This window comes from Ascaphus truei, chromosome 3 (assembly GCF_040206685.1).
Source record: "Ascaphus truei isolate aAscTru1 chromosome 3, aAscTru1.hap1, whole genome shotgun sequence".
NCBI classification, from domain to species: domain Eukaryota; kingdom Metazoa; phylum Chordata; class Amphibia; order Anura; family Ascaphidae; genus Ascaphus; species Ascaphus truei.
The window spans coordinates 366762316-366834404 of record NC_134485.1 but is presented as its reverse complement, the minus strand read 5'-3'; the positions used below and the strand labels follow the sequence as shown (position 1 = coordinate 366834404).

Sequence of the window (72089 nt, the reverse complement as noted above, 5' to 3'; positions counted from 1 at the left end):
AGGTTGAACTTGATGGACATATGTCTTTTTTCAACCTCATCTACTATGTAACTACAGTATGTAGCTTGATAAAAGACCGGGAGGTCTGAAACGTCACTCACTGCACCCATTTATTTGTCCTTTATCTGATGTAATAAATATATTATTATTTATTTACTATCCCAGTGAGTGCTGCAGATTTCTGTGTTGTTGTTATACTTTACCTGTAGCTGGATGGTGGCCCTGGCTTCACTGCATGCACCCTGCCGCAAGTCAATTGGTGTTTTTTCTATTTTCTCCTAGTGTTGAGTTGAGTGCCCTGAACAAATGTGGGTTTTATGTATTTTGTTGGTCACCTTGTCCAGGTTGCACCTATTCTTAATTAGTGATCATGCACACATTTGGTGCAGTGGTTTATTTGTATTTACTACACTCTGTTGTCGCTGGTTTTTACGGTTGGGCTAGTGTAGATTTTTTGTATAACCGTAGAAATTACTTTTTTTTTATCTTCACACAGATCAGGAGTGAATCAGGATATGTTTTCTTATAGTGTTAGTGATGTTGAAGCTTCATGCATCGCTACCCTCACTAGAGGCCAAAGAGATTTTTTGGTCACACCAGAAAGTGACAATCTGCATAGGGATTTGGAGATAACAAGATCAAAAGCAAGTTGACTCCAGAAGAGATTGAAAATCTAAAGAGGAAAATGGATAAGTTGATCGAGGACTTCTGAAATTAAATAGAGATGAGAAAGACGCAAACTCCAAAGGGATATTCAAGACTATAAAAGTAATAGAGTATACCGATGTAACATCAGTCTATACCTAGCTGAATGTACTGTACATAGAGGAGATTGTAAATTCATCTACTCAACTTTATGACAACTGCTCAGCAGCAGGTATCTACAATCTCAATTGCATATGAAATGGATAGGAGCATCTAGGTAGTTGTAAGTGCTAGCAAAGGTTGTTTGGGTACTGATTGCCCTCAGTCGAAGCTATTAGTTTACATATATGTGAGTGAACTTACACCTAGGAGATCTGTTGATGCTACAGGTGCTCATTTTTGACTGGATGTGGATGTGAATGCTGAATGGCACAATATCAGCATAGCTGCTAACATCCAGTATTCTGGTGCAGATGACTACCTAGAGATAGTACAACAGCATTTGTAAAGTAAGTGTCTACGGAGACTCATGGATCCCTTAGCAGAGAACCAGCAGGAGCTAACAGTTGATGGCTAACTTGAGTGTAAAACAGCCAAATACCAGAGGGAGAAGGCATCCTGCAGGCTCACTAACAATTCTCCCCTGGTTATACCGAACCTTCAGCTTCCATTCAATGCGACGCATAACATAGTGACTCTACCCTACGTACGTTTTGCAGTCACGGCAGCTTTTTCCTTACTGTAAGTCTCTGACCCTATAACTTTGTACTTCCAAACATTTTATTCTTTGCCGAAAACTCTTCTTTTTTGTTGTTGTTGTTGGAATAAGCACTCAAAGATTGTTGCTATAACTGTCATCCCACTTCAGTAGCACTACCATGTCATAAATTGGATTAAGTAACTAATCCAACAACTTTGTACTTCTAAACATTTTATTCTTTGCCGAAAACTGTTGGTTTTTTTGGGGGGGGGCGGGGAGGGCATAACCACTGAACGTTTGTTGCTATAACTGTCACCTTACTTCTGTAGCACTACCATATCATAGGTTGGAAGTGCCTGGTAGTGGCAATGTTGTAATACAGTATGCTAATCTGGCTACAAATGCTATGCCACAGGAAATGTTGCTATTTGTAAGTTTCTTTCGATTTTCTCTATGAGTAGCAAAGTTTTATCGAATATAAGGAATTTTGGATTACATTCAGAATGTGCCAGATGTCTTTTAATAACTATTGGCATTGGTCCTCCAATAAACATAGGCATCTTGTTACTGCAATTAAAGTATTATTGCATAAACAGTTGGAGAAAATGATAAAGAAAAAAACAAGAAAATTAGAAAATTATGGCCTCCAGTTTATAACTCTGTCCAAATGTTCTCACATTTAAAAAAAAAAAAGCAAAAGCAGGATCTCTTCAGGTAATAAAACGTCTGTGTTGGATTTGAAACATAGTTCTCCCTTGTTCCTAAAATAAATGAAAATCTTTTGGAAAAGCTATAAGTAGAACTTTGTTCAATTACTATTAAAAGAGATCCTGCTTTGCTGGGTTTTTTTTTTTAAGTGAAACTTCTTTGCTGGCACCTGCAGAGCTTTGATAGGAAAAATCCCTTGTGTTGTAACAAAATTCCATAAATGCTGGCGGGGAGGCCATCGGTGACGTCGGGGTAGGGAGAGGAAAGATACTGACTGACAGACACACACAGACACACACAGACACACACAGACACACACACAGACTGATGCACACACAGACTGACTGACATACACACACACACATACTGACACCCACCCACTGACACACTGACTGACACACACACGCGCACACACACACACACACACACACACACACACACACACACGGAATTCACAGTTACTATTTTTTATGTTAACTTAAGTGATACTATGGCAGTTCAGGGTTAACAGCATACTAATTTTTTGGTACTGAAGTCCCCCTCAATTGGCAGTAAATGTTGACTACAGTATCCATGAAAATGCAACAGAATAAAATGTGAGGTATAAAATGAAGAATTAACATCACTATATTATTTAGGACTTGAGTATTAACTTGTGAGTTACGTGCATAATAATGCGTTTGTGTAGATTGATGATAACATATAAATATAATATATAGAGCTTGCTCTAACTTACAATGTATATAATTTTAAAGCAGAGTCTCATTTTTTAATTTGCACCACTTGCTACTGCCTTACCTAACACTTAAGCCCTTGTACCAGCGCATGCAGTGTTAGGTTGATATCTATGCCTTTGCTGCTGAAGCAGTAAACTACTCTCTTGAGTGACAGGGGGGGGGGGGATTAAGGCTTGTGTACTACCCTATCAGGTGCTCAGACTAGGACTCTCCCCTGGATACAAATGGGACAGCAGATCCAAATTTAGTTGAGTGCTGGGAGTTCTCCTTCCTCGAGGAAGAGAGAGAGATCCCTCCTGCAGGCGAGTGTGAACAACTACCCCATGCTCCACCAGGGAGCATGGATAGACCTTTGGGGCCTCAAGCCCTGGGAGTTGGGTCCAGGGACTTGAAGAGGGCATTGTAGATGTGTATGGCTGTACTCAATAATGACCAGTTGCGGCTTTTTATATTCCTGCCGGTGACTGCAGTTTATCAGGGGGAGTGCAAGATGGTTTTCCTGCAGGGACTGCACCCAGCACTTATGGGGCCTGCTGGGAATAGAGGTGCTACACCCAGAACGAGATGAGAGCTCTATATCCAAAAGCCTGTCCTGTCTTCCCCACTACCATAGGCAGACACTCAGCAATCCTGTAAGCCTCACAGGTACAGCACAATGACAGTACAGGTATCAGTGAAATCTCCCAGAGGATGGGGGAACACCGGTTACATTTGGAGGCGCTGCTGAGATAATTATTATCAGGACAGGCTTTTTTAGCAAGGGAAGGAGGTACTCTTCTATCTACCAAATTAGAGGGCACATGGGTGTAGTTTCCATAAGGGATCTATAGGATCTTGAGGATTGGGCTCCTCACTAGATGGAGCTATGATGTGGACCCCTTCTCTCTAAGTAAGTGGGCAGGCATCCGATGAGGGGTGCTTGACCTTCAGGCAGTCAAGACCTCAGTTTGAGGAGCTGCAGCTATACTTTGAAAGTATGAAAAGCGTGAAATAAAGAAACAAATCTGAGGATCACAGAATAACAAATTAGTTTATTTTGTGTACTTGTGCACACATACTGTAGAAGGAAGTTTCAAAATAAAACTTCCCCCTATGTGTGCACATGTACACAAAATAAACTCATTTGCTATTCTGTGATCTTCAGATTTGTTTCTTTATTTCACGCTTTCATAGATGGCGCTCCAAACAACGACCCAAATATACCGGAAGCTGAGCACCAGAAAAAATCCCTCCTCAGTCACTCAAACCTGAGTGCTCATAAGAATCAAGGTAAAAGGCACCCTTTGAGGAAAGCCTGAGTTTAAAAAATGTTTTGAGTGATGTGTAGATAGATGGATTTTGCAAGAGTGTCTCAATCTGGTTGACGGGTTACCTAGCAGTTTCAATGGAGTTTATTAATCTCTGCTCCTGTATCCATTTTATAAAGTATTAGAGTTGTAAGGTTTTATTGGGACTAAGGTGAGAGTCCCGTTAAAAGCTTTGTTAGGGACTAAGGTGAGAGTCCCGTTAAACGTTTTGGTGTTTCGGTGATGAAGGGGAGTGTTTGTATGCTTAAGGGATTGTTTTCAAGATTGTCTTGACTTTTCCTTGATTGTATGTTTACTCTGTTTTATCAATAACATACCAAAAGAATTGTACATGATCAATTAAATTTGATTATTGTATCAGGAGAATTGTACATTGTCAATTAAATTTGGTTATTGTAACTGGAGTTGTACGCAATCAGTTTGCGCTGGTTACTGTAGCAGGATGTCACGCTTGTATGCCCGCAGACCTGGCTAGACCCCAGTACTGAGGTGGGAACGGTATGATACCACACACCCACAGCAGTGGGAGCAAGCCCGGAGTGTGGTATGGCGTTGCTGGCCTGTTGGAAGAGTTGTTAGTTATACTTGCAATGCTTGGGGATGTCCGTAGGAGTAGTCGTGTCCGTGTGCCAATGTCCAGGAGTCCAGAGGTTAGAATCGTCAGAGTATAAGCCAGGTCCTAGGAAGCCAGAGGTAAGCGAAGTAGTATGCGTAGCAGGGTTCAAGGGATACCAGAGAGCAGAGTAGTCCAGGACAAGCAGGGGTCAAAGCCAGGGAAATCCAAGATAACACAGGAGCAGGAAACAACAGGAACACATAGGGAGCACAGCATAGGTCAGGTACACACAGGGAAACAGGAACTATGCAGAGCGAGGAACAAGTGGACAGACAGGGGTTATAAAGGAGGGCATACCTATATGAGAAAGGGGAGGAGTAGAGAGAAGTGGGAGATGACAGGGATAGGACAGGGAGAGAAGAGGAGGAGACAGAAGGGGCAGTCAGGGGAATGGCCTGGAGGGCTTGGCAGGCAGAGACATGGGGAACAGGATAAGAAGAGCATGTGCGCATGCCCTCTGTAAGCTGGGGATGCGCGCGCACAGGTTGCAACACAGAGTGGGACCGCACGGAGCAAGGGAAGGACGCAGAGGCAGGGAGGAGGGAGCAGGTGGATCAGGGAGACCAGCGGAGGAGCGTGTGCGCGTGCCCATCGTGGGCTGAGGGAGCGCACACACCAGTCGCGTCACCAGGCACGCGGAACGCCGCGCCGTGGGCACCACGGAGGGAGGAGGCAATGGGACGGATGCCACCATGAGGGAAGGTATCGCGGGCACCGCGGGAGAGAGGGAGCGGGGAGGATCATAGGAGGGACTCAGGGACCGCATGGGTATACGAAACCTGCGGGGAACGCGCTGCAGCAAGGGGAGAGAGGTGGAAGGCAAAGGAGAGGACTGGGAAGGAATAGAAGGGGCAACAGGAGATGGGAGAGAGGGACAAGGAGGGGAAGGAATCTCCTGAGTCGTCACACAGGAGAATAATGGGAGACAAAAGTTCTCAAAATTTGCCGTTAGAGGTTGTGTGTCTGCAGACACAGATAATAAAGAATGGATTCAGAGAACAAAAAGAGACAATATAAATACATATTGTTGGCCAATGAAAAAACACATGCAAGTCCAAGTGAAAAAACACATGCAAGTCCCAGTGAAAAACATGCCACCCCAAGGTAAAAAAGTTTGTTTGCAATAAATTACAATGGAAAGAAGCGTGAACCTATGGGCAGCCGCACCGGCTTTTAATTCGTAAGAATGCGAACGCAAGGGCTCACAGTGGAACTTTCTAACTTTCAGTAATCCCTGTGTGCGTCTGTGGCAGTATAAATATTCGGATTTTATAAGGTTTTTGTGGCTAAAGTTAGGCATGGCATGACCGGCTGACTGAAGCGGCAGAAAATCAGGTGTGCAAGAATAAGCTTATCCTCGATGTGCATTTCCCCAATAAATCATTTCCTGATATACTGTAAACTCAAGTTTTGGTGCCGTCAAGTAAAATTGTTGCGCCCTTAATGAAGAGTTGTCAGATGTATTTGATACCCTAATGAATTTTTCCTGAATGATTACCTGTGTGAAAGAGAAACCATGCTAAGTATCACATGAGTACACAAATCACCATCCATGATCTAGCAAGTACTTACAAAACCACGAATATTATTTGCTCACAATGAAGTTCAAATGTCTAAAAGGTGTACACTCAATATAATACGGAGTGAATAACACTGAAAACAGGAGAGTTTGAGTGTCCGTAGAAGAATTAAAGAATGAAAAAGAATGGGCATATATTTAGCTGTCACTGGTGAAATTTTAAAAGGTTTATTCGTTTTGGCCAGGCAGATAAGGTTTTTAAAACCAGGAGATACAGTATTCTTTTTTCTTCTGCTCAAATGTCTGCAAGAAAAAGCATCAGAATAACAGCAGCACAGATCGTGCCCCCACCTTTTTCTCCAGCATGAGGAATGTGCGAAAGATATGAAAGTTAACTCAAAACTCCGAAGCATAAAAATTAGTTTTAAATTCAGGTTATTTATGAGAATAAAGAAAGAGAAGGGAACTTTCATTAATTTAGTTGCATGATGAAATTGTTTTATAATAGGTGAGAAATGTTTTTCTTTTATTTGTTCGTTTTTTTTGTGATGTTGTGTGGCTGTGTATGAGAGAAGTTTTTGTATTGTGTGTTCTGTATTGTGTGTAACCAGTAAAAACACATTTCAATTTTATTTCTATAGGATTAGGATATGTTTGGGAATATTTTTTGTTTAAAAATGCTGGTGAAAGCTCACAAGCATTGTTTGAATTATATATTGTATTGTATGTTTTTATGTATATAACGCCATTAATGTGCATAGCGCTTCACAGGAATGGTGCACGTCGTAATCATATAGGTAGCAAATGGTAAAGGTAATAGGTCATGGAATAAGTGATCCAGACATAAAAGTAATATTAAGGAAAGAAGTCCCTGCGCTGAGGAGTTTACAATCTAATTGGTAGGTAGGGAGAGTGTACAGAGACAGTAGGATTTGATCAGAAGCCAGGAGAGGGATTTCAGGAAGGGAAATGCAGAATCAGAGTTTAAAGAGTAGAGTGATTCTGGCAGCAGTGTTTAGGATAGATTGTAGGGAAGACAGGTGAGAGGCAGGAAGGCCTGGATAGCAGGGGATTACAGTAATCAAGATGGGAGAGAATAAGGGCCTGAACAGAGTTTTAACAGTCGAGCAACAGAGGAAAGGGCGTATCTTTGTGATATTGTGGAGGAAAAAGCGACAGGGTATAGAAATGTTTTGAATATGAGAGGAGAATATGAGAGAGGAGTTAAGTGTGACCCCTAAGCAGCGTGCTTGGGATACTGGATGAATGGTTTTGTGGTTAGCTGAAAAGCTTATTATCACTAAAAACTAAAGAGCAGAAAAGAAAAAATCTCTTTCATACTTCCATTCTCATTCCACTTTCATGCAGACAATAAACGAAATGGATGACAATATCAGGCACTTAAGATGGATGCTGACTTAAAATGGCTGCTCAGACCCCAGTGCTGTTTACGTCAGGACCACCCCCCACCCCCCATAATGTACTTTTTTCTCAACTTTGTCAGAAGTCTCCACAGAGGGGGCTGTCATGCGGTTCTATTACTAAGAAGTGGTGTGGGGGTAGTGTCCCAAGGGCTCCAACCACAACCAAGGGAACTGCAGCCTGCACCGTGCCATCCTAAGGACTGATGTGTAGGGCGCCTGTGAGTGTTTTGGGATCCTCTGGACCCAGAAACTTCGGAAGGGGACGATAGCATTAAGGTCCAGTATGGTGGATAGTGTCCCAGCAGGGTGCTTGCCTTCAGGCAGCCAAGACCTCCGTTTGAGGAACTACAGCGAATACTAAAGCGGTCCCCAGCACAGGGAGCCGCAGTGTGCTTTATCTGGACTATCCACGTGTGTAGAGGGGACTCTTGCCCAGCAAGGGACCACTTTCCCACCAGAGAAGCTACAGCGTGTGAAAGAGCAAAACGGGAGGACCGTGTGGCAAGGTTTGCAGAGTTGGAAGCTTTCAGTTGCAAAATTGTGCAGGGCTTGGCACGAAGCTGTGCCCTGAAATGTGCTTGGTTCGTCGCAAAAGATGAAGCCGCGCCTATCTAGAATGAGTCTGTACTCATTAATCCACCAGGGAGAGGAGGCAAATGATTATGTGTAACCACTGCGGGCGTAGCCGGACTCAAGCTACCACACCCACAGTTGCACATGGTGAGACCAAGGAGCAGGAGCTGTACGAGACGAGAAACAGGTGCCAAATGGGACACAGGCACCAATTGCTAACAATTTCAATAAGTACTGTACAAATGTAGCATTACTTTCTCTGTAAGCCCACGTGCAATGGATGGAGTGCAGCATAAGCGCGACCACCTCGCAGCTCACCCCTCTCATAGCCTAGAGAAGCGTGACTTTCACTGAATTGGATTGGGGTGTACTATTTGACACTAAAATGTGATGTCACAGACCTTATATAAGGCCTGTCTCATCTTATTTGAGTCCAAGAAGATGCCGGCGCAACATCTCCAGACCTTTTGGATTACAAAAAAGAGAAGACAGAAGAAAAGAAACAAGAAAATAACTTACCGGAGACATCTCTTCAATCAACAGAGGACAATGGACTTCTTCACATCAGGCTGTTGAGCATTGCGTCGAGGGTCAAAAGATGGTGCTGGAGTAGGACATGGGTGAATCTCGGCAAAGGTAAGGTTATTTAATTGTGCATTTTTTTTGGTTGCCCATTGACTGACAATGTGCTTATCACTGTGTATAGATAAGCACAGTGACAAGCTGTGAGGTTTTTGGCAAATGTGTTTTTATTTCATTGTGTAACCCTGTTTCCCCCACCCAATCTCACATAGGGTCTCATAGGGGAAATGCTACTCTGGTTACATGGCTTTGTGTGGTGCATACTGGCTGGTAACAGGGGGCCCTGGGTCTTCCGCATGTTGGTAAAGGGGAATAACAGGACAGGCTTCTGGGGTCTTGCCCAAATTCTACTCACAGGTGCAGCGCCTCCATCTTGTGCAGCTCCCAGCTGTATGGGGTGAAGTCTCTGCAAAAGAACTCTCGTCACCCTCCTCCTAATAGACTTCAGTCTTAGGCCAGGAAGGTATAGGTAAAAACACAGGATCTTTATTTGGTCTTCCTTGATTCAGCAGCCACAGATTACAGAAGTCAGTTGTTAGGGTATCCACCCTCAGGATGTCGCTGGATCCTACTCCCAGCCAAGGGCACCGAGAGTGGTCCTTGCTCTTCCCCTATCCCCTTGTGGGATAGGAGGTATGGTTCCCCACCTCTCCCCGGAGGGAGGGCCTCAAGCCTGCCAGCGCCCTGACAGCTTAGTATGGGTGAACCTGTCTCTCTCAAAGGTAGAGACCAACAGACTAAATCAGGAATTACAATGCATTAAGTAAAGCTCCAGTAACAAAACTACCCAGGGCTACAATTGTAATGTATTTTTTAATGTTTTTGTTTTGCTTGTCCAGTCATTGTTATTGTGCCAATCCATGCCCATATTGTGGGCATGGTTTACCACTGTGAAAATCAATGGGTAGAGGGGGTGGAGGTTAGGCCTCCCGGCTGGGAAGCGGGGGAGTGGGTTGACCCCTTAATCACTATAGCGGTTACAGACCACTAAGGTAATTAAAGGGTTAGTGGCCGGTAGTTTTTTTTATTTTTTATTATTGTAATGTTGCTGCCCACGGGTGACACAGAAGATAAGGAAGAAGATGGAAGACAAGGACAGGGAGGAAGACGAGGATGGACTTCATCCTGGCAGGGGTAAGTACAAATTTAATTTATTTTATGCTGGCTGGCTAATATTTTATTTTGAATGGGCAAATGTGCTATTATCCATATCTGGATAATTGGCATGTTATCCCATTACAGTGTGTATTGGGATTGGGGGGTAAGGGAAGGGTGTGTATTTATTTCTATTGCATTGCACTCTAATGGTTTTTTGAATGCGGTAAAGCATTTATTTTATGCTGGCTGGATACTATTTTATTTTTAATTGGCAAATGTGCTATTATACACATCTGTATAATAGGAATTTTGTCCATTACTGTGTATATTGGGGGTGGAGGGGTTGTATTTTTTTATTATTGCACTGTAATGGTTTTTTGAATGGGGAAACGCGCTATTAGCCATCTTTGTCTAATAGCACTTTTACCCATTCCGGTGTGGTGGTGTTGGTACAGGGTGTGGGTGAAGGTGGTAGTTGCCCAGGATGGTGTTTAGGCCTTGCGGGATGGTGACAGTAGAAGTTAACCCCTTAATTACCTTAGCAGTTGTAACCGCCAAGATAATGAAGGGGTTAACTTCTACTGCCACCCTCCCGCAAGGCCTAAACACCCAACCTGGGGCAACTACTATACCACTTTACCCACCCCTTGTGCCAACAACAAACAGTGCCTGCTATTTAACCCTTTCATTACCTTTGTGGTTATCTGATATTGCCCTGTTATCAAAGCTTTGTAATAGCTGCACATGCAAAATCGCTCTAAAATGGCACTTATAGTGCATTAAAGCCCTTATCGAAGTTTAGTGAATAGGCCCCAAAGAGTGCTAATTTAGTATTCACACGGTTAATAACTTTTAGGAAATGTGTAATTGCAAGATGTTACAGTAACTGTGTTTTAAATTAGGACATACATACTGTAAATTGTATTGTATGTCTTTATATAGCGCCAAAAGTGTACTCAGCGCTTCACAAAGAATACAGTGCAGGGAATTAAAAAAGTGCAGCAAAATCAGACAATAGGAAAGAAAATTCCTGCCCCGAAGAGCTTACAAAGTGGTATGATGGGAGACTTACAGAGACAGCAGGTGAGGGAATAGGTGCAGTAGATGGCAGTGCTTGGCCACAATGGTTGGTAGTAGTGACTATGGGTGTGGAACAATATCCATGAGTGCAGGCTATTGGGATGCTTGATTTGTGGGGTGTTTTAAGGTTAGTCAGTATTAAATGAGAAGGTTAATACCATTTACAGGAGAAGAGATGGCAGGGAGGCATGGGTGAGATCAGGTGAGTATGTCTGGTTTCAGGCTTAGGGGAGATCCCCAGACACAGGAAGGAGTAGATAGAGGGCGTGCATAGAGGATTTGTGTGGGTGTTTTTTTATTGAGAGGTAAAGAAGTTGTTGGGAGAGAGGTGTATAAATAATGGTGCAGTGGGGAGTGGGGAAGCTGGAGAGAACATAGACATTCACAAAGAAGTGAGGAAACAGTAAACAGAAAAAGCAATAGGAGGGGGGCATAGTGAGATGCAGATCTTCCTCCAATCTTCACCTCCAATTTCAACTCCAAAATTAACTCTGCCAGACACTTTAAATGTGACACTTCAGATGTTACACAGCCAGCAAGCCAAGCACTGTGCCAATGCTTATCCAGATGCTATAAAATTGCAAAATAACCGTCCTGCATTGCCACTTGCAAATTTAACAATTATCAATTCTGACATACTATAGATATTAGGGACAGGAAAGCTGCCACATTGTCTGCATAGAAAGCAGTTTGGGTGCTGCTTTATTGTGTATTTTGGACCCTCCCCCAATTGATGGACCAAAAAAACTTTAAATAATATGTGGGCATATTTAAAGCTTTTGTTTTTTTTGTCCAAAACATAGTGATGACAATGATCAATCATACCAAAACATAGTGATGACAATGATCAATCATACCAAAACATAGTGATGACAATGATCAATCATATCATGGATGGTGGTTGCAGTTGCATGAGATGAATAATTCAAAACTGGACAAGCCAGGTGTTGTGCTGAAGCCAACTTACCAATGCCACACACTCGGCTATGCCACCTTTGCTGTTATTAGTTTTGCTAATTGACAACATTTCTTCCTTACTGGTGGTGGCAGCCGGGGGCACTGATAATTGTGAGTTAAACTCACAAAGCCAGGCACACAGCTATTGTTGCATTGTATTTTTAAAGTGCAGCTTTGAAGCTGGTACAAGTGTTAGTATTATAGTAATTATCTACTAGCCAGCTGCTCCGTTCAAAGCCTCTTGAATGCTGGATGCAGGGGCTGTAGTATATTTGGGAGGAATCTGATATTTATCCATCTAGATAAAAGTGAGCTTTTCCATGCTACCATGGGACGGTTTTGTCAGTGCTCAGTTAGGATGGCGCCAGCTACACTAAACCAGTAAATGGAATTCTGCTGTTCGCACCGGTTCGTGCAAACCTATTACAAAAATGTCACAAGTTCGCCGAGCCGGTGCTTAATTCTCTTACTTCCGGTGTGTGGCGGGCAGCGTCTAGTAGCATCTTTTCCCTGCCTAACCTCTCAATATGGCCGCTTGATGTCAAATGGAGCCGCGTTGCCATGCCAACGGGAATGCCACGTGACATAACCCAATCACGTGACGTCCGTTGCTATGGCAATGAGACACTACGTGATGTTACAACATTATGCGGTGTTGCATTGTCATGGCAATCCAGTGCCATGTGACGCCGCACAGCAATTTTGAGAAGATATGCAGGGAAAAGATGCTGCCCGCTGCCGTAAGAACCGGTTATTAAAACCTTTCGATTCCACCACTGCACTAAACCCTCGCTGACAACACTCTTGCAGGAGGACAACTCAGCCAGTCCACTGCCACCTTTGCAAGAGCACGCCATGTTTTGATTTTAGCATAGTTCTCCCATCATATGCTACTGTCTAGGCTGCAGAAAGACCCCATCCAGCTGCTGGCTGGCTGGCTGGCATTCTCAATAATTACATCATTGACCACCTTCTGCTGCTCATGAGGTGCCCAAACATATATTCAGATGTAGCATCATTTACTTTTGGCGGGGTCTTGCAGAGAATGTCTGATCTCCCTACATTTTGTCGGCTGTTCGCAGCCTACTCTCAAGTGTGCTGCGACCGCAAAACATTTCAGTTTTGCATTGGTTTCAGCAATGCTAGGTGGCGCTAGTGTGCTAGGGTGTCCAGTCTAAAGACAATGTGATCTATCCCTTATTCCCGTTCATTTGATATGATATCCCATTTATTTAAATGTAACCCACCACTTATTCCCCTGAAAACTTCAGATGACTACAAAGTATTTGTAAAATATGATTTTTTAAATTTGATTACAGTAAATGACAGTTTAGAGATAATGCACAAAGACTTTGTGAAAATACAATAATACAATTTTCTTCAATCTTCTTTCAAATGTACAATCTTCTTCAACCGGAATCAATTCAGGCAGGCACTTGTACAAATGAGAATGTTATATATTAATAATCAAGGAGAAATAGATGCATGAATTACTTTATGTAGAACACGAAGTACCAATAAACTTGTATGCACGTGTTTTTCTATGGAACCTAATTGAAACGCATATACAGTATACAGTATGTGTCATTGAATTTCTGTCCATGAGTCTGTTAGAAAGGGACCAGGGACCAGTATAATGAAAGTTAAGCCTGGTCCATGTTCGTATTTCCCTGGGGCTCATCTGGCTACCAGACAGCAGAGCCATTCAGTTTTGATTTAATGCACTACATAGCCCTTTCATACCCTGTAACGTTGATGACTCGTTTATTCCTATTGTGTAAACGTAATAAAGCATAAAAATGTGTTTGGTGTAACCATAAAGCACAACCAGGGTCTCTAAACATATAGGGCTGAGAAACCCCTTTTGTAGCTACATGTCCAGAGAAAATGGCTGATGCTGGGACTTGAGGGGAAGGAGAGGGGCAGAGACAAAGGAAAAGGTGTCATGGGGTGGAGATCAGGCTGCGGTGTGTGATGGGGAGCATTCACCTAATGACCAGAGCCATTTTCTGCCTCCCCAGAGGGAGATATCCTGTTGGCTGGGGGAAGCCATTGCTGAGTCCCTCTGGTAGGCACTGGTCCTATTGGCCAGTTTAAATTTCCCTCCACAGCTCTTTAACTCTCTCAAAACCAACCCCCATCCCTGATTGGTCCATTGATGCGAGCCCTCATGTCCTGATCGGTCCATGAGCCTGAATCCGCGATATGATTGGTTGCCAGCCCCTCTACCATGCTTTCCTATGGCAAAGGAGAAGAGTGAAAAAGGAAGCATGATCAGCGCTCCAGAGCTCATTCAGATCCTGATCCGAGGCTATGCCGGAGATACCTGAAAATGAGGCTGGGTGCCTATCCAAGCAGGAGGGTTGAAAGTGCTTTTGAACTCTAGGACTGTAGCTGAGCCGGAGAGGTGGAGAGTAGGACATTGAGTGGGAGATTTGAAAGTACTCTGCTACAAATAGCACCAGTGAGATCTGGACAGTCTCTCTCCCCACAGGAGTGGATGTGGAACCCGGGTAAGCCTTAGAAGTGGCACCTGGTAGCTAGTATTTCCCCTGTATTCCCTATGTTTCTAAGTGTAGGCTCTGTTTGTGATTTTATGCTGTACTTGCTGGCTCCGGCTAGAATACTTTTCACGGAACTGCATTGTCCTGTCTGGTGCCTTTATACTGGTGATAAGTTCTGGTCTTCCATGACAGACTTTTCTGGTGGCACAGCAGTGGCATCACCAGGCTCAGGGTCATGATACTCGTAGGTATTCTTGATCCTCAAGACCACAGAGCACAGTCCAGGTACTCTAGTCATGGCCAGAACTCACCTCACACACCTAGTAACTAGTTTATCCTTCCAAAAGACCCAGCAAGACAATGGCTTCGGCTTACAAGTCCTTGTCCAAGGGACTGGTCGAACAGCTTGGTGAGGGATATCAGATACGTACGGAGGGCTGAAGGAAGCAGACATAGTTAAAGACCTAGACCTGCATGAAGCCCAGCAGCAGGTCGGCCAGGCAAATCCTAAGTGTTACGAGTGCTCGCCACAAACAGGATGGGACCGTGAGGTGGAGGTGGGGATTGTCACGGGAGACCAGGTACTTTTTAAACCATTTATATATTACCAGGATCATTCATTAGCCAAAACAAGATAGTAAAAACAAATTGTAATTTATTTACCGGTAAGTAAACTCACATACAACAAGAAGAGATACACAAGAAACAGTTAAAAATACATTTACTGAGGGTCTGGGGGGAAAATCTAGGCTTTCCTACGTGCAGGGTGCCCGCTTGGATGAGCTTACCCATGCCCGGGATATACACTCGGTTCTCCTGGTCCTCTTTTCGGCTTCAGTTCCCAGCCGTGACTGCTGCATTCTAAAATGAGAACTTGGTCCTCGTGCCTGACTTTTCAGGCTTCAAAATGAAGCCGGTTGCTCTGTTATTTTGAACAGAACAACTTTTAAAAGTCCGCCCTAGCTTCATTGACTCAAGTCACTGGTTGCGCACACCCTCTCTCCTGGTCAGCACCTTACATACATTCCGCTGGGCTAACCCCAGAACTGAGGGGGAAGGAGCAGCCATGGGACTCCCTCCCAACCAGCCAATAGAAAGAGGTCTCGTCCCTTGGCTGACGTCAGAGGAGTAAGCGTGCCAAGCAGGCTCAAAGCCGAGTGAGCGGGAAATATGATTTTGGCAAATGGGAGAAGACTCTATGGTTGCATCCTCCCTGGCTAACTCATTGCCACCCGCGGGGCCGGCTCCACCAAGTCTGGCAACTACAAAAGGTGTCCCCACAGGGTGCCCTTTGTAGTCCGGACCTAGCAATTCGCCTTTTCTTGCCCACCAAACGTTTTAACACCTCTGGACATCCTCTCCTCTTTGAACTACGGACTCATGGCTTAATTCAAGGCAACAATGGAAGGTAGAAAAAGGAGCACAGCAAGAATGAGAACTGGAGGCAAAAATAGGCAAAATAACAACATTTAAAAACTGAAACCTCTAACGCATTTACCACCGTGATGGTAAAATAATGAAGCACCATCACGGCGGGAGACGCGTTAGAGGTTTCTGTTTTTAAATTGTCTTAGGCTATATGCCTCAATAATCTTTTTTTATTTTGCCTATTTTTGCCTCCAGTTCTCATTTTCGCTGTGCTTTTTTTTCTACCTTCCATTGTTACTTCGAAATTATCAGAAGAAGGCAGCATGCTGGGATGTCGGGATGTACTTACCTGTCACTACAGGGTCCGTGATTACTTTGTTTCATATGATTACTGTTGAAGATTTGCTGCAAATTAGCAGAATTGGACACTTGTTCATTACACTAGGGGTTCATTCTGGTGCCGGGTTCTAATGGTAGGGCCATTCGTGGGGAAATTGGCTTTCCCATTAGCAATCTGTGCCTGCACTTTGTGGATTATTTGGATCAATATTCTACAGCATCTGCAGTCTTGCTTACGTACTCTCGACACCCTGTTTTCCATTGTCTCATAGTCTCTCCTTCATTAATTTAGTCCAAAGTTTTTGTAGCACCTTTTTTGAGGGTTTTCCTCTCATTTTTACGATGAATTCATGGCAGCCTGACAGCAACTCCGACAGCCACCCTTGCCTATCGCTCCAGCTGAACCAGTTGCCAGCATGCTTGTCACAGGAGACCAATGCTTTTAACACCTTAATACCCGGATCCTTTGATTGAGCAAACGTGAGATAAAATAAATTGTGATTTATTTACAAAATGAACATCACAGCTTGATCTACAAAATACTACGAAATAACACTTACTGGGACGGGGCAAAACGAAATAAAATGTTCCCGGAACGAACTTCACAGAAATAAAGTCTCTAGGCACCAATTCCCATGAGCGGGGATAGTGCGCGAAACAGAGCCGCGAAACAGTCTTTGACTAGTGGCACCTCCCGCAACCACTCTTACTCTGCCAAAGGTAATTTTTTCATTCCCCCAATACACAATACAGGATTGGTTAGCAAATCCTTGGTTCTTACGAATACTGGAAGCAGGGGACAATTCTTGGTTACAATGGTATAATCTTTGTCCCGCACGATGAATCTTTGGTTGAATCTATCTCCCGATCGGCGGCACAGACTTATAAAACCACTCACGCCCTATCGGTATAATATGCAGTCAATCACGGCGTGGGAACAACACATCCCACCTATTGACAAGGTTTGCCAATACTTCATAGAGCCAGGCAGAGGCTTGAAGGTATGCTACGGTCATGCGCTAACTTCGCACCTGAGCCGCTTAGCATACCTAACCAAGCCCACTTCCATGGAGACATTTTGTCTACCTGTCCCTGGACATCTGGCAGGAGAAACTGTTTACATTTACTTCCCTTCACTTAACACTTTCAAATGTCAGTACCTTTTTAAGTCCGGATTTTCCTAGACATTCTGGAGTCATCTCTGCGTGATGTCTTAGAAGTCCTGACTTAAGTTATGCACGACTCACTGACCGTAATGGCTGGCCATATATCGGGGAATCACTGTACTTGTGAACCAAGTGTTTCCGCTGCTCCACCTGCTTGAATGTAAATGCCCTTGCTCTTATAATTTTAATACACCAGAAAGAGGGGGACATTCATTCATTACTTTTTATGAAAGTTGATACAACATAAACTATAACTGTTTTTATGATTAACCCCCAACCGCTTGCACAGCAAATTTCAAAGCGCTAGGATGTTCCTAGCCAGAGTTAGCTCCACTGCTTATATGCTATCCAACAAGTTGCTGTGGTTTAAAAACGCTTTCCCTTTCTTGCGGTTGGCAGTCAAACACTATTGCAATGCGCACACAGGATCCATAACTGATACAATGTAACTCAGCATAATGATGTGGTCCCCTTATGCCTAGCGGGCCACACACCGACACATTACTTGTACAATGTAACTCCTGATAATGATGTGGTTCTCTTATGCTTAGCGGGACACACACAGACAATTAAAATACATTTACAGCACTGCAGCCAATACCGGGCTGCAGAGCTGACACTTTACATGTTAACTTAAAACCCCTATAACCCTCTTCAACTTATACCTGGTGAGAGAGGTCTGGAACCCCTCACTGGGTTCTGGGATTTGGGCATACCTTGGGACCTGTAATGTAACTCAGTTCCCTGCCCGGTCTTACTGCCTAGGTTTGTGCTGAAGCCGGGAGATTTGGCAATGAGCTGCAAACTGCTTTCTAGGGAAGATTTTATCTGGTGGTCTGTGTTCCTCATGTCCTCAGGAATCTGGGGAGATTCCTGAGTGCATGTTTTGGGGTAACCCGCAACATTGGCCCCCTTCTACCCAAACACACCCTGACAACATTTGACCGAAAAATCACCCCTGAAACTCACGCCTTGCACATCTCCGCTGGTCAGCACTCCTGGAACAGTAGAAACCCACAAATATCTTTATTACACATGCAGTTACATACCACAATAGGGTTGAAGAGCTGACACTCCCAATTCCCCAATAAGGCTCAGGGGCACCCAGCCGGGCCAAATACCTTTATTAATGGCCTGGGTACCCCTTCACCGTCACAATGCTGTAGTCACCACATCTGTAATCGCAGCTGTAGTCGCCACAGCTCCCGGAGCCTCTGCTCCTGCCTGGAGACCAGCCACCATGCCCCCAAGCTCCCAATCCCAGCCAGTCGATTTCCATCATGAAGTGTGGTACTATGACTTCAATCAGACCGGACATCTGAGGCAAAACTGCTCCCGTAGCCAGTGGACCCTGCTCCCCCCCCCACCAGTTTCCTATGTGATGACTGGCGCTCTAGTCTTGGCCCCCTCCCTGGTGATCCCAACGGCCGGAGGGTATGTCTGGTGATGTACCGTGGTCAAAGGGGTGTACCACACATCCCTGGATTGTAATCTCCCTGGGGCCAACCGCTAACATCATCTGCAACTGGAAATCATCGCTGACCGGTAGGCAACTGGGTTGATGAACACTGCAGCATCAGTAATGCTACTCAGACTGAACTAGATCATGCCATAGCATATCCTTGGCCAATCAGTGTAGTTGATAGAACCAACTGATCCCTGCAAGTTGCCCATATGTACCTGGACTGGGGTATGGATAGCAGGCTCCGCCAAGTGGGCATGATGCCAGGCCTAGATGCTGACATCCTGCTCTGCAATGATTTGGGAAAGTTGGCCTGTGATTACCAACAGCCCCCAGTGGTCCAGATCATGGCCATAACCCTCCACTCTGGTCAAACGGAGATTGGCTCCTCATGGGCTGACTCCAAGATTCTCTTGCCCAGATCATCCAGGGGCTCACCCAGGCACACCAGTGATGCCACCAGATTGTGGGTGCCATCCAGACCCGGCATGGTCCAGAAACCTGCAACCCAAACCCCAGAAGGATTTTTCCAGTGCTACCAAGTATCCTGGGGAGAAGAGGACTCTGGAGCCCCAGTTGGCCTCAATCTTGGGGCTTAACCTTGGATGGGTCTTGCCCCAGAGCTCACGGCTAAGAGGGGGCCATGTGACAAAGTGGCCAGGGACCAGTATAATAAAGGTTAAGCCCAGTTCCAAGCCCTTGTCCATACTTCACTGGGACTCATCTGGCCAATAGACCATGGAGCTACCCAGGTTTGTGATGTACTAGGTAGCCCCTTCATACCCTTTAACATTTACTTTTTTTTATTCCCGTTATGTAAATGTAATAAAGCATAAAAATGTGTTTGTGTAAACCATAAAGCAGAGCCAGAGTCTGTGGACATGCAGGACCGAGAAACCCATTGTGCAGCCCGCATGTCCAGAGAAAATGGCTGCTGCTGGGACTTAAAGGAATGTAGAGGGCAGGGAAAAAAGGAAATGGTGTCCAGGGGAAGAGATCTGGTGGGGAGGCATCTGTCTGAAGACCTGAGTCATTTGCTGCCTCCCCAGTCAGAGCGGCGCCCTCCCAGCGGGAGATATTGTGTGGGCAACATGGGCACATATGAGATATAAGCTAATAGGGCACTCTCTCTCAAACCCGAGTACCAGGCATTCAACCATGTTGTGAAAGTATGAATTCAGCATGCCTGGGAGACCTATGTATAGGTCTGCAGTCCAGCAGTGACCTGGTTAATCACAGATTTGACAAGGCTGGGTTAATAACCAGGTCCCAGCTGCCTCGTTAAGGGGCTTGGAAAAAAACTCAGACTCTTGACTTGTGGAGGGTTCTTCCTGACTGAACCAGAGGGAGACATGCTGAAGCTCTGAAGGGAGAAAGCCTGAAATAAGGTCTGTATATATTGGAACTCTTCTTCTTCTGTAACATGGACTTGAGAAACCCTGGCAGGGAAAAGAGCGAAGTCCTTATCAAGGACTTATGTTTTTGTTAAGCCTTTATATGCTGAAGAAAAGCTCTGTTATTTTTGTTGCATATTTTTGCTGGCTGAAATAAATAGCTTATACTCAGAACAACCACGTGTCGTTGCGTTGTCCCTGCAACACACACATTCTCCACTTTATCCTGGCACCACTGTACCACAAAAAAAGGCTACTTCGGGTAAGGAAATATCCCATAAAAACCTTATGGGGTTTGCAGATGCCTATGGATATGCAGATTTAGGGCATGTACCTGAATAATACAATAAAGATTAAAAGGGGAAGCTCCCTACAGGCAAACGCTTTCTGATTAAGTAAGGGCAAGAATAACTGACTAGTAGAGAAACTACACTACAGTATGCCTCTTTTATTCCAGGGTCAGAGTGCTTGTCTTATACCCAATTAGAAGTTATGACATATTTCTTTGCTTTCCATGGAGGACATTGATGAAATACATACTGTATGTATATATATATATATATATATATATATATATATATATATATATATATATATATATATATATATATATATATATATTTGAAATTCTCATAGTTATAAATCTATGCTTAATTAATAAAGTATACAGTACTGATTGCCGAATTAAACTAGCTGTTATAAAATTTCTTAATAGTGCCTTCCGACAGAAACAAAATAAATGTTCTAGAAAACCAGCAAGAGTAATGCATAGTAAAGGGAAATAAATGAGCAAGCCGGGACACCTCCCGGCTTGCGGCTCCAGCCAGGTAAGAATAAAGTGTGCCTCCAGTGTATATGTTTCACAGGGAATTAACAAATAAACAATCAACAGGGGTAAGCCTTACATCGCAATCTCTAAATCATGTGGCCTGTGTTTCTGACATTTTTAATTTAAATCTGAAGAATTCGTGTTACATTTAGAATTAGGGTGACTATTTGTCCCCCTTTTGCCGGGACAGTACCGTTTTTTGTGTCCTGTCCCGGATTTGTCCCGGGTTTTGGCCCCGGTCCCGGTATGCGGCGAGGCGGCGGCGGTGAATAGGATGCCGTGCGGGAGCAGGTAAGTTTTTTCTATGTTGAATGAATGGTTGCCGGGGGGTGGGACTTAGCATGCCAGCCGGGCCGCAGGGGATTGTCTGCAGGTCAGAGGGTGCTGGGGGTAAGACTTCCGCTTCCTCCTTCAGAGCACACGTGGTGTGCGTCTCTTCCCGCTCCTGGCTCCTCTGACGGCTGCGCGGTGTCTCCCCCCTCTGCCAGCCCGGGGGTATAGTAGGTGGGTTTTTGTGCCTTTGCCTCCTGTCACTCCCTTCCCCCCCGGTCCCCTTGGTGTGGGAGATAGGCGCAGGGGCGGGCAGTGGTGGCTATGCGGTGTCCCCCCATTCTGCCATGGGAACCCGTGGCTGCCCGCCGGGGAGGGGGGGCGGCAGTTTGTACCTCTGCATCCCAGTGCTCCCATGGTGCGGGGGTGGGTGCAGGGGGAGGCGGAGAGTCTCCCAGTCTCTCTCTCTCCCTCCCAGTCTCCCTCTCTCCCTCCCTCTCTCCCTGCCTCCCTCCCTATCTCCCTCCCTCCCTCCCTCTCTCCCTCCCTTTCTCCCTCCCAGTCTCCCTCTCTCCCTTCCAGTCTCCCTCTCTCCCTCCCAGTCTCCCTCTCTCCCTCCCAGTCTCCCTCTCTCCCTCCCAGTCTCCCTCTCTCCCTCCCAGTCTCCCTCACCCTCTCTCCCTCACCCTCTCTCCCTCACCCTCTCTCCCTCACCCTCTCTCCCTCCCTCCCTCCCTCACCCTCTCTCCCTCCCTCCCTCCCTCACCCTCCCTCACCCTCTCTCCCTCCCTCGCCCTCTCTCCCTCCCTCCATCACCCTCTCTCTCTCCCTCCCCCACCCTCTCTCTCTCCCTCCCTCCCTCATCCTCTCTCTCCCTCCCTCACCCTCTCTCTCTCCCTTCCTCACCCTCTCTCTCTCTCCCTCCCTCACCCTCTCTCTCTCTCCCTCCCTCACCCTCTCTCTCTCTCCCTCCCTCACCCTCTCTCTCTCTCCCTCCCTCATCCTCTCTCTCTCTCTCCCTCCCTCACCCTGTCTCCCTCCCTCACCCTCTCCCTCCCTCACCCTCTCCCTCCCTCACCCTCTCTCCCTCCCTCACCCTCTCTCCCTCCCTCACCCTAACCCTCTCCCTCCCTCACCCTCTCCCTCCCTCCCCTCTCTCTCTCTCCCTCCCTCACCCTCTCCCTCTCTCTCTCCCTCCCTCACCCTCTCCCTCACCCTCTCCCTCTCTCTCTCCCTCCCTCACCCTCTCCCTCACCCTCTCCCTCCCTGTCTCCCTCCCTGTCTCCCTCTCCCTCACCCTCCTTGTCTCCCTCACCCTCCATGTCTTATCTTATCTGCCGTATACCTACACCGAAGTAACCTATACTGCTTTCTTCCAGATCTGACTCAAGTTTCACTCTGGAGACATCAGAAGACAGGTAGGGAACACCTCCCCTCCAGTATAGTACCTTGAGGGACTGTGGATCAGGTAAGATCCCAGGCGGGATTTCTGCTTTAGAAATTGTGAAGAGGCGGAATCCTGACACTGATTAATGGGTTCAGAATCATTCACATCTGGGTTTTTTTTTGTTTGATTAGTGAGGTCATCTGACACACACACACACACACACACAAAACTATGTGACAAGGAGTAATGGTAGTAAAGTATAAGTGTACTACAAACAATAAACTGTTATGTAAAAAAAAAAAAAATGTGTCCCGGTTTTTCATTTTCAAAATCTGGTCACCCTATTTAGAATACGCTATACCTGAGAGGAAAGATAGGGGGAAGGGGGAAGGAGGAGGAGGGATGCGAAAGGTAAACCCCTGCTCAGCAAAATATCTCAAGCCCTCAGTAATATCACTAGCATTGACAAAGTGTGCGAAACGATTGTCGGCATTATTTTTAATTACTCAGTCCAGAAGATGGATGTTAGCACTCACGGTGCTGCAGCCACTAAACATTTATATTATCTATAGAGTATTCTTCGTGCTGCAACAAGAAAGCATTGAGCACTAAAACGAAAGTAGATTTGAGGTCAAACTCAGGGCAAACAATAGCAGCCTCACTGCAATGAGTTAGACATGTGCATAGCCCTCATTTATTCACCACCCCAATTTGCGACGTAATACCATTTGTTTGTACTATAATTTACAGTCCAGTTTAGACTAAAGATGATTTTGTATTGTAAAGCAATATTTCTTCTTCCTTTAAAAAAGTAGAAATTGCGAACTAAGTAAGACATGTGCAAATAAAATGTTGTTGCTGTGCAACATCTTTATAGTTTGAAAACAAAATAAGGAATATCTTTCCCAAGGAATAAGAGGATTATTTTTACTACAAGATTTAGATCATTTTAAATTAATGCCACCTGGTGGATTACTTTGGTAAGTACTTCACTGGGTGACTTGCTGCTCTAGAGATATGGAAATTCTCTGGGTGATCGTTACATACAGTATTTTAAAAAGGAATTTTATTAAACTATTACAATATTTATGACATGCAAAATAATACATAATAAGAGTTCTTAATGCAGCCACCCGTTAAAGTGCAGTTTGTAATTGGAATAACAAAATTCTAATTTTTTTTTAAACAAGCTGCTGTCATAGTAACAATAATTTTTTAACCAAGTAATCTGCTACAAGGAAGAAATGAAAGGCCAAACCTTAATCCCTAAATCAAATGGAAGTGACATTTTCTGAAATAATGAATACTATGTAATTGACCTTTTTCAAAACAACTTTTACATTAATGAAATTACATACCAACAAGAGAATGAAATCTCTGCTGCTCCTAAAGATAGCAAAGACTTTCTGCAGCAGCGATAACATGTGTCAGAGGAATTCAAGTTGATACATTTTAGGAAAACACACCTTAAATGTATAAATGAGGGAACAGAGGTCATACTTAACAGTGTCATGTTTAGTGATGTTGGAGTATTGCTCAAAATAAAAATGGTAAGATTTGGTATGCAGTACCTGAACATGGAGGACAAAATAAATACTGAAGCACAATTTTAATCAGAAAGTCAAAGAACATATTTACATAATCTTGGAACAGCAAAAGGTAGTGAATATACATAAATATTTATATATGGTGGCCTTTCTTTCTCCCACACTCTGCGCCCTGATGGCAGGGATAGAAGCGTGGGGCTCCTCCTCTCCTCTCTCTGCTGTTATCGTACCCTTTCTATTCCTCCCACTCTTGATTTTCCTCCTTTGAGGCTTACTCTGTCCAGATTTTATCTCCTCTCCCTGTCCACGTGGCAGTCATCTATCACCCACCCACCCCTACTCATCCCCCCTTTGTCTTTCTCTCTCACTTTGAATCCCGGCTCTCTTTCTTTCTCTCCTCAGACCCCTGTTTTTCTCCTTGCGGACTTCAACTGCCACATTGATGACCCCTCTCTCCCATGGGCTTCCCACTTTCTCTCTCTAACCTCTTCATTTGGCCTTCAACAGTGGACTGCAGCCAGCACCCACAAGGATGGCCACTATCTAGACCTTGTTTTCACAAAAAACTTTTCTCTCTCTGATTTCTCAATTTTCCCCTTTCCTCTCTCTGACCATCACCTCATCTCATTTTCTCTCTCTCGCTTCTCACCATCTCCATCTACCCCTCATTTCTGCAGAAAACTGTGCTCTATTAACCTACAGTACCAGCTTTTGATTCCATTTTACGCTCCTCATTCTCCTCTCTCAGTTCTGCTCCAGACCCCGACCCCTGGTCAGGAACTACAACTCTGCCGCCTTATCCTCATCTCTTGATCTACATGCCCCACTTTCTCTCTGCCGTCCTCGCCATTCAGACCCTGGCTAAATTCCCACACGCGCATGCTGCGTTCCTCCACTCATTCCTCTGAACGCCTCTGGAGGAAATCTCACACTCTCACAGAATTCCTTTACTACAAATTTATGCTATCCTGTTTCAACTCTGCCCTCTCTCAGGCTAAAGAAACCTACTTTTTTCACTAATAAACACGCCCAAGTCTAACCCACGCCAACTCTTCTCTGTCTTTGACTCTACACAAACACCCCTCAGCTGCTTCTTCTTCCTCCTCCATCTCACCTCAGGACTTTGCTGACTATTTCTAGGAAAAGATGGAATCCATACGACAAAACATCCCCACTGTTTCCTCCTCCCATCTTACACCGCTTCCCAACTGCTCAGCAAGGGGAACCTGCGAACGCAGCGCGAGGGGATAAAGCCGAGGGTCGACAGAGGCACCTTTAACAGTGCGGGACCACACACGCTGGAGGCAAATTCTAAGGGTATGTGAACCAGGCAGGGGAGGACACCTACCACAGAGTGGGTATCGTGCGAGTCAAGCGGCAGAAAACCAGTGGGAGGATCGGAACAAGCTTTTGCAGTGTGAGCCACAGTGAGTGGACACTACTCAGAATTGAGCTACAAGGAGATTATATTTGTCTCGTGGGGTTTCAAGTATAATATCAATTGCAATTTATGAATACAATACATCGCATTATGAATCCACTATTCTATGTTTTTATTGTGATATCACACTAAACATATCCCTTCTCGAGCAATTAAGCCTACACTGGGAATCAAATTTCTCTTTTTTACAACACCAGTGAGGGCGGCTTTGTCTGAGATTTGAGCTATTCTTTAGGTTATGTTATTTTATTAATTGTTGTAGTTATTGTGTATAATTGTGTTCAAGCTTAAACAAAGTCTAGGTCTCCGGAGCTGATACCAGCACCGGAGCCCCACGGCATGCATCCGAGGCAGGAAAAATGCATGTACAGCCCACTTCATTACCTTAGCGGCTAACCGCTAAGGCAATGAAGGGGTTAACCCACCGTGCCAGCTTTATTGTGGGTAGCTGGGATGGGTGAAGGGAGTATTTGGCCCTTGTTGTTTGTTTAGGGCTTGCGGGGGGGTTGCGGGTGCACTTAACCCCTTCACGACCGTAGCAGTTAATACCGCTACGGTCATGAAGGGGTTAAGCCCTCCTGCTACCCACCCGCAAGCCCTAAACAACCACAATTGTGGCTAATACCCCCTTCACCCACACCCGCTACCCACAATAAAAAATAATCACACACAGCAGCCCCACACTAACTAAATAAATATATCTAAATAAATAAATGAATATAAATAAATATATATAGATATATATACATATATATACATATATATACATATATATAGATATATATATATATATATATATATATATATATATATACAGCTAAACCCCGTTATAACGCGCCTCGCTATACCGCGATTCGGTTATAACGTGGTTTTCCCATGGCTCCCGTTTAAAAAAAAAAAAAAATTTAATTTAAATTTTTTTTTTTGCACACTGCACACACTGCGCACACTCACTGCACACACACTGCTCATTGCTCACACTGCACGCACACTGCACACTGCACACTGCACACACACTGCTCATTGCACACACTGACACACTGCACACACACTGCACACACACTGCACATTGCTCACACTGCACACACTGACACACTACACACACACTGCTCATTGCTCACACTGCACACACACTGCTCACACTGACACACACTGCACACTGCACACACACTGCTCATTGCTCACACTGCACACACCTCACACTGCACACACACTGCTCACACTGACACACACTGCACACTGCACACACACTGCTCATTGCACACACTGACACACTGCTCACACACTGCACACACACTGCACACTGCACACACACTGCTCATTGCTCACACTGCACACACTGACACACTACACACACACTGCACACACACTGCACACTGCACACACACTGCTCATTGCTCACACTGCACACACACTGCTCACACTGACACACACTGCTCATTGCTCACACTGCACACACCTCACACTGCACACACACTGCTCACACTGACACACACTGCACACAGCACACACACTGCTCATTGCTCACACTGCACACACTGACACACTGCTCATTGCTCGCACTGCACACACACTGCTCACACTGACACACACTGCTCATTGCTCACACTGCACACACTGACACACTGACACACTGCTCAATGCTCACACTGCACACACACTGCTCACACTGACACACACTGCTCATTGCTCACACTGCACACACTGACACACTGCTCATTGCTCACACTGCACACACTGACACACTGCTCATTGCTCACACTGCACACTGCACACACACTGCTCACACTGACACACACACACACACACACACACACACACACACACACACACACACACACACACACACACACACACTACACTTATACATAAATCAGCCTTACCTTACCTTGGGGATGATTTTTGAGGCATGTGGCTGCAGGGTGGGGGTGGTGCTGCGGTGGAGGGGGATGATGGCTGCTGCGGGAGCCCCCGATGCTGCGGGGGCTGGTGGGATGGCCCGGTGCAGCGCGGGGGGGCATGGGGGGGGGGGGGGAGGGCAGGACGACCCTGCGCTATGGCAGGGCCAGGGGGCCCTGTATTGCGGCGCGAGGGCCCTGTGCTGCGGCGGGGAGAGCCGGACCGGAGGGGAATCCCCCCTCCCATCTCCTGTCACGCGGTGACAGGGGAAGCGGAAGCCGGAGGGGCATCCCCCCTCCCATCTCCTGTACCGCGGTGGCAGGGGAAGCCGGAACCGGAGGGGAATCCCCCCTCCCATCTCCTGTCACGCAGTGGCAGGGGGAGCCGGACCGGAGGGGCATCCCCCCTCCTATCTCCTGTACCGCGGTGGCAGGGGAAGCCGGAACCGGAGGGGAATCCCCCCACCCATCTCCTGTCACGCGGTGGCAGGGGGAGCCGGACCGGAGGGGCATCCCCCCTCCCATCTCCTGTACCGCGGTGGCAGGGGAAGGCGGAACCGGAGGGGAATCCCCCCTCCCATCTCCTGTCACGCGGTGACAGGGGAAGCGGAAGCTGGAGGGGCATCCCCCCTCCCATCTCCTGTCACGCGGTGACAGGGGGAAGCCGGGACCGCAGGGTAAATACTATATGCACTGATGCGGTGGCCATTTTTTTTTTTAAATTAGCGCGACCCCGTTAGTAACGCGGTGGTCTCGGGGTGGACCCCGAGGACTGCGTTATAACGGTGTTTAGCTGTATAACCAACAACCCCTATAACCCCTAACATACACATATATGCACATCAATGATACTATAGGCCGGCGGGGGCCCTCGGGTGTTACCCGCAGGCCTGCAGTACCAATTATGTGCCCCCCCCAAAATTAATGTCAAAACACATACAGTACATACTTATAAAGAAATACCCCCCCCCCTTAACACATACAGTATAGTAATGGCCACAATTACTATTATCCACAAATGGATAATAGTGAATGTGCCCATTTTAAAATATACTGGACATCTAACAAAGCTCCTATTGAACCCCCAAAATAACCACAACATATATATAAGCATATGAGTGTCACAGAGGAGTGCTACTGAGCATGGCAATATAAATTTAAAACCAGAGACAGAACATAAAACACAGACAAAGCTCAGTTTTAGCACATCCAGTGAAACTCATACACGGTACAGTGCCTAAATATATATGTATAAATATCTATTAAGTAAAATTGTCTTTTCGTTTGACATTTTTGGCCAAAATTGTTGTAAGCCCCTGAGCCAACTTCACGGCAGACCACAATTCAGGGGTCCCTAACGCTAATATAAATTCTTAGTATCCTGTGTAATAACAGGAAGAATGATTTATAGTAGGAAGAATGATTTATTAGTTGCAAAGTTCTAAGTCTGATTGAAGCCTTTAGTAACCTGTACATTACCAGGAAAAGCACTCTGTATTAGAGTTGTCACAACCATCCTGCAAGCAAACAAATTCCCCTGTGTGGAAGATGCTATGGAGTGAGCCCTTAACCATTTAAATGTGGGAGGGGGTGAGCTTCAATTAAGTAGGAGGTTGCCACCCTCCAAACAGCCAAGACTAGCTGAAACACAATTGTAAAATATACTGGACACCTAACAAGCTCCTATTGAACCCCCAAAATAACTACAACATATATATAAGCATATGAGTGTCACAGAGGAGTGCTAATGAGCATGGCAATATATATTTAAAACCAGAGACATAACATAAAACACAGACAAAGCTCAGTTTTAGCACATCCAGTGAAACTCATACACGGACAGAGCTCAGTGCACATCCAGTGAAACTCATACACGGTACAGTGCCTAAATATATATGTATAAATATCTATTAAATAAAATGGTCTTTTAGTTTAACATTTTGGCCATTATTGTACTGTAGGTGTTGGGGGGGGGGAGGGGGGGAGGATGTATGTATTGAATGTATATGCCAGGTTTATTTTTTTTACATTCAGGGTTGGTTTCTTGGTTCTGCGTGAGAATTCTGGAGACCACCTGCAGTCTCCTCGGGTATCTCACGGGTATCAGGCTGGTGGTTCCACGGGTGACACCTGCGGGGATGAAGCAGTGGTCCCACATCCGTGGGGGCACCGCGGACCCATAGGTGCGGGGATTAAGCGGTGGTCCCACATCCGTGGGGGTACCGCGGACCCATAGTGAGCACTCGTGAGTTCCCCAGACCCCCGTGGGAACCACCCGAGGCCCCGCAGACACCTGTAGGTCTGACCCGGGGCTCCCAGACATCCGCGGGCCTATGGTGGGGACCCAATTGTGGCCCAAGGAGACCACCTGGGGGCCATGGTGCTTGGCGGGACCCACCAACAGGCCTCCAGAACCTGTGTGAAACAAGTTGCTGGCACCCTGTAGGTCTGTCAGGTGCCCCGCCGGGGACTCGCGTGGGGCTGGGGTATGAACCCTGTATGTAAAAGAATAAATCATGCATTTATGGGGGGCACAGGGGGTGGGTAATGTATTTAATAAATAGAATGATGTTTATTGTGGGGCTGTGTATTATTTTTATTGTGGGTACTGGGGGTGGGGGGGGGGGGGTGTATTGGCCACAACGGTATGTGGGTAGGAATCCCTTGTGGGTATTGGGTGAGGGTGGTTAGGCCTCACGTGGTGAGAGGTTAGTGTGGGATGGTATGTAGGCATCCCGAGTGGTGGGTGAGGGTGGGTTAACCCCTTAATGACTGTAGTGGTTAATAACCGCTATGGTGATTAAGGGATTAGCGGACATTACATTGGATGTTTTCATTCTTGTGTCTGTTTTGCAGCAGCGGAGGGGGCATGGGCAGGATGAAGATGAGGATGGCCTTCATCGTGGCAGCCGGAAATGGGTGAGTGCTATATGTATTTAATGTATTTATTGTGGTTTATGTATTTTAAATACACAGGGGGTGTATGTTGTTTATTGCAATGTTTATTGTGGGCAAATGTCCCCAAAAAACATGCTATTCTGCCTTAACCCCTTCATTGCCTTAGCGGCTATACGCTATGGTAATGAAGCAGCATTTATGTATTTTAATAATATTGTGCGGAAGCAGGGGGTCCCCTGAGCTGAACTGCATTGATTTGTGGCTCAGAGACCCCCTGCTTCCGGAGTTACAGGCCCCTGTTTGGGGCATCGGTTAAATTGTCGCCGCCATATTTATAGCGGACACAGCGCAAATGGGACACTATAAAGATGGCGGCAACACTGCCACCCGATGACACATACCGGGGCCTGTAACTCGGGAAGCAGGGGTCCCTGGTCCACAAAGCAACGCGGTTCAGCTCAGGGGACCCCCTGCTCACAGTACACTATTATTAAAAATACATTCATGCTGCTTCGTTACCGTAGCAGATAGCCGCAAAGGTAAGGAATAAGTGTTTATTTATATATGTGTTTTAGTCATAGTGTAGATGTGCAGACGGTCTCCGGAGCTGAACCGCTTTAGTTTTAGGTCCGGGGACCCCCTGCTTCCCGAGATACTGGCCCCTTTATGGGGTGCCGGTATCCCTCTGCTTTGTTTACATTCCGCGGTCACGTGATCGGGACCTTTAAATGCAGAGGGATACCGGCACCTCATAAAGGGGCCTGTATCTCGGGATGCAGGGGGTCCCTGGACCTGAAACCAATGCGGTTCAGCTCCGGAGACCCCCTGCACATGTACACTAGGAGTCAAAGTTGTTTATAAATAATTTATATTTTGCCGATGTTTGTGCAGAGAGAGCGACATTTTACTTTTAAACTGAAGGAGTGCTGTGGATTTGTTTCGCTTTATACATTACTGCTGTGTTGAGTTGGTGATCCTGGCCCATCCACATGCATCCTGGCAAAGCTAAGTATTATATTTACTCACAAAATAGAGGAAAAGAAGGAGCACACAGGAGACTTGTTTTGAGTTTGAAAAAACTTCAATAAAGTATTCACAGCATCAGAGCTAATAAAGGTAACGTTTCAGGACTAATGCGTCCATTCCTCAAACCCAGCTGGGTATAAATATATAGATGACTATATATATATATATATATATATATATATATATATATATATATATATATATATATATATATAGATGACTGTGGCACTCAAAAATAGTAATGCGTAAATATACTGTAATAGGAGCAATAGTAGGTATAAATGGCACACCACTGTTTGTAAAGTGTATTTATATATATGTATATATATATATATGTATATATATATATATATATATATATATATATATATATATATATATATATATATATATATATATATATATATGTGTGTTTGTGTGTGTGTGTGTGTAGCCATGCCATGCCATCTTTGGCTACTAGTCTGCTTTCCTCCTGGCAGTAAGCCGTGGTACAAGCAGGCCTTGCAAGTAGTTGATATGGATTTTTCCCTCTCTGAGGTGCTGCACTTGAGTGACAGCGGGAGGCGGTGATATCAGGCCTGGGCATGACCAATCATGGGACAGACCTGGTGCCCTCCTCCTCGCAGTACTTAAGGGCAATACCGGCCCAAATTAAGGATTGCCTTTCCCCACTTGAGGAAGGCAGGTCACACAGTGGAGAGGCTGACTACTGGGCTTTCTCCAATCCTCTTCCCTCCGGGGGAGAGTGAGTGTGGACCATACCTCTGCTAGAGAGGCAGGGAAGAGCTAGGATGGCTGCGGGTGCCCTTGGCCTGTAGTGACGGTCCAGGCACCATCCTTTAGTGATAGCTGAGAGTTACTGCATCGGGCAGAAGCCTGTTTGTTACTGTGCTGTACTGAAGAGATAATAAACTATTCCTGTTGTTATAACTCCTGCCTGGTGCTTGACCTTACTGGGGATGAGGTAATTGTTCTACCGTGGGAGATTCTACAGCAGATGGAGACCTTGCACAGACCTGTAACCCGGACTTCAATAGTGGGGAAACTACTTGAAGGTTTAATACGGGATAATATTCAAGAATACCTAATGGAAAATAAAATTATTAGTAATAGTCAGCATGGATTTATGAAGAATAGATCATGCCAAACTAACCTTATTTGTTTCTTTGAGGAGGTAAGTAGGAATTTAGACCAGGGTAATGCAGTTGATGTGGTCTACTTAGATTTTGCAAAGGCTTTTGATACAGTTTCACATGAGGTTGGTGTACAAAATAAAGACAATTGGACTCAGTAATAATATATGCACCTGGATTGAAAACCGGTTAAAGGACAGCCAACAGAGTGTTGTCATACTGCACCGACACACTTTATTCGAGCAAATACCCGGTATGTACCTGGCAGATACCTGGAATGCGCCGCTCCTCACCTCTGACAAGCCCCGTTGCGTTTGCCTTCCCAGCCTGGGTTCATGCCTGGCTGATGGGCGGCTGATTTGTTAAATTATAATGATTAGGATTTAATAGGCTGCAATGCTTCGCGTGTCTACCAGATGGCATAAATTCATGAATTGTAATGCAGTATATATATATATACTGTGCAGTATTGCAGCCAGCGGGAATAAAATGCTTCAATCCCTGCCTAGAAAATAACCCAATATACTCGGGCAGAAAACAGTCACAAACCTCAATACACCCGGGTATACCCGAATTCGTGGGACTAGCCGAGCTCGAATAAAGTGTGTCGCCAGTGTACATTGAACTTTTTTAGGTTGGGCTAAAGTCGTGAGTGGAGTACCTCAGGGATCGGTACTGGGACCCCTGCTTTTTATCTTGTTTATTAATGACCCTGAGGTTGGGATCGAGAGCAAAGTCTCCATCTTTGCTGATGATACTAAATTGTGTAAGGTAATAGAATCAGAGCAGGATGTAATTTCTCTTCAGAAGGACTTGGAGAGACTGGAAACATGGGCAGGTAAATGGCAGATGAGGTTTAATACAGATAAATGTAAGGTTATGCATTTGGGATGCAAGAATAAAAAGGCGAATTACAAATTAAATGGGGATAAATTGGGGGAATCCTTGATGGAGAAGGATTTAGGAGTGCTTGTAGACAGCAGGCTTAGTAATAGTGCCCAAGGTCATGCAGTAGCTGCAAAGGCAAACAAGATCTTATCTTGCATCAAACGGGCAATGGATGGAAGGGAAGTAAACATTATTATGCCCCTTTACAAAGCATTAGTAACACCTCACCTTGAATATTGAGTACAATTTTGGGCGCCAAACCTTAGAAAAGACATTCTGGAACTAGAGAGAGTGCAGAGAAGAGCCACCAAATTAATAAAGGAGATGGACAATCTAACTTACCAGGAGAGTCTAGCTAAATTAGATTTATTTACATTAGAAAAGAGGCGTCTAAGAGGGGATATGATAACTATATACAAATATATTCGGGTCAATACAAGGAGCTTTCAAAAGAACTATTCATCCCACGGGCAGTACAAAGGACTCAGGGCCATCCCTTAAGGCTGGAGGAAAGGAGATTTCACCTGCAACAAAGGAAAGGGTTCTTTACAGTAAGAGCAGTTAAAATGTGGAATTCATTACCCATGGAGACGGCGATGGCAGATACAATAGATTTGTTCAAAAAAAGGTTGGGCATCTTTTTAGAAGGAAAAGGTATACAGGAATATACCAAATAAGTAAACATGGGAAGGATGTTGATCCAGGGAGTAAACCGATTGCCAAATCTTGGAGTCAGGAAGGAATTTATTTTTCCCCTTATGAGATATCATTGGATGATATAACACTGGGGTTTTTTGTTTGTCCTCCTCTGGATCAATAAGTAAGTATAGATATAGGATAAAGTATCTGTTGTCTAAATTTAACATAGGTTGAACTTGATGGACGTATGTCTTTTTTTAACCTCATCAACTATGTAACTATGTAATCCCAATGAATTTTAAACCTTTGGGGTTTTGGGTGTGATGTTCTTTAAAGTGCGTGGACACGCTATGTTGAAGGAAACCCTTTTCAATATTTGTAATGTGCTCAGCTATCCTGACCTTCAACTTCCATGTGGTGCGACCTCCATATTGTTTATTCATTAAATATTAGTGCAAAACTAGTGCTTGTGTGACAGACAAAATGAATAAAATACAATACAGTGACTACAAACTAAATGACCTGTGTACATGAGTCCGAAAAGAGTCCAATAAGCTGCCCATAAAGTCAATCTGGCTATCTCTAAACCAGTACAGGAACTGAGATTAATTAACCTCTCATGGAGCTATGGAGTGAAGAGTCATACACCTAAATGGCTGCAGATGGTGTTCAAAATCCTGAAGACTTTACCTCGTGGAAAAGGAGACAAAAATGTGGAAAACACAGAGTTGACTAGGACATTCGCCTTAGTGTGGTAATATCACTAGTTGAAGTCACGCTCACAGTATGGTATGGTAACGTCAGTATCAGGGGCGCTCTGCCGCGTCTAGACTCCACTCCTCTGTAGTCGCGCCGATCGGGATGTCTGACAGAGACTCGTCATGGAGCGTTTCGAAATGCAATGGAAATACAATATAAACCCCGGCGCTTACAATTGCAGTTTACCCCAGTCCAAAGAAATGTCCATAAAGCTTTGAAAGTTCTCTTGATGGTTCAAGTGAAAATGATGTGAAAAAATCTGCTACTGGCTGGCACCCCGATGATCCTCCTATAGATAAGGGAAACAGACCATTGCGCAGTAACGAGCACCAGGTTTCAATTCCAAAGACAACAATAAAGGTGTCAACTTACAGGAATGATGATTTTATGTTCAATTGAGAGAATCTGTTCTTTGATCCACGTATTCTCCTATACTTCACGAATCCCACGTGTAGTTAGTCCTCAGTCAGCCTCATCTACCGGTTTGTCACAGCTTAATACCCAAAAGTATTCTCCGTGGGTCCCCAGGAATTAAATGACAATAGGAGATAATGGTGCAGACCGCTAGAAAATTTAAAATGAATAAAAAACAGCCAAGAGCTTACTCACATAGACTTTGCTGCTGTAAAACAGCTGACAATGTGCCGTCCGCAGCTTGTATCGGGTGTTGAGCCTGGTGCACTGAGCTGCAAGCCCTCTCACTGCTCGCAGTTCCAATGCCAGCGCTACTCTCCGTGCAACTGGATGACGTCACACGATGGCGCCACCACGACCCTCCCTGCCAAACGGACACCTCAACTCCCCCTTCCCCAAACGCGTTGGATTTTGTGGCCCAGCGAGGGCACCGTAGCAGTACACACCGGTTGTGACGTCATCTGAGGAGTCGATCGGCGTGACTTCAGAGGAGTGGAGTCTAGACGCGGCAGAGCGCCCCTGATATTGATGTTACCATACTGTGAGCGAGACTTCAGCTGGTGATATTACCACACTAATTCAAATGTCCTAGTCACCTCTGTGTTTTCCACATGTTTATCTCCTTTTCCACGAGATAAAGTCTTCAGGATTTTGGACACCATCTGCAGCCATTTAGGTGTATAAGACTCTTCACTCCATAGCGCCATGAGAGGTTAATTAATCTCAGTCCATATTGCTTATTGCAGGAACACTGCAACACATAGATTTTGTGATCTGAGTTACAATCTTTTAGATCTTCAATTTCAAAGATTTCCTTGGTCACTTCAGATTGGACATTTTTGAAAGATGTGTTTGAATTTGGGTGTACATTGTTGGATTACCCTCTAACTTGGTATAGGTATTCACATAATTTAGTAATCTAAATGCTTCTATATCATAATCTGTTTTGTTTAGTACAACAACACTCCTCCTCCCCCCCACCCCTTTGTCTGCCGGTTTTATGACAAGCCCCTGAGGAAGTGGAGTAACATCCATGAAACGTGTAGGGCAGGTGACACAGTCACTTTGAGCTTGGTATTGGACTTTTTGGGACACTTGGTCACATTTGAGCCCCATTGCAGCCGTTAGTTCTTGGCATACAGGACGCTTGTACTGTCCCTTTAAGGGCACGTGCACACTCGCGTGCAGGCACGCTGAGACAGCCTGTGTAACCGGAGGAGGAAGTGAGGAGAGCAGCCTCACGTGGAGGAGAGCTGTGAGCCCCACAAGCAGGCTTCCAACACTGCCACTGTTCCTGTTAACCCCTGGAGGGAGAGTCAGCACGAAAGTCACGGTGCAGCAGGAATTACATCTCTGCAAAGACATCAGTAGCAGCCGGAAGACTCTTTGTTGCATTGCCTGTATTTGCCTTGCTGCTTGTAAGTAGGGCTCTGATTTTTCACATCTGGATGACCAGCGGTGTTCTCATTTGTCCAAACCATTTTATGGCATAGTTCTTTTTATTTAATAAATTAGTTTTTATAGTCACTAGGAGTCTCTATGTTATATGTGCAGTGTGTGTATTAGTGTAGACCTGTTTTAACCCTACAGTGTTGCACTATGATCTGTGTCTGTTTGTGTTTTTTCCCCTATATGGCCTGTCAAGCAAGTGTGCTGATCCCCTGAGGAGTACAGGATTATCCAATGAACTTTTGGCGCCAGGTTTTTCTTTGTTTTCACTTTCACTTTCTCTGTCAGTACTGACAGTATTACTAGGCAGCCTTTATATATATATATTTTGCAATTGTCACACTGTTGTTTTAGTCTTTAGCGCTTGTGCACATTTTTTCTTTTTCACAATATTGTACATTTAAGACAATTCCTGTACTGTTTCCATTTCTTTTTTGGCAACATTTTTTGTTCCCCTGGATTTTTTAGACGTCTCCAACTTCTCAATATCTATCTGTACAAACTTACTGAAGATATCGATATGTCCTCCCTTTAGGTTGCTTGGATAAAAATAGAGTTTCTCCTAAGTGATGCATGTTAAAATATATTGCACTCCGTACTGATCCCATCTGTTCTTTCAAAGGTGACATTTTGCTTAATGAAATATTTTTTAATGTGAGATTCCTCACAAACTTACTAATATCAATATATGTATTTAATGTGTTTATTTTGTTTGTAGATGCAAACAACAATCCTTTCTCCAACACACGTCTGTTCCTGAGTCAAATTAATTTTACTTTAGTAAAAAATTCAATTTCATTTATGTTTTAATGCATTTGTTTTTTGGTGGTTTGTACTCCTCCTCTCTTTCCTCTCTTGGTGACAATTCTCTCTTTCTCCTTACAGGAGTGGTTAGTCTTTGTGCATCTGATACCTGGATTTTGTTCTTCCCTTAATCTCTTGATGTATCCCTTTCCTCTTTTTTCTCTAACAAAGAAGAGGTAGAGGGTTTTGCATCATAAAAGAGCTATTCTCTCTCCTGTTCGCTATGATTTTGAGGTTGTTTTTTCATATTCTTCTTTCCATTACCCTTCCAACTATTTTTTTTCTAAAATGAGTTTCCCTCGAATTATACAGTATCTATCTCTCCCATGGGTGTACTTATTATAATATTCCCTTGGTTGATACCCCTGTTGTCTTGGAACATAATATCTATTTTGATTCACATTTTGATGTCCTGATTCTATTTTATCATTAGTTGACCAATTTTGCTCGGATTTATGCTTAACTTTAGGTTATTTCCATGTTCTATAGTTATTCGTCTTGTAATCTTCTTTTTGCTTCAATAAAATAGTCTCTTTCTCAATTGTGTCTGTCCTTATTTTAACTGCCTTTTCTATCTCCTGAATTCTTCTATTTCTTCTAAGACCTCTAATTTGTCTTGAATCCCTTTTATACCTTCTTCTAATGTAGTTGTACTTTTCTTTCTATGTACTGTATTACAAGTAATTTCATCAGATCAATTGAAGCTCGGTCTAATATTTTATTCCAATCTTCAACAAAAGAGATATTGTCGAGATCTAGTGTTGGATCTTTAAATATGCTTAACCCTCTAGGTATCCTGTTGCATTATATATATTGTTCAAGTATTACCACATCCCACCATGGGGCCTATGCAGAGAGCAGCGAATTTTAAAATTGGCGAATTTATTAAAAAGTTGCTTTTTTGGAGAGTTTTATTCTCCATATGCAGAAATGTGCGAATTCTGCTATGTTTAACATGAATGCGTGTGGCGAGTTTAAATTGGCGAGATGCGCGCTTCAGAAATGTGTAAAAAAAAAATTGCGCCTTTTTTTTCCCTTTGCAATGGCCGCGAGCGGCAGCTTCTTGCCAATTTTTTCTGGCGAGGCAAAAAGGAGACAATCGCGCCATTTTATTGGTGCGAACAGCCGCTAGATGCCGTTCGCGCCTCTCTGCATTAGGATATTTTTAAAACTGGCGAGATGGAGGTTCTCGCCAGCCGCGAGGCGAGTTTTAGAAATAGAAAAGAAAAATTGGCGCGTTTTTCGTAACTCGCCATTTTCGGCTGTTTTCTGCGCGATTTTCTCCAAAAAATGGCGAATTTCGAAATAGCGCTGCTCTCTGCATAGGCCCCCATGTTTTAATCTCTTATCAAGAGTTTTTCTAAATTAATTAATTGCCTCTAGCAATATTATATACTTTATGAATTAGATAGCAGTAATGTTACAATATAATACCTTAATGTCTCTTTTGATACGATTATACAGTACACACATTATATATTATATAGTTCATGGAGATGGGTTGAACAATATGATACACTGTTTTCAGTAACTGATTGAAAATAACTAGCATGTATCTATTATTATAGGCTAAAGCAGTAGAATTCCGGGCATTATTGAAATCCCTGCCCTCTGATTGGTTAAAATTCTGGGCATTATCCAATCAGTAATGCCCAGAATTTTTACAGCTTGCAATGTGTTGATTTCCAATGTGTTTATTTCCAGCCAATCAGCTTTAAGAACAGCTCAGAGACAGGGCAGGGGATTGGTCAGAGGCAGGAACAGCTCTGAGACAGGGCAGGGGATTGGTCAGGAAGTATCAGGCATGGGTTGACTCCTCCCCCTCCCTCCGTGAACAGAGCTGACTGAGTAGATTCAGTGGAATTGGAAAGGGAGAGAGGGAGAGAGAGGGAGAGGGAGAGACTGCAATGTAAGTAAGTGGCTGTCTGCAGTTTGTTTGTGGCTGCAGTTTCTGTCTGTCTAGTGTGTGTGTCAGTAGCAGTGTTTATGAGTGTAGTAGCAGCAGTGTTTGTGTATGTGTGTGTGGTGTGCTGTTGTGGTGTATGTGTGTGTAGCAGCAGCAGAGTTTGTGTGTGTAGAGCTGCTGTGTGTAGGGCTGCTATGTTTGTGTGTGTGTGTGTGTGTGTATAGAGCTCCAGTGTGTGTTAATGTCAGTAGCAGTGTTTTTCGGTGTAGCAGCAGCAGTGTGTATGTGTGGTGTGCTGTGCTATTGTTTTGTATGTGTGTGTAGCAGCAGTTTGTGTGTGTTTAGAGCTGCTGTGTGTGTGTGTAGAGGTGATGTGTTGTGTGTGTGTGTCAGTGTCAACAGCAGTGTTTATCGGTGCAACTGCTGTGTGTGTGTGTGGTGTGCTGTTGTGTTGTATGTGTGTGTGTAGCAGCAGCAGAGTTTGCGTGTAGCAGCAGTGTGTTTGTGTAGAGCTGCTGTGTTGTGTGTGGATATAGATAGCTGCAGTGTAAGTCTATATAGAGGTGGTTTAATGTATTTGCCATTTATTTTAATAAAAAAATCTATATAACTATACAAAAGTGTCTATTATTTATACATTCAGCCTATAATAGTAATAATCCCCTCAGAACAGGGCATTACTGGCCAATAATGCCCTGACTGGGTTAAAGTCCTTCTTCTTCTCCTCAAGCCTTCAACTCTTCCAACTGGCATTATTGGCCAGTTATGCCCTGTTCTTCGGGGATTATTACTTATTTATATCTATTATTCAGTACAACTGAATGCGGGACAAGACCATGCCAGGACACAAGATGCAAAACCTGCGCAATACTCCACACAGCGGGCACAATACAGATACCACATAGGAATCTGCAGTACAAAATCAGAGGAAGGTTCACCTGTTCCTCCAGCAATGTCGTGTACCTCATCATGTGCATGAAATGCCCAGGGGGCTGCTACTACATAGGTGAGACGGGACAGGGGCTAAACAAGAGAATGAATCTGCATCGCCACAGCATCACACGCAGAACAAGAGACAGTCCTGTCGGCTAACATTTCTCTGACTCTCGCCATAAGATGAATGATCTGAAAGTGACCATACTCAAAGGTAATCTTAGGACACCGAAAGAGAGACTGTGGCATGAATACAAATTTATGCAACTGTTCAGGACACTTAGAGGTGGCCTAATCCGAGACCGCAGCTTCATGAGTCACTACTCTGAAACAAGAGAACTCTTGACCCATGAGTGCTAAAGGCCATGTCTATACATACTGCGCTATATGAATGCTCACACAGCTGTCTCTTACACATATAGATGTACAATGTAATTCTATCCCTATATATCAATAGGGACCACATAGTATCTACACACATTAATAGTAATGCAACACCCTCTTACATTTCTACACCTACCCACACCATTGGTATACACTCCCACACACACCTTTTGTAAAGCACTGCGGGCACTTTATAAATTTATATTTACACACACACCACTAACATTCAGGGACCATTTAACAGCTTAAGTGATAAATAGAATACTGCACAGGGGGGAGGGACAGGCTTCAGTCACAGATACATTCTAGGATGCACTGTTTGTAAGTAAAAACCTTTCTTGCTTTATTCATTGTAACACCCCCAGAAGAGATCAGTGTATCTCGAAAGCTCGCACAAATTAAAGCATTTTGTTAGCCACAGAACGGTAACATCTTCATTTTTGATTATTAAGCTTGGCTAACACGGTACAGATATCTCTACATCTATATATCTATAGATATATAAATATATATCTATATATATATATAGATATATATATATATAGACCATACGATACCGGTTGCAACACGACATCAAGGGACAGCACGCAGGTACGTAAATCAAAATTTTTCTATATTTGATAGAAGACACAAAAACCGACGTTTCGGTCCCCCAGTGGGACCTTTCTCAAGGTGGTGCCTTGAGAAAGGTCCCACTGGGGGACCGAAACGTCGGTTTTTGTGTCTTCTATCAAATATAGAACATTTTTGATTTACTTACACTGGCGACACACTTTATTCGAGCTTGGCTAGTCCCACGAATTCGGGTATACCCGGGTGTATTGAGGTTTGTGACTGTTTTCTGCCCGAGTGCATTGAGTTATTTTCCAAGCAGGGATTGAAGCATTTTATTCCCGCTGGCTGCAATACTGCACAGTATATATATATAAACTGCATTACAATTCATGAATTTATGCCATCTGGTAGACACGCGAAGCATTGCAGCCAATTAAATCCTAATCATTATCATTTAACAGATCAGCCGCCCATCAGCCAGGCATGAACCCAGGCTGGGAAGGCAAATGCAACGGGGCTTGTCAGAGGTTAGGAGCGGCGCATTCCAGGTATCTGCCAGGTACATACCGGGTATTTGCTCGAATAAAGTGTGTCGGTGCAGTACCTGCGTGCTGTCCCTTGATGTCGTGTTGCAACCGGTATCGTATGGTCTGTTATTGCTTTATGGGATAAGCACCAAAACTTATTTACTTGCATATGGTGTGCCGGCTGTGCATTGGATTATATATATATATATATATATATATATATATATATATATAGAATATATATCTGAAGAAGCGGGCACTCTGAGGTTTATAGTGATTACAATGTATTCAGCACTTTGTTGGCCCCTGATGGAGCCTTAGTCAAGAAAACCAAATACTGTAGTATACTTTAAAAAAAAAAGTGAAGTAAACACAAAAATTACGCAAAGAATACAGTATGCAAATAAAACATGACATCATGGAAGTGAAAAATGTAATCCACAATCCAGTAATTTAAGTCACAGCATAATGAAGTTAAACAAACTAACGAATAACAAAAAAATATATACTGTAGTGGCAAGCCTTTAAATGTCTCAAAGCAGCAAGTAAACACAATAAATGTAGCCACTGGCTGTATGAGATAGCCAATGGTTAATAAAGTGGATCAGAGAAATGGCTGAAGGTGCTTGAAACTGGCCTCGCAGCATCCGACCAGACCAATGTTCAGAATCTTATGTCACTATTGGACGATAACGAATGCCCACCAGACAAAAAAGAAGGTCCGTTTTCTAATTGCAAACTTAAAAGCAAGTTTACCCCCTTTATGTCACTCTGTCCTCAGGTTGAGGTTTTCACCAACCTGGTTACAAGGGATTTAGAAAGAATGAAAACAAAAAAACACATGCGGTATAACATCAGTAAAAAAGAAAATTTGGCACTCAGGGAATTAATGACACATCAAGATATCACAATTAAGCCCTCAGATAAGGGTGGTAATGTTGTGGTCATGGACACTGAATTCTATGTAAAGGAATGCAAACACATCCTAAAAGACAAAACAACTTATAAGATACTGGACTCAAATCCAACAATAAAGTTCATAAAAGAACTTCAAACTATCTTGAACAGTGCCCTTGCCAATAACATTATTGATAAAAATGAGCATGACTATCTGCTACCCAAGACACCTACAGTGGCAACATTTTATATCTTGCCTAAGATTCACAAAAGATCAAAAGAGACCACCAGGAAGACCTATTGTCTCTGGCAACAACAATCTCACTGAACACTGTAGTGTTTACTTGGATAAAATCATGCGTCCTTTTGTAACTAATTTACCATCTCATATCAAGGACACAAAAGATACCTTACTGAGATTAGATGGTATTAATTGTGATAGTCAAACCCTGTTTGTCACACTTGATGTGGAATCTCTTTATTCCAGCATAATTCATTCCAATGGTGTCAAAGCATGTAGTTATTTTCTCTCTACAAGGGGTTCTTGTTACAAAGAACACAATAAGTTCATGATAGACCTTCTGCAATTTGTTTTATGTCACAACTTCTTTCTATTTGACAGAACACTTCACCACCAGATCCAGGGGACAGCTATGGGCACGTCCTGTGCACCAACATATGCAAATCTGTACCTGGGCTGGTGGGAAGACAAATATGTGTTCAGTGACAGATTCGCACAATATACACAATATATTGAGCTATGGATTCAATTCATAGACGACATACTACTGATTTGGCATGGTCCGGCTAAAGTATTGGTTGAATTTGTGTCTCTATTGAATGTTAATGACTTGAACTTAAAACTAACTTCGGAGTACAATGCAACTGAAATAACATTTCTGGACTTGAAAATAAGTAAGGACGATGATGGTAATGTGCAGACCACAATCTTTAGGAAAAAGACGGCTACCAATAGTTTATTGGCATCCACGAGTCACCATCCTCCATCTTTAGTCCACAGTATCCCCATTGGCCAATATTTATGACTACGTCGTAATTGTTCTACGTTTAAAGAATTCCATCTACAGGCCCAAGACCTCAAAGAAAGGTTTTTAAATAGGGGATACTCTATGGCTACATTGAAAAATGCATATCATCGCGCTAGAGATAGTGATAGAGCACAATTACTGGGTCCAAATATTAAACCATCAAATATGCAAGTCCGGTGCATTGAATTTACAATTACAGGTGGCATGAGATTAAAAAGATCTTCTCCAAATACTGGCATATTTTGCAATCAGATGATGACTTGAGTAAAATCATAAAAAGCACACCAAGCATCACAAGTAGAAGATCTACAAATTTGAAGGATGGCCATGTACATAGCCATTTTAAACGCCCTATTATTTCAACTTGGCTAACACCTCCACCAAAGGGCATGCACAAGTGTAAGAACTGCAAGGCATGTCAGTATGTCAATCCTGTAAAGTTTTTCAAGTCTTATGACAACTCTGTAACATTTGATATTAGACACTACATCAGCTGTAAAACCATAGATGTAATATATTTGATCAGTTGTGATTGTGGCCTCAGATATGTTGGCAAAACTATCAGGGAATTCAAAAAACGAATACTTGAACACATAAATTCTGTCCATAACAAATTAGATATTCCAGTGGCCCGCCATGTTAATAATGTCCATCAGGGAGACATTAAATGCCTATCTTTTACAGGCATTGATCATATTAAAAATAACATCCGAGGTGGGGATATAAATAAGAGATTATTAAAACGCGAGGCAGAGTGAATATATAAATTAAGAACATTAAATCCACATGGGTTAAATGAGGGTTTCACATATACCCAATTTATTTGACCATTAGGGGTGCTGTTAGTGTGTCTTATTACCCATTGCATGTCTCACAATACCAACTTCATGTTGGTTATTTATTATCTGACCCTTCTATTTACTGGCAAGCAAGCAACAACAGCCTTTTATTATGGAATAATTACAGTTTTATGTGCATATCATCTAGTACGTGTGAAAATCCCTTAACCTGTTAGGATTGTAAATTGCCCCATATCACAGAGTAACTACTCAGCATTTGCAAGTTTGGCATTATTATGCCAGCTTTTTGCAAGCCTACATGCATGAGCATCAATCCTGCAAGCTGGTGACTTTGTAACCTTCATTTCACTCCATTTTATTGTTTCAATTTAGTGTGTACTTCTTTAATATCAGCTGTTCTAACATGCAGTACCCCTCTGATCGGTAGAAGCGGTGCGTGAGCATTCTATTGGCCCGATGGTTGCTATGGCAACCTGTGACGCTATATAAACAGGCTTCCGACATCAGCTGGTTATCACTCGCCCCTGAAGAATCTCCGTCAAGGAGGGAAACGCGTAGGGCGTTTTTGGCGTGGTGACGTCAGCGTGAGGGAACTGTGAGAGACTGGTAGTATCGTTACTTTGTATCCTTGTTCTCTGCTGTTGCTCAATTTTAACGGCGATCGTATCCAGGCTTAGCAGCCTCTCTCCACTCTGTGGTTTCGGTTTCAGCCTGTCTCTGCACTGTGACTCATTGTGTCAGTATGTTCTGTGGCTGTTATCTACTTAATTGCACATATTAGCGCTTTTACTGACTTTCATCATCAGTTCAGCCAGCCTGTTAGTATCTGATATACAGATCCACTTAGTCACCTATGAATTGATTTGTGATTTAACAAGTGTACTCTGTGTGCAGCTATCTTGCAGGGGTCATGTACTCACGGTGCTGATTATATTTGGACGGCATGTCCATAGACCACAGTATTAATTTACTGCTTTAGTCAATTAAGCAGAGTGTTTAGTATCAGCTAATTTCTGTTTTTTTATAATTACTAGCCTCCTGATTTATTATCTGTGTTTAGTGTTTGTTGTATGTCATTGGGCGCAGAATTAATCCACATACCACCAACCTGTTATTGATTTGCACATACAGTGATAATAACAATCTATTAGCTTAAACAATACATCTACCAGCAGTACACTGTTTTGGGCTATTTAGGTTGGTTTGATTGGTATGCTGCACCACATGACGCACAATACACTCATATAGGGAAGGCGTTTTTGAGCTTTGACAGCAGGGTAACTCATTTCCCAATTAAGGCCAATTGGTGTCAGTTGCTATTGCCATTGTATTTAGGCATAGCATATTCTATTATACACTGTGGCCATCTACCATCTCTCCATTCCTTCCCGCATAAGTACATTATATATAGAAAATTATATTCACTATATGTTAAGAAGCTATTTTATGTATTTTGTTAATAAATGTTAAGTTTTAATTGCCAAGGAGTGCATTCCTTAATGAGCCTCTAGTTGTTAGGCGTCGGCAATAAATATGCCTTCACCTCCCAACTGTTGTTAATTTATGCTTGAAACTATAGACTGCATTATAAGTGTGGGAGAAGACTACTGTATGACTCAGATGTTTGTTAAGAATAATACAGTGAGAGGGGTATTAACATTAGTGTGTAACTGAATGGAAATCTAGCATTATCATCATCATCCATCATCATCCATCATCATCCATCACCATCATCAATTTGTTAAGTAAATAGAGGCCTTCACTCACTGTAATGGAGCATCACAAAAAATTACAGTTAGTTTTGGAGCAACTACAATTAAATACAATTATTTAGTTACACAAGAGACAGGAAGGAAAAAAGTTATAATAATAAAAGGTTGCATTAAATGAACAAAAGTTATACACATTCATTTTACAAATATTTCATCGAATGTCAGAGATATGATTATGGGCATAAATAACATTTACAGACAGGATTAAAATTGTATTAGAAGAGGTAGGACAGACCTTTAATGTGTTGGAAGGAGCTTACAATCTATAGGCAGGGTAAATTGACATTGGGTACAAGGGATGAGAGGGTTGGTGAGTAGAAGAAACAATAGAGCAGCTGCAACATTACCAAACATCAGCGAATGGCTGCAAACGGTGATCATTGATCCATTCTCTCCTAGATCTTCTGCAGTCTGGTTTCTGCACTGCTCACAACACCAAAACAGCTCTCCCTAAAATAACTAATGACCTCCATGCTGCCAAAGACAAAAATCATTACACTCTGCTCATATTGCTTGACCTCTCTGCAGCCTTTGATACTGTGGACCACCCTCTTCTCCACATTCTCCATACTCTTTGTATCCAAGACAGAGCCCTATCCTGAATTTAATCTTACCTCTCCCATCATACTTCCAGTGTCCTGTTTGCTAACACCTCCTCCTCCATCAATCTCTCTGCTAATGACACCAAGTATCACAAGCACGCTGTCTTGGTGTCACATTTGACTCCTTTTTCACATTCACAAGCTTTTTGTCCTTTCCTCTGTAATATTGCAAAGATACGATCTTTCCTCTGTTGCTCTACCACTAAAACACTAACACAGGCCCTCATTCTCTCCCATATCGACTATTGTAACCTTCTACTGTCCAGCTTTCCTGTCTCTCATCTGTCTGCCCTTGAATCTATCCTAAATGCTGCTGCTAGAATCACTGTACTCTCTCCTTAATCAGTCTCAGTGTCTCTCCTGCTGAATCCCTCGCCTTGCTTCCTATTGAATTCTGTATTTCACACAACATTCTCCTCCTCACTTTTAAGGCTAAACACTCTTCTGTCCCTCCTTACATCTCAGCCCTAATTTCTCACCTATACACCATCCTGACTCTTGTTTTCTGTCTACTCCTTTTGTATCTAAAGCCCTCTCCTGCTTAAAATATCTCGCCCTTCCCATCAATATTCAATTAGCACCCTCTCTATCCCCTTTAAAAAAAAGCATAGGGGTAGCTCCATGGCTGATACTATGCAACTCCTACACTTACTGTGGCCACTTACCAGAACACCCTCCTACTGTCTCTGTACGTTCCTCCTATTTACCACTTAGATTGTAAGCTTTTCGGGACAGGGACTCTTTTTCTTAATGTTACTTTTATGTCTGAAGTGATTATTCTCATTATATGTTATATTATTATGTCATGTTACTAATGTGTAAACGCTATGAACATAGATGGACAAAAAAATGGCATAAGGAAAAAAGAATAGCGCAGGAATAGAATTGCACACTGTTATATTACAGTCTGTTACAAAATTAATGATCAATAGTCTATAAGCTCCTACAAATGGCATATGTACAGAGTGGTACATATCCCATCTCACTCAGATATTAAGAATAATATAATGGGAGGGATAGTAAATTGGGTATGTAAAATAAAGAGGGATACCGGCGCCTAATAAGTCCAATTAGGTGGATTCCTGGATATCTAGTGGTGATAGTTCAAATTCCAGAATGATCAGCAACCTGTTGATCTTGTGATGACCAGATGCAACCTCATTCATAGGGAGTGGAACATGAAACGAAATGTTCCACTCCCTATGAATGAGGTTGCATCTGGTCATCACAAGATCAACAGGTTGCTGATCATTCTGGAATTTGAACTATCACCACTGGATATCCAGGAATCCACCTAATTGGACTTATTAGGCGCCAGTATCCCTCTTTGTTTTACTCTTGTGTTCTGATTGTACCATCAGATTGTCATCAGGCTGCCTAGCTTGCCACTAGGGCCACCCTCATATTAGGGTCTTATTTATTTATCTCCATTAGCGCTATTCTACATCACCATTTTTTTTCTTTATATTGGGTATGTAATTAAACCTCAGTCTATTAGCAACCCTATTAGAAAAGCAGGATTGGTACTGTAGATGCAGTAAAAGGGTTCACAAGTGCAGTATCTGGACCTTGGTTCTTTCTAATGCTGTGTTGTGGATGTGTATACTGATGCAGCGGCCGTTATTCGAACACATCACGGTTCTGATTTTGAGTTCTCTGCTGTTCCCCACGCAGCATGAACGTGGCCAATCGCCCCAGGCACCCGCGCTTATCGCGGATGTTTTGTTTGAATTTCATGGATTCTGTTTATTCGTTTTCAATAAAATGGATGAATTGTAATGTGTACAGTTCTGTGCTACTGTGACAATTTCATGTTTTTAAAAGCCAGAACACTAAAATTCGTTTTTTTGCACTCGCCGCGCTCGCATCTTAGTGCGGGAAGGCTGGAATTCATCCCGCGGTTTCTAATCGGGATTCCGATGTACATGACACATGAAGTATTCCAATAATGGCCGCTGCATCAGTAGAAACACTAAAAATGTATGCTGTTCATATGATTGTATATAAGTGGCTTCTGCTAATGGTGTTGTGGTGTTCACCAGACTATTAATCCCAGGTATTTGTTGTTGTTTATAAAAATGTTTTACAAGGAAATAATACACTGAGTTACTTCTTGTTTTCAAGTATGTCTTGGGTAGAAATGAGCGAACTAGCCCTCATCCGTTCCCCGGAATGCTGCAGATTGTTTAGACCAAATCTGTCCTGCCCACCAAAATCCATCTGCAGATTGGGCACTAAAAAAGTGGAGCGGATTCTGCAAATCTGTCAATGAATACTATCCGGGCGGATTTTTAAGCATCCAAATGCAAATTTCAGATTGAATCTGTTGCTGGATTTTTAAAAATCTGCACTCTGATTAATCCGAGGAGAGAGGATGAGACTTTCAATTTAGTAGTGTCTCAAGTCGTAAATACAGTATACCCCCTCAAACCCCAAATAAATCCTCTCCAAATAAATTAGGGAGACATGACTGTGTTGAAAAAGGAGCACACCTGAGGTACCCGGCAGGGAGATATTCTATATGCTGATAGTGCTACTACAACTTTACATAAAATGTATCATACAACTTGTCAATATACTGTAAGTGCCTTAAATGATGATCTATTCAACACCGGAGCTTTTCCTCATTGTAATTATCATGATGAGACATTATTTCAAAAAAATAATCTATTGAGAGGCTGTGATTGAGACTGATTTCGGACTCTGTTACCCATGCAGTTTAATTGTTTTGTACCTGCTCTGTGGTTTTCTAGAGAACTAATTTGTTGCATATGTTGCTTTATTATTCATTATAATTAAAAGATTTATTTTTTAAATAAAAAAAATTAACTTTGTCTACAGTGGGCATATTTTTTACTGTAAACTATCGAATACATGCTATCAACATTCCTACAATGAGCTAGAAAACACGACTATTAATTAAATAGAATACGTGTACTTGACAAGGCATGTGTGTCATTCATGCTGTATGTTTCCTAATTTCACTGCTGCACATACAGTAGTTTAAACTGTTATCCCATGCCACATACTATACCCATCCTCTAGTGCCCTGGGACTGGGAGGGAGAGTATGAGTTACAGTAGTAACCACTCTATCACATTATGTAATTTTTTTAAATAAAACATCAGGAATCGAGCTATATGGGCCTTTTTTTGTCAAAACTGTACAGTACATGCATATGCCTTAACTGATGCAGACACTGGCTGTCTTTTTACAAGGACATTATGTAATTGGTGGGTGGCTGACAAATGAGAATTGTCAATTCTGACAGATGATAGGGACAAGTGTAGCATTGCTTGCCTGGCACAGCACAGAAAGGCACTTAATGGGCTGGCTTGTTTCAAACACCACTACTATTAGATGTCCAACATTCAAATAGGACTAATATATGATGCCAAAATTGCTTTTTTTGGCAATAAAATAATGATGCGGATGATGGTTTGGTGGTTCATGAATCCTCATATTACAGAGTGTAAGAACACGTAAGTAACTACAGGCTAGAAAGGAGATAATTATCCCTCATCGTGTGGGGCCAGCAGCTCTCCATCCACTGTAATTCTAGCTCCAATAGCATTTATTAAAACCAGGTAGTAATTAGATGCTGTGACTCATGTAAGCCGCTCCCCGGGATTATCCAAAAGTTCCATAGCAGGTCAGCATTTCAAGAGATGCAAATCTTCATATATACACAAAAGAGCCCATGAATAATAATAATAATAATAATAATTTGCTGATCAAAAAAAATAAAAAATATTTCCTGGGCGCCGTCCCTCACACCTGTGCATTACTGAGAGATGTTACAGTAACTGTGGTTAAAATTAGGACATGCATAAACAACACAAGAAGTCAATCACTGGGTCATTGCCAATATAGATGCTATGGAATTGGTGGCTAGTAGACCTGCATTGCCACGGACCAGGTGTCAATTTGTCAATTGTAAATTCTGACAGGGATGTTAGGACAGGTGCAACACTGCATGGATAGCACAGCACGTTGGATGCTGCTATATTGTGTTTTTAGACCCCTACCACACTAGGTGGTCCATATAATAATTTAAAAATATGTATGGGCTATTTAGAGTTTGGGGTTTTGTCAATAACATAATGATGACAAAGATGATGGATGATATCATTGTGTTAGTGATAGCAGTGGCAGGAAATGAACAATTCAAAGTTGAAAAAGCCAGGCACTGTGCAGATGCCAAGCTGCCAATGCTACACCCTGACCTGTACCACCTCTGCTGGAAGTAGTTGTGCTAATTTACATCTCCGCTGTACTGGTGGTGGTGGACCACGGCACTGATAATGGTGAGTGACACTCACACAACCATGTACACAGCTATTGGTATTTTTAAGGTTTAGCTATAGTGCGGTAGAAATGTTATTAATAAAATGGCTGCTTAACAGGATAGCTGCACTAAGATGAGGCTCCACAACCTCAGTGCTAAATTACATCACCAGCCACCAAATTTTATCACAAACTGATATAAAAACAGCAGAATAATTGAGAGTGGATCATTAGAAACTATTTAATACTTACATAGTACAATTCTGTTAAAAATTATTCAACTTATGGTCTATCTTAAATATAAATTTGAGGTCTAACTGCCGAAGTAACGTGAATTTAATTGAGATCTAGGACCATCAAGAAGCACTATCCTTCCTGCATTAAATTATAACTCCATAAATGCACCAATATACAGCAGAAATATATAGCGCAACAGTGTAGTACTAACAGTACTAATAACAGGGCTATACCTCCTGCATTACCTCTTTCTGACCCTCACTTGATCTCAGTGCCATCTTAACGCATGCACTGCATATTGTACACTATTTATGAAAAGAACTTACTGTACAGTAGTACAGTACACTGTGCATGGTGCTTCTCCTTCTTGCTTTGGAGATATCACTCCCAATCCTGGGCACTGTTAACTTTCTCCTGTCCTGGACTCCCACTCCCTACTCACTTTGTCCATGAAACCAACCTCTCTAACCTACCTGTTCTTACTGTTCTACTGTCCAGGTGACTGTGACTGGCCACCTACCTCTTTTTCCTCATCTTATACCTTTCTCTTTGACTTTTTATACTTGCTTTTTGTCCATCTTTCAACTTCACTCCCACTGTCCCTGGGCACTTCAATTGCCATATTGATTACTTTACTTTACATTGAGCTTCCTGTTTTCTCTCTCTAACCTCTTTTTTGGCCTTCACCTATATTTTCAACTCATGCCTCTGCTTTTATACTTTCCCCACCTTGTTCAAGAATGATATAGGTATACTCAATTGAACTTCAGTCAGCACCCACACAGATGGTCACTATCTTAACCTTTTTTTCAGTAAAAACTGTTCTCCTTATGAATGCTCTGCTCCCCTCTTCCTCTCTCTGAACATAATCTCTCCCCATGTTAATAAAGTAACGGTGGCCTAAACAGAGATCGAAATTTTATGAGTCATTACTGACACAAGTGAACTCTCTTCCCATGAGCGCTAAAGACCATGTCTGTACATACTGTGCTATATGTATGCACACACAGCTGTCTCTTACACATACCAATACTCCTTGTTTTTCCATCCCTATACACCAATAGGGACCACATAGTATCCACACACACTTTTAGGGCCTCATGCAGTAAGCGACGATTATGTGAAATCGGCAAGCTTATCGATTAGTCATGTTATTGGCGTTTTTCCCTCTCCGTATGCAGTAAGTGCCGAATACATTCAAAATCAACCAGAAAACAAATCCGCCCACTCTCACGATGATGAGCCGATCACACACAGGTGTATCGGCGTGCGTGGCGGGGTGCTGTTAGGTTGCACAATCACAAATCTTGCTGAATCAGGCGAAACAAGCATGTTTTTGATTGCGCGCCATATTTAAAGGCAACGTGTACTGCTAATCATTCTCTGTGTTGTTGGGAGTGAGAGAGAGAGAGACGCACAGAGCTGGACGATTGAAGATTTGCATATTGACTGAGAGACTTGTTGTGTATTGGGTGAGCTTTGTCCTTTGTTGTTTTGTTTACATCTTTGTCTTGTTTTATATGTGGAAGTGGGTCGTGTGATTGCCTGTACATTTCTTGTCTGTTTTTTGTGAGTGCTGGAAGTATGCCCGCAAAGCGTGGGAAGAGTGATGCTGGTGGGAGTGGGAGTGCTACTCGTGCGAGTACGCGTCGGAGTGAACGTTCTGTTCAGGGGAGTGATGTTGCTGGTGCACCGAGTGGTGTTGCTGGGAGTGGGAGTGCTGTTGTTGGGAGTGGGAGTGCTGGTGCTGCGAGTGGTGTTGCTGGGAGTGGGAGTGCTGTTGTTGGGAGTGGGAGTGCTGGTGCTGCGAGTGGTGTTGCTGGGAGTGGGAGTGCTGTTGTTGGGAGTGGGAGTGCTGTTGTTGGGAGTGGGAGTGCTGTTGCTGTGAGTGGGAGTGCTGGTGCTGGGAGTGCTGGTGCTAGGAGTGTGAGTGCTGGTGCTAGGAGTGTGAGTGCTGGTGCTAGGAGTGGGAGTGCTGGTGCTAGGAGTGGGAGTGCTGGTGCTAGGAGTGGGAGTGCTGGTGCTGGGAGTGCTGCTGGTGGCGCAGTTGCTGATGGGGTGTCTGGTGGTGGCGTGCTTGCTGGTGGCCAGCTTTTGGAGGCTCTTCCATTGGAAGAAGGAGAGTCCAGTCAGCACCAGCCAAGCTCTGACCCTAAACCTGCTCGGAAAAAACGTGTGGAGAAGCCACGTAATCCTCGCTTCAATGACCAGGAAAATAGGGCTCTTGTCACTGGCATTCTGGAGCACTATGACAGTCTCTATGGACATTTAGTAGGTAAGTGTAACTTTACATTTATTATTCAAATACATGTGATCCTAGGTCATCTGAGTTTTGTTCATATGCAAATATGGGTACACAATATCTTTCTATGTTCATTAGTGTGGAAACACAGCTTTTTATCATGCCTTACAAGGACAAATAAACACAGGCGGTCAATTTGCCAGAACTGCATACAATATGAATGCAACCTTGCTTACATGTATAGGTTTAGTAGTGAATGCTCATGTGCTGCACATATTACACATAAAACAGCATGTTTGCTATCTCTTGGAACAGCTAGCAGTGTAGGAAACTGGTGCTTATATTATTATTAATTTACCTCATATCTTTTATATGTTTTTCAAGGGCGGACAAGTGCAGCAAGCAAAAAAGAAATGTGGGACACAATAGTCATTGGTGTCAATGCCTGTGGGAATAGTGTCAGGGACAAGTATCATTGTCGGAAAAGATTTGATGATATTAGGTCCAAATTGAAAAAGAAAATACAAGACCAACGCGTGCATGCTACTGGCACTGGAGGTGGGCCCACACCACAACGTCTCATATTGACTCCATTGGAGGAGCTGCTTCGGCCAAAATTACTTACCGTCGTCGTGGAAGGCTTGGCTGGTGACCGTGACATTGGAATTTATCCGTCACAATTTCCAGCAGGTGATAAATATTACTGTACTAGGCGTGTCGTTGCTTACAGTTATTTTGCATATTTACACTGCTTTTTATACTGTCTTCACAATATAAGCATACCTGCATCTATATATGTATATGTCTGATTCTGTATATATATATCTCAAAATAGACATATATGTAGTAGTCCTACTAAAAGCAGTAACTAATATAGCACGTGCCATTGCGTGCTCATTTACATGTGAATTCCCAAAATGCATAGCTGCAGTGGAAGCAATTGATGGTGGGCGAAGATGGGGAACAACAGGGTAGTACACATGTGTAACACATGTTCATGAGAAATTATTAGTAGCTACAGGTACAGAACAGAAATATGTATCATATTATTGTGTATTTTATTGATTTTACTCCGACAAACATGACATTACTGCCTATTTTAAGCATGCATCAAAGAAATTGCATGTAACGGCCTACAAACATCACTGGCACTAACACATCTATAGTTGCTTATGAAAAGGTCCATTTTTGCTTTATGTCATATACAGACAGCATAATGAGGCACACGTATCATATGTTATGTCATTGTTTTCATAACTTAAACACTGCAGATGACTACTTAGCTCATCTACCATTGTGTTAAAGCAGCTGCAATTAATATCTCATCACAGCATACACTTCAACAGAGGGGGTGGGGTTCAGCACACACACTAATTACAGCCTCATTTCACGGTCAACTTAGTTCACACCATTTGCACCTGTTTCAAGTCATTGAAAGGTGTGGCTGATTAGGCTTTTTGGGGAAGGGAATACCTTTCTTACAACCTGAATAGCACAACTGAAGTTAATCACACTCATTTGAAAGCTTAACTCTAGCTACTAAATGCCCCAACAACTCATTACTTATCAAAGCGTACGTCACACATTAGTTCACTCATATCTATAGTTGAACTACTATGAAAGACACATTATCACACACTGCATGTGTTGTCTTGTTGAGTCACAGCCACATTCAGGTGTGCCACATCTTCGATTAATGTACCACACATATCCTCTACCAAAAACAACACTTTTTGCAATATGACCACCTTCATGATAACCATTGTGAATGGTCATCTCATGATAGTTATGTACATTATGATACTGATATCACTACACAACATATGATTTTTATGTACTCATTTAATCTATTTATCCTCACGCATTACTGCAGAAACATAGTATGTTGTATGTTAGGGAACTCAAAAATTCTAAGTACACAGGCATGTACAGTGTTATTACAACTATTTATGTTCACTTTCACACACATTTTCGGTTAAGGAACTGATGTTGTTAGTTAATCATAAATACAGAACATACAATAAGTGTTTGTTCAATATTTACACATGTAAATGTAAAACTTATGTTATTGTTATATATAGTTGCCCCTGGAGGACATGTGTCACCTGAGATGGAACAAGTGTCTTCACCTGGGTCAGCCAGCTCAACACTACTAGAAGGTGAGTGTATCATTTGCTGGCCATATAATATGTGCTCTTCTATATGTTATGTTGTCATGTGCATTATTTGTTTTGCACATCTTCTTTAAATAGGATTACTTAGTGTCAGTGAAAATTAAGTGTAAGGCAACATGTATTGTGTTAGTGATGTTAATTATCATGTAGGACTTCTGAGTTTAGAGCAACTTTTCATTCATTCATATTTCATACTGAGTCCAAACATTATTCGTAAGTCAAGGTAGTTTTTAATGAGGTTATAAAACGTATGCTAACATGTTAGGTGTTACTTAGGACACAGTACAATTACATAGTAACACAGCATACATTAACATGCCATTTAATAATGTGTACATTTCTTTTTAGAACATCATGGTGATGAGGATGATGAGTATGATGAGGATGACGCCACAGAAGAGACTGAAATACAATCATGTGACCATGAAGAGGTGCCAATAGAAACTGTTGTACCGCCAAATCGTCCATCAACTTCCACATACGATGCAATTGTAGCTTCAGAGGGAAAAATAGTGGACGCAGAAAATCGTCGCCATTCAGACATGATGACAGTGCTGGAAAGGATGATTGGACTGCAGGAAGAAACAGTATCACAATTGGCACATCTCCACAGAGTCTTCATTGAAGTGCCTAAACAGTTGCAAAAAATCAACACCTCATTCGAAGCATTAGTTGTTCAGCAAACACAAGCTAATTACTGGAGAATGACTAATGTACCACAATTCAACACCTCCCAGCCAGGATCTGTTCATGCAGGTCAGTTTTCACCACATTCATCTGATATTCATTCACCAGGCCCAAATGTTACCGGTCAAGTAGCAGACATTGCTGTGCAGGTTCCTGATGACATCCTACCGCTGCCATCTGTACAAATTCAGCAGCAGACACCTACAAAGGAGGCGACAAAAACAAAACAAGACACACATGAAACAGACCAACCATCACTTGTGCAGTGTCTACCAACTTGCTCACATGTGTCACTGGGCACAAGCCCTGTCCGTGAACAGTCACTACCCAAAAGCCCTGTAGGTGAGTCGCTGCCCAAAAGCCCTGTAGGTGAATCGCTGCCCAAAAGCCCTGTAGGTGAGTCGCTGCCCAAAAGCCCTGTAGGTGAATCGCTGCCCAAAAGCCCTGTAGGTGAATCGCTGCCCAAAAGCCCTGTAGGTGAATCACTGCCCAAAAGCCCTGTAGGTGAGTCACTGGCCACAAGCCCTGTAGGTGAGTCACTGGCCACAAGCCCCGTAGGTGAACAGTCACTGGCCACAAGCCCTGCCCGTGAAGTGCCAGAGGCCACTCAAAGTGGCTCTGTTGTGCCTAAAGTTGGTGGCAAAAGAAAAAGGAAAATTCAAGAGACAACAAGCAGGCCTGTTACTCGCTCGCAAAAGGAACAAAAAAAATAAATGTTATAATTCAGAAAATATGTCTTTGGCCTTGTTTTGTTGACTTCAGATTATCTAATTACTATTGTATGTATGCTGAAGACTGTGTTGTTTCCAAACTTTCAACTATGTTCTTGTACACGTGAAGTTTTGGAAATGTTAACACTCATAATTAATTGTGTTATAAATATTTATGTTGTAATCGTCTGTTCAGTAATGGTCCACCAGGAGCCAGTTGCTAAGTTTAGAGAAGCTGCCATTGACTTTGCAGCAAAACATTGCATTTGGGTGTGTTAATTGATGTAAGAATTGCATATGCATATTAGTCACATGCAATTATTAAAACACCTAAGTAAGTGCAAACATCTTTCTTGTACGTGTACAGCAGGATTATGTGTAAATTATTACTTACCTTTGCCTTGCTTGGCCATTGTAATTTTGTCCTTTAATCAGTTGTGTGTTCGTTTCTATAACATCTCAGAATGTATAATAATATATATACACACACACACACACACACACACACACACACACTGAGTGAGTGTGAGTGTGAGTGTGTGAGTGTGTATATATATATATGTATATGTGTATATATATATGTATATATGTGTATATATATATGTATATATGTGTATATATATATGTATATATGTGTATATATATATGTATATATGTGTATATATATATGTATATATGTGTGTATATATGTGTATATATATATGTATATATATATATATATATATATATATATATATAGTACTATATAAACTGGTATACACAAACTAATACACTTCATTCTTCCTTGTGAAAACACTATTTTAATAATACAGGCCTAATGTTTGAGAAATATCCTAAGTATGAGACTCTAACAGTATTGTGCTTAAACAAATGTTTATTACTTCATTCAATCATGTTTCTCACCATTTAAATAGGTTTCATACAAGGTATACTTAATGCCATCAATGTTGTGTGTACTCCTGCAATATAAAAAAAAAAAAAATATTATATATAAATATATATATATTTTTATAAGAGATATATTTATATATATATATATATATATATATATATATATATATATATATATATATATATATATATATATATACGCACGTATTTAAACTCATGCAGACAGGGAGTTAACCAGACTTTCACATACACACAGAAATGTAAGCGGGGAAAAAACATTTCTTTTTGCAGGTGTGTTTTTACTGATATGCCTGGCTAAGAAATATTTTCACACACTGTTCTTTGTTAGTTTTCAAAAAAACACTATGTGAACGCATTCACAGTCTAGGGATGTTTTTCACAAACGAGATAAAAGAAGGAGAAATGTTTCTCCCACAGTCCCATATCACGAACCACAACTGTTAACCCAATTAGACAAACAAATCCAATTGGCGTTTGAAATAAGGAGTCAAAGTAGTTACTTTTGTTGACCTTGACAAGGAAAAACAGGAGTTTGTTAGCCATTCAGCACATTCATTTTGATGAGCAAATAACACAGACCTGCACACAGCTTTTGTGCTACTCAGACATGGCTGATGAATTCGTTAACAATATTAATCCCCTTTTAGGGTATAAGTACATGATCTGTGAAGCCATCTTGAACAGTCGCGGACAGAAAGCAAGCACACGCCAAATCGATGATTTCATTCGAGCAAAATATCCTTATTACCAAGACCGTAAGCATGCACGGAATTTTAATTCCTCAATAAGATTCACTTTATCAAGTAATGACTTTTTTGAACGTGACCAGGATAAGCTACAACACACCTATGGTTTCTGGAAGATTGCCCCGGAAAAACAATTTATCCTGAAAGACGGCACTTATATTGTCGTGAAAGGCATATTTATTCCTAATGGCAATAGCAATGTATCCGCTACTACTGATCCGTTTGAATCGATACGTGCTGCAATATCTGCAGCCTCCATTCCTGAAACCCACATTGTACAAGAACAAAAGTACTATGATTATGTACCAAGCCTTTCAGCTGAAATTGCATTGGAATGGGAACCGGAAGAAATGAACCTACCTCCCGACCAATTATTTGAAGAAAGCAGTGGCGATTCCTATGAGCGCATCCTGGAGGAGATATGTGCCATACTGGATTCAGCGGTTGGGTTAAGCGTGGATGAAAATGGCTTGCATTTCTGGAGCGACCAGTTGCAGCCAGGCGAAGAGTTAATTCTAGAAGAATGGTAAATATAACAATCGTTATGCGTTGACTCTGCGTTTAAATTTTTTTTTTTTTTGTAACCACCATTTTCACTTTCAATGCGTGGATACAGCGTAACATTGCAGACTGCATAACATGTAGCGATCACAAACAAATTGTTTCCTAATACAATATAGTAGGACCTGAAAGAGTAGTACACATTGCTGACGGAATAAATATACGTACTTTCCTATCCCTTTAAACATATTAGCAACATTTTACCATTACTCTAACACATACCTGTTTTGTTATCATGCAACATCTACAACATTGAAAACCGGGTCCACCACGTATGACGTGGGACCCTTGTCATGGGCCAAGGCGTCCTTAAAAAGGATTAGTGATGTAAGTCCCGCCCCCAAGCGACGTGCGCGCCTCAAAGCCTATTGGCTGTCATGTTTTGTTATAGTAACGGTAACTGCAGTGTGTGATGCGTGCGGCTCAGTGTTTGTAGGCGTACCCTGGGCGTTAGCCGAATGTTAATTGAGTGGGAGGAGTGTTAGCGTGCGTTTCACGCTGGCTTAACATGACGTCACACGTATTGCATTTGCGCATTGTGTTATCGGCCGTGCTTTCTGTTCAAACACGTCTGTTTAAAAAGAATACAGATGTACTCGTTTAGAACGAATGTAGTTTCGTCTTCATTGTATTTGAAATAAAGATGTTATGTTTACTGGTATTTTCAACATGTATTGAACGCACAACGTACGCTTTGTTTTGCGCATGCGCTAACAGTTAGTGGAGCCAAGCGTGAAGTGCGTGCGCACACAAAGATGTGCGCGCACATCTTTCAGTATACAGGCAACGTTCACTTCTTATACATAGTTATGCCTGCTACAAATTTAAAGAAACATTACATACTGATGAACAGTTTTACTTCTAACATATAAGTGAGTGACGTGTGTATCTACACAATCATATAGAGCTGCGTAACGCGTTGTCACGGATGCATATCTAGTAAGGTGCCATCTTTGACCATCATGTGTTTGCTGTATTTCAGAGATGTCGGGGAAGATACAATCGGATCAATGTATGATTTCAGAAGAGTCTACCTTTATATGAGATGATTGTGAGGAGGAGCCACCGACTACTATACTACATATGGAACTAATTTTATATTGCTTGCAGCGCTTATTAACAAACAATTAAAAATGTGATACCCTTATGCCTATATTGCATAAGCACTTAATTAACATAATGATGTTGCAAAAGAGTGCCTCATGAATTTTTATTGAGTGTTCTTTAATGACTACTAACATTTTATGACATGGTGTGTTTTATATATAACAACCATTCCCACTCTGCTAACACATTTGTGTATTCTAATATGTAATGGAACGTATGACTGTCGAAACTATGTAACAATAATAATAATAATATGAGCATGTTCATGTATAGGGCTGCTAGTTGTACGCAGCGATTTACAGACACATGTTTCAGCCTGAGGTCCCTGGCCCGTGGAACGTACAAATGTTTTTTTGCCGCATGAGGCACAGGGAGATAAAGTGACTTGGCCAAGGTCACAAGGAGCCCACACCGGGAATTGAACCAGACTCCCCTGCTTCAAACTATCAGTGCCAGTGTGTGTCTTTACTCAGTGAGCCACTCCTTCTCCCAATGTAAAGGACACTTACAACCAAGTAGCCATTTATTTTTAAAATCTCTTGTTACATGGGTATGTAGATAAAATGGTTTGGGACTGTAGCAAATAATGTTACTGGCCAGATGTTATGGTCCCCTCCAATGCATGATGTTCTGAATATGACATCACCATCATGTTATGAAGTACGTTTCTGTGTATATTTCATTAACCTAACTAACTATAGTTTACTGTGTTTATTAATCGTTTAGAAATACATAGTATAGTCAATATGATGATATAAGCTACCATAATAAAGCTGGTGTTATCATTTGTCGGTGTTATACATGGATCCTACACCAATTGATAGAGACACAAACAGTTGTCTTAAAAAGTGTGTCTATGCTAGTGATGAATGTGCTCCCGTAAGTAAACAAATAAGTACAGTTATCCCCTTTTCTCCAACCACCTCTATATTACATTAATGGAAATTATAAGGAAACATACATAAAATGTGATGAAATGTGAGTAATCATTTTGTAATACAATGCACATGAAAGCTCAAGAGTAGCTAAATGCATATACATGATACAGAAAGTACATATATGTAACATTTGTGTTTAAACCAATATGTTGGGTTTTTAGTTCCAATAATTATAGGAAGATTGAGGTAGCCACATCTTATGAGAGATGTCAGCAAATATACATACCATGATCAGTCATACTGGAGATATACCTATAATGCAAAGGAACAATATATAAATTGCAAACATTGACATGCCATCTTCAGTACCGTAAACAACACAGCAAAGTGTGTATTTGGTGTTAAATGTACAACACCATGTATATTTCATGACATTCAAAATGTAAATCAGCCTGGTGTACACATCATATGGATGTACATGTTACACTGCACCAATAACATTGTATGTAAGCATACTAGAAGCATGAATGATTATGGGCATAATATGTGTTTTGTCTTAGCATAAGGAATAACACAATGCTAAAATATTATTGCTTTGTTACCCAAGTTGTATTCACATACACACAACTAAAGTACAATTGAAGAGGGATTATATAACCTGTGCAACAATAACATACCGGTGCCACATCCCTTTGTGCACACAGCAGAGAAAAGAAAGGTGTGCAACCCATATTCATCTGTGTCCTAACAGAAGGTTATATAAAGAAACATTATTGTTAATATAACATAATTAAACTATAAAAGTAGTACTAGGAACATATGAGTTTGTACTTACAAGAAAAAAATGAATTGATGAGATTCTGTCGTGTCTGGCCACCACTGGCTGTTTGTTCATTTTCAGCAGCTACATGGGTGGGATGCTCGTCTACCAAAGCCTCAGCTAGGTCTGACTGTACATTGTGCCTGAGTGCAACATTGTGCAAAATGCAACAGGCAAGGATAATATCAGACACTTTTTGAGGCTTGTATAGAAGAGCCCCACCAGTTCTGTCCAGACACCTAAACCTGGTCTTGAGTAGGCCAAATGTCCTCTCTATAACAGATCTTGTAGATATATGGGCTGCATTGTACCTGTCCTCTGCTTCAGTTTGAGGGTTTAGCACCGGAGTCAAGAGCCACGGCCTAATTCCGTATCCTGAGTCACCTATAATGAATGGAGCACACATAAGCTGACATTAGTGATCAAATTGTACAATGCCAACATTCCTAAATCAACATGTGTTTTGTGTTAGAACATGTAAATATGTACTCACCCAGCAGCCAACCAGGTTCAAAATGTCCCTCTTCGAACGCATGGAAGACTGAAGAGTTCCTCAGGATAGAGGAATCGTGACTGGAACCAGGGAACTTGGGTACCACATGCATTATCCTCATCGTGGCATCACATACCACCTGTACATTGAGTGAATGGTAGTGCTTCCGATTGCGGTACACATGCTCACTCTGACTAGGTGCAATCAAAGCAACATGTGTGCAATCGATTGCACCCAGCACAGATGGTATCCCTGCTATATTATAAAAGCCAGTCCTGACTTCCAGCCACTCTGTTGCCTCTGTAGGAAAATGAATATAATTCCTAGCGCGTCTATTGAGTGCATAGAGAAACTGGGTCAAGGCTCGCGAGAATGTAGATTGCGAGACCCCGCCCACTATGCCCACAGTTGTCTGGTATGACGCGGAAGCAAGATAATGTAATGAGCACAGCATTTTAACAAGCCCAGGGACTGCACGACCTCTGGCTGTGAAAAAATCTAAATCCCCCCTTATCTCCTGATAAAGAGCTAAGATTGCTGCTGAACTCAAACGATAGCGACTTACAATCTCCTCCTCACTCATCCCATCTAACAGGGTTCTCTCCCTGTACAGACGCGGACGAGGCACAAGTTGTCTCCTCTGTCTTCTCCTCTGATCTCCTGTCCCTCTACCTGTCCCTCGGCCTGTCCCTCTCCCTGTCCCTGTCGTATCCGCGTCACTGTCACTGTCCCTCGGTGTGTCCCTACCTTGCCCTATATCATTCTCTTGATCAGCAAGCATGTCATAGAAAAGAATGTTCCTGCGTCTCCTAAACATTCGCAACATTTTGAAATGAGTAGCTGTGAATGAGCAGGTAATGTGCGTCCTTTAAATAGGTATGTGATGATGTCAGGTGACATAGTAAAATGCAAGGTGTTACATTAACATAATAAAGTACTTCTGTGGCAAGCTGTGTGCACTTGTTGTTCTAAGTATTTGTTGTGTGTATTCTGCAGGGAATGATGATATTTGGCAATGATGTGACGTGAAGCTTTGTACAAAGATTGCTTGCAAATAAATAGTTGCATGTGCAATGCATGTAACACTTGTGAACGCAAGAGTCAGTCATGTAATGAGACAAAAAGGCTGAGATTGACGTGGGAAAAGTTTTGTGTAACATGTGTAATTATCCATGTTATTGTGACATGTTGGCAACAATGAATAGTCGTGTGCATATGCATGCATTTGTGTAAGGAGGATAGTTGGTATAGAATGAGTTTACAAGGTGTCCCAATGATGAATTACTGTACATGTGTGTATAAGTTAGGTTGAAGTGCTTGTAATGCAACGGTTACAATGTAAACATGCAATGTGATTGAGCGTCCAATAAGTGACGTCATGAAAATAGGGAGGACCCAAAAGTATATGTAAACATGAGAAGACAGATGTACATGAACGTTTAAAGATGCGTGTCACATTACAAGCATTGTGTAATGTAAAGGAAGATGAATATACTGTGTATGAGTGACATGTGTGACATGTGTGACATCATGTAAATAATTGTCGCTGAGTTGAGTAAAATGTGTGATATGATGTGAGGTTCTCCTTTAAGAGTGTAGTATAGTATTTTCCCTTGCCACATCATCACATGATGAGTAATGTGACCCGCAAATGCTGAAAACATGTAAAAGTCGAATGTTATGCAAATAAGACACATCAGCTGTGACACAATGCAGGGAATGCCCCCACACTGTAATGCAAATCCCCCTTGTATTGTGAGCAATGAAACGTAAACAGTACTATACTGTTATACGTCCCCGCTCCATTGACTTCCATTAATGTACAGAAGATGTTTTTTTTCTAAGTGCCGTTCCGGCAGCCTTAGCGATCGTTCTCCCGTCCAAACTGCCAACTTTAGTTGGCGGGAGAAATCGGCCATAACATCTCAATTTCGTAGTGCCGATCAGCCCCGATAAGCTGTTTTTTTTTGTTGAATCCAGCCGATTTAAAAAAGTGGCGATCAGTGTCGAAAACAGGCTTATCGGCAGGCGACTGGCCATAACCAAATTATCGGCTCCGAAACCTGGCGATATGAAGCACTTATCGGCGCTTACTGAATCTCAAACCCAATTTTGGCTATAACATGGCCATATTTCCCTTATCAACGCTTACTGCATGAGGCCCTTAGTTATGCCACTATCTCCCACATTTCCACACCTACCCACACCATTTTTATTAACTCCCACTCCACACACCCTTTTTGTAAAGCACTGTATACACTGTGGGCTCTCCATTCATTTATATTCACATAGATACACACACACACACTCTTACATCACTTTCTTTCAGGAACCATTTAACACCTCTAGCCATAAATCTCATCCACACGGGGGAAGGACTAGCACAGATAACATTCCAAGAGACACTGTTTTTAAGTATTCCCTTTGCTTGCTTCATTCATTGTAACATCGCCGGAAGAAGAGATCAGTGTATCTCGAAAGCTCGCACAAATATATATGATATATGCAATATAAAAAACTTAGTTTATGACTATACAATATAAAACTAAATTCATAACCATGCACATGCATGTACACACATTTGATACTAAACATTAAAATATTAAAAACCAATTGTACAAATATACTAAAATTACATAAAAAATGTATATACATATATGACATGAATATTGATAAAATATTATATAAAAACCACCAAGGTGATGTAGTCAGTAAAAGAGCAGGGAGACCAAAGAACATTAAACCAGGGTACTTGTATCTATATGTTCATTGAACCCCTTAGGTGACAACGTATCTAGTGTATAGATCCAGAAGGTCTCTCGCAAACATAACCTCTTGAATCTATCACCCCCAATAAGGGACACTGGTACATGTTCAATACCCCTAATAGTTAGAGATACCGGATCTTACTTGTAAACATCTTGTTGCCGGTGAGAAATTCTGTTCTTTCTCTAACAAGAGAGAGCATGATGTTAAGGGCAGGATTAACTGTCTTTCCACCTTTGTAGTGTATCTCATATCATGCTCCTGTGGTCCTCAATATATAGGGAGAACCATTCGTCCAATGAGCACTAGGTTTCTAGAGCATAGACGCAACATCATTAATGGTAATCTAGCTCATAGTCTCTCTAAACATTTCTCTATCTGTCACAATAAAGATCCTGTATCTCTAACTATTAGGGGTATTGAACCTGTACCAGTGTCCCTTATTGGGGGTGATAGATTCAGGAGGTTATGTTTGTGAGAGACCTTCTGGATCTATACACTAGATACGTTGTCACCTAAGGGGTTCAATGAACATATAGATAAAAGTACCCTGGTTTAATGTTCTTTGGTCTCCCTGCTCTTTTACTGACTACATCACCTTGGTGGTTTTTATATAATATTTTATCAATATTCATGTCATATATGTATATACATTTTTTATGTAATTTTAGTATATTTGTACAATTGGTTTTTAATATTTTAATGTTTAGTATCAAATGTGTGTACATGCATGTGCATGGTTATGAATTTAGTTTTATATTGTATAGTCATAAACTAAGTTTTTTATATTGCATATGTCATTGAAGAGGGTTCTTCTCTCTGTTTTATAATGTTTTTTATAAGCGGTTCCTTATAATGGTTTGTGATATATACCTGAATAAGCCTGCTCTCTCTCCATTTTTTTATGTGAGATTTGTGGCATACTATAGTGTTGAATGAATATGTGGTTTTGGCATATGTATATATGCATACATGTATGTATACATTTTTTATGAATGCTTCTATATATATATATGTGTGTGTTCTCTACAACTGCTAGGTCGCATCTCACATTTTAAGTTGTTATTATTTTATATCGCATATTTAATAGAATGTACCATACAGTATATTAGCATTAGCATCATTATTACTTTTGGTTGGCAGCATTATTATATAATGTAACACATATTATACATAAATCTTTTATTCACTATTTTGATATACATTTTCTGTTTTGGTTGTTTATTTATGTTTCATGTTTCATGTACTCACTTTGCATTTCCCTCATGTTTTATTCCTCATCCCTCCCCTATCCAGCCCTTAAGAAGTTAACTATTGTAGCGATCAATTAACATTCAGGTGTTTTTAATGTTTTTCATCTAACACTGGCTTATATATGGCTCTTTGTCAGCAAAGCTCTATCCCCTAAGGAAGTCGCATATCGCGACGAAACCCTTAGGGAAGGAGCTAGCATTGGACATTATTATTATCTCCATCTATTTCTGAACTTTATATTGATCTGCCCGGTTTGGAGCGAGTCCGGTTACACTTTGCATGTAGCATCGGTGCAGGGAGCTCGATTGCCCTGTTAGCATCCTGTGGTGCCGGTGGTTACTTATTCTCGCGGGATCTCTCTGCCAGGGGGAGACTGGGTGCGTGCGCATCTTCCTGGTTTCCACGGCAGGAGTGTGATAGATCTCGCCGATGACATCCATCTACGGAGGCTCCATCGAGTGATTGTAAAGACTTGATAACACTGTCTTATTTTTATCTTGCTAAATGTAAGTGTCCATGATCTATCTGCACGTGCATGTTTATTATTAAAATCAGTATTATGCTATGGGAGCCGCACTGTCTTCTTTTTGTTCTATAGATCCAGAGGAAGGTGGTTTTTCCTGAGGACCGGCAGCGACACCCAGCAGTTGACGACGGACACTTTCACAATTCATCATATTTTATCATTTTTATTCTCTTTTTTTGGGCTTGATTCCCTTTTCTTTTCCACTCCCTCTCCCTCCCCCCCTTTCCATCCTTATTCAATATATATATATTGTGACAAAAGTGCTGGGTGTGGGTCCCAGCAGGCACCACATACAACAGGCCTGAGGGATCATACCAACCAGTGTCCTACTGGTTGGGGAAAAGTCTCTCTTCTGGCTGCCTTTTTAAACCCCCTTTTAAGAGAGAAAGAGAGATGCAGCTCAAAAAAGGAAGAAACAGTAATAGAATATGAATTAAGAGCGCAAAAAACCCCACAAATAATGAAATTAAGCTTTTTAGTGAAAAGTAAAGAAATGTATATACTGTAAATGGTAAAAAAAAGTGCACCAGTGATACAAAAATGTAACTCAAAACAAGGACATACATGCAGGTCTTACAAGGATTTATTCCAATCCCTTTCAACAGGAACAAGGAAAAAAGCGCAGTAATGTCCAAAAAGTGAAAAAGGAAATAGTGGGGGAAACTCAGTGATAAGTGAACTGTGTTAACAAATATGATAGACCAAAAACCTACTCACTTGTAACGAGTATGAGCAGATTATCAGGAGCAAGGTGTCTTATAAAGTACTCCAGAATAATGTAGGAATCTCAAAGACAAAAAAAAACAAAAAACTCATGCAGAGAGAAAAAACACATACAGTAGGAAAAAACATAGTGTCATACTGTTTATGAATATAAAAAAAACAAGCAAAAACAAAACAAGAATAGCACTCACAATTTTTCCAAAGCAAAATGCAATTTTACCACACAATGGGTCTCATACAAGTCAGCCATGTTTATCCTCCTTGCACACTTGGCACTGTTCTCAGCATGTGACGTCACTTCCGTATATGGTCACGATAAAATGGACACGTTTTTGTCCGTCGTGCAAAAAATAGGAATTGAAAATATCTACTTTTATTAATTGCAATAGTAATTTTGTTTTTTACCTCTAAAATTTAAATATACAGTAGCGGCCGCCTTTAGTCTCCTGCGGCCGCCACCGCGGGGTTTTTAAAGGCCGGGCAGACGCGGGCGTTTTTTCTTTGGATTTGGCGCCGCGTGCGCTTTCAATGTTCAGCGCCATTAGCGCTGAACAGGAGACGCGGCTGGCTCACGGCCAAGTTCGGCTGAATAAGCAAACATCCCCGTATTAATACGGTGATGTTGGAGGTTTAAGGGGCCGTGACAGTATGTGGGACACACCATACATCTGTTAAGCGTACTGGTATGTATTTTAGAACACATTAGGAATATTCAATTGGGGCTTGAATCACGTACTGTAGTGTCCCTTTAAATTAAAAAAAAAATTCCAATCCAGCCGGTTTAATATATTTGGAAATTTACTACGGAATGTACAGTACCTCTAAATTGTAGCGGTGGAGACTGTGGAGAATTACTGTAAGACACTTTCTGAGAGGGAAACAATGTGGATTCACAAATTAAATACCCTGCAACCCATGGGACTAAATATCGGCATTGATTTAAGCACTTTCTTGGTTTGATATTTATTTCCCTAACTTTATTTCTTTTTTTTGTTGGTATTATTTATACACTTTTTAGATTCTTCCTTTTTTATATTGGATCTCTCCTTTTTTATTCTTATTTGTGTCCTTTTTTTAAATTAATTCCATTATTCACTATAGTATATGTTGTGTCCTTGGTATCCCAGTACCGGCACCCCATAACGGGGCCTGTAACTCGGAAAGCAGGGGGTCTCCGGCCCTGAAATTGATAAGCTCTGGGGACCCCCTGCTACAACAGTATGTTATCAAAATAAAATAAAAGCAGCTTCATTACCTTAGTGGCTAACCGCTAAGGCAATGAATGGGTTAAATCAGACTACCTGGTTTATTGGTGGCAGAGGGGGTGAGTGAAAGGAGTAGATGCCTCAGGGTGGATGTACCACTGTGCCAATCAATGGGTAGAGGGTGGGGGTAGTTGCCCTCGGGAGGGTGATTCGGCCACCAAGGTGGGTAGAGGCAATGTGTGAAGAAAACGAAGCACAGCTGATGCAGCAAAAAAAAAAAAACGGATCAACCACGGTAACTCACATAAAAAATTTAATTTATTAAAGTTCACATGGACAAATGTGACAAAAAATAACAGCTACACATTTCACACGTGCTTTATCAATGTGAGGGGGTGGGTAGCAAGGGAGGGGGGTTAACCCCTTAATTACTATAGCAATTACTAACCGCTAACGTGATTAAGGGGTTAGGGTCCATTGGATTGTATTTTTTATTGCTGTGTTCCTGCCAACGGAGGACATGGAAGGACTTCATCCTGTGCAGAAGTTTTATTTACTTTATGGTGGCTGGATAATGTTTTATTTGGATAATAGTAATTTTGCCCATTACTGTACTGTATATGTTGGGGGGGGAGGGGTGTGATTTGTTGGGGTAGAGGAGGTTAGTAGGGTTGTTGTGTTTTTTAATGTTTCTTGGGGGTAGAGGGAATGGGTGAAGGGGATAGTTTCCCCAAGGGTGGGTGGTTAGGCCTCTCGGGTGGATAGCGGGAGTGGTTAATCCTTTCATTACAATAGCCGTTCCCACCACTTTGGTAATGAAGGGGTTAACTCCTCCCTCTACCTTCCTGACAGGCCAAAATCCCAACCCTGTGGCAACTACCCCCTTCATCCACCCCTTCCGTCCCCAATAAACAGACTATTCAGGTTTAACCCCTTCATTGCCTTAGCGGATAGCCGCTAAGGTAATGATGGTGTTTTTATTGAAATTTGAATACTAGTGTGCGGAAGCAGGGGGTCTCCGGAGCTGAACTGCATTGATTTCAGATCCAGGGACCCCTGATTCCTGAGTTACAGGCCCTGTTATTGGATACCGGTATCCCCATGCAATGTTTAAATCTCTCCCATCACATTACAGGGACATTTAAATGCATAGGAAATACCAGCACCCCATACCAGGGCCTGTATCTCGGGAAGCAGGGTGTGAAATTAATGCGGTTCAGCTCCGGAAACCCCTTGCTCCCGCACACTAATCTGCACATCATGCTATACTTCAAGCTGAGGATCATTGCTTTGTGCGTCAAGAGTTGTTGGTGCTGCAGTTAGATGAGGAGGATGAAAGCCTTCATCCCGACAAGGGTAAGAAATGCATCATTTGTATTTTATTTAATTGTGATTGTTTTTGGGGTGCCCATTGATAGCCACAATGGCTATCTATGCCCCTATTGAGGGCATATGTAACCATAGTGACAATCAATGCATTTTTTGGCTACTGTTAAGTTCAATTGTATTGCAACAGTATGATCTTTGGTAGAAGAAATGCAGAGTACAGCAGCAGGGGAAAAAATTGGATTTCAGCACTTCCAAAATGAATTAAAAACTATTTATTGAAGGGGTGACATGGGAGACATCAAAAATAGGTAGGTATATGGAGCAACTCTGATGCATTCTGGGCATAACTTGCCCTTTGTCAAAGCGTATAATGCTCCTTTACATTCTCCCCTGTTTTATACACTGTAATATTGCCGGTTAAAGCCGAAACCGGAACCGGAAATGATGCAGCGTTCGCGCGGGAGTGTCTCACAGAACAAAAACACAGCAGAGCTGAGAATCTGGGAGACAGCATACCTATTTGCACCAGTGACATCTAGAGTGTGGATGTCAATAGTAGATGACGCTGATTCATCAATGTCTTGCCTCAGTCCATGGGAAAACTGCCCACCAAAGGCTCACGCCCCATGACACACACCCTACAACAGTGGGGTGCAACACATGAGCAGAGCCCGCCCCGAACAGATCTGCCACTGACAGAAGCTAACACAATAGGAAAAAAAACTGATATAATAGAAGAACAGGGTGCCTCATGTTACATATAGGAGATATTTTTCACTGTCGATTAAAATCATATGAAAGAATATACAATTATTAGAACATATTAAAGGAATGAAACACATCTATAAGGGAACAATAAAAAAAAATATACCTCAATTATAAGAATCTTAAATTAATCTATATGGAATAATATAATAATATAATCCGATTTGTAATACATACAGAGGTAGCGGCCGTTATTCGAACATTTCATGCGTTGTATACCTCGGAATACCCATGTCATGGCTCGTGATTTCTTCCAACATTACCGCTTTAAGACGCGAGTGCAGAAAATGGCATTTTAGTGTTCTGGTTTTTAAATACCTGAAATTGACACAGTAGCATAGTACTGTACACATTACAATTCATTCATTTCTGTCACGACACGAAACAGAATCCATAAAATTCAAACAAGAAACCACGATAAACACGTGTGCCTGGTTTGATTGGCCGTGCGAATGCCGCGTGGAATAAAGCAGAGCACACGAAAACAGCTCTGTGATTTGTTTCAATAACGGCCGCTGCATCTGTATATTGAAGGATAATGCTGATTTATGAATTAATGTTAGTACCTAGGGGATAAATTGTATAACAAATGATATGGATAATAGTGAATCAAAGCATTGACAGTAGATTGAATTAGTTTAGAGTAGGGTAGGAGTAATAGTATGGCAGGAATCATTATAA

The 72089-nt window shown here is 42.3% G+C and overlaps 1 protein-coding gene across 1 annotated transcript; it reads left to right on the top strand.

Annotated features, from left to right (window-relative positions):
* Positions 1–42969: 42969 nt before the first annotated feature.
* Positions 42970–57326, top strand: LOC142490770 (uncharacterized). The gene is made up of 4 exons (XM_075593188.1): positions 42970–43693; positions 44065–44307; positions 55834–55911; positions 56275–57326. Exons 1-4 carry the CDS (start codon positions 42970–42972, stop codon positions 57324–57326), a joined length of 2097 nt encoding a protein of 698 aa, XP_075449303.1.
* Positions 57327–72089: the final 14763 nt, after the last annotated feature.

Excerpts from the sequence above, each read along its gene's own strand:
- LOC142490770 (XM_075593188.1), top strand. The coding sequence starts at position 42,970 with ATGACTATCTGCTACCCAAGACACCTACAGTGGCAACATTTTATATCT. Across the intron at positions 43,694-44,064 it reads AATAAGTAAGGACGATGATG|ATGATGACTTGAGTAAAATC; the intron begins GTAATGTGCAGA and ends TTTTGCAATCAG. Across the intron at positions 44,308-55,833 it reads TATTAGACACTACATCAGCT|TTGCCCCTGGAGGACATGTG; the intron begins GTAAAACCATAG and ends TGTTATATATAG.